Here is a 63053-nt window from a genome sequence, read left to right as displayed (position 1 = left end):
ATCCATGCTGTGGATTACCTTGGCAAGGAAGCAGCTCACATGAGGCCAATGCTTTAGGTAGTATGGATACATTTGCATTCATGCCACACATCCACAAGAAGTGACCTAGTTAAATCTGAGGATGCTAATTGTTCAGTTTGAATGTATCTTGGTTCAGATGTGAAAAATCAGGCAAATGTGCCATTTAAGGAACAAAAATCCGACAGCCCTGATACATTAGACACCCTTTGTGAATTATCTGCATCACTGAAGTGGTCAGCAGTGTAGGAAGGATTATAATGAATTCTTACAGAGCTGGATTGCTCTTTGGTTTTGCACTTTTATTGTCTTTTCCTGCAGAATGCCAAACTCACAATAGCTGAGCAAGCATTGAAGAGCACTAGGAGACCCAGGCAGGAAATGTTTAGCCACATGCACTGGAAAGATTCAACAATCGTAATCATCTGACAACAGTGAGAGATTTTCTTCACCCTGTCTGGCCATAGGACAAAACAATGTGTGTGAATAAACGGGTTTGTGATTGAGGAGAAGGGAGACATCTCTTGAAATAAAACAAGAGCACCATCTGCTGGTGGGGCTGAAACACAAACATATTGTACAAGGCCCCTCAGGGAACTTTCTGCATGATCAAGAATCATCTATTAGAGCCATACATCATCCTGAGAGCCGTTGAAGAAGTACTGAGCCCTAAACCACCAACCCATCCACTCACTAACATACACATTCATACACAAATGTCTTCTAGTAAGAAAAGTTTATTTATATAGCACTTTTCACAGACAGCAGTCACAAAGTGCTTTACACAGATAAAAAATACAGGGAATAAAAGTGATGATTTTGAGATCACTACATGACCAAAAAGTCATGGCAACAATAGAACAACATAGTAAGAACAGTTCACATTGCATTAATGAAAAATCAAATAACCAAAAGCCTGTCTAAACAGACGAGTCTTTAACTGACTTTTAAAGTCATTAACAGAGCTTGCCGTGTGCAAAGACAGGGGCAGCTCATTCCGTATTTTAGGGCCAATGGCTTCAAAAGCTCTATCACCCCGAGTCTTTAGATGGGTGCGTGGGACAGAGAGAATTTCTTGTGTGTTTGATCTAAGGGGGCGGGATGTCTGGTAGGGGTGGATGACTTCTGATAGATAATCTGGGGCTTGACCATGCTGGGATCTGTGAGTGAGTGTGAGGATCTTGAACTTGATTCTGAATGTAATGGGGAGCCAGTGAAGGGATTTAAGTACAGGAGTGATGTGGGAGAATTTGTGTGACCTTGTTAGTACTCTGGCTGCAGCGTTTTGGACTGACTGGAGGCAATTTAGTGTGGTTGTATTGAGGGGAGTGAAGAGTGAATTACAATAATCAATCTGTGATGAAATGAAAGCGTGATTGAGCATTTCTAGTTGAGCAGGGGAGACAAGTGTTATGTGTTGTTAATGTTTGTGGTTTTCATTGGTTTGTGCTTCTCTTTCTGACAGGAATGAGTACTGTGTTTGATTTCAATTTCTTATCTATTGATGTTTCAGTGGAGATGGTTAAATGTGTGCGGCTTGACTCCTAGATAGAAATTCCCCCAAGATGACCAGCAAAGCAAATCCACATCCAGATTCATATTAGTATAAAATCACATCCTGTCATATTATTCTGTATTGTCTTGACTCATATCATATCTGCATCAATATCCAGATCTGTATTATCTGCCTTTTTAGGGCCCTATGAAATCTGTTCAATTTTTTCCAAATTCCGTTTTTTCCGTTTTAATTTCTTGGAATTACTTTTTTAACCTTTACACTGATTCTACCATAAAAAGAGTGTCTTGTTTATGTAAATGAATAAAATGTTCACTAATTAAATAGAAATAACCTTAAATTTATTGAAAAGGGGCCACAGTTGTCCCAGGAGTCATTGTTTGGATAACCCTGATATAAAATAATTATAACCAGTGTAACAGTCAGATATTTCCAACATGTTAAGACACATCCACGTGTATAATCACATCCTAACTGATGGTTATAATGTAAATGAAGAAATCCTTCTACTTCTAGTAACTTAATAAGAAGGTCACATTAAAGTTAAATGGTTAAAAGTAAACCTGTTTGCCTAAATTTTTCTCTACTCTCACAGTCTGTAACAGTGCATGCAGTTTGATTCTGCGTTGTTCTCCTCCTGACTGTAACAGTTCTCTCATTATCTCCCTTCATCCTCGCTGTCTGTCTGTCTGCCTCATATCAGACGGTACGTTAATGCAGACATGTGTTGGCTCCTTAAGCAACCAAAGGGAACCACTATGGGAGGATACTCAATTGTAACACTATTTAGACTACGGAACTTTATAAAATCTCGAGTCTATCCGACTGGAGTTTGAAGCCCTCAAGGGGTGAGCAGGTCTTCAAGTTGTGACTTCATCTGTGTGCCTCACGCACAAACACACTTCTCTCTCTCTGTGACTCTCTGATGTGGTGAGGTAAAATAACTCGTAGCACAGATGGGTTTTCTAGAAAGTGCAACGCTATGTTGCACGGTACAGCCCCATGTTGAGCTATCTGATGCTTGCCGGTGTTTAGTTCAGCTGCTCTGACATGCTTTGTATTGTTTAGGAGGGGGCGGGGAGAGTGTTTGTGAAGTGAGGCACAAGTTGTGCCCCTCTTTAGTGATTCCCCTGGAACATATTCCCCAGATATACGTTTCTCTTTCTAAAGAAAAGCAGCATTTCAGTCAAATTCATTAAATTCCACGATCTCCGCGTTAAGTGGTAAGTTCTGTTTTTATTGGCCAATTCCACAATTTCGTCCACGATTCCATTAACGTGGAAATCATAGGGCCCTACCTTCTGGTCTTTTCTTGTTGTTTTCTTGTTGAATTGATCTGATCTGGTTTGCCTAGTTAATTATGGTCTGATCGAGTTTGGTTTGGTTTAGACTGATCTGGTCTGGTCTAGTCAGTCTAAACTGATCTGATCATATCTGATCCTATCTGATTGGCCTGATAGGTTCTGATCTGATCTAGTCATACTTGTCTAAACTGATCTGGTCTGATCTAGTCTGGTCTGGCCTAGTCTTGTTGATCTGATCTTATTGACCTGGTTTTGTCTGGACTGTCTGGTCTGATCATATCTGATCTGGATGGCCTGTCCTGGTGTGGTTTGGTTGGCCTGGTCTGTTCCGATCTGATTCTATCTGGTTGGACTGGTCTGTTCTGGTCTGATCAAGTCTGATCTGGTTGATCTGGTCTATGTTGATCTGATGTGATCCAGTCCGTGTGATTTGGTCAAAACTGATCTGCTCTGATCTAGTCTGATCTGCTCTGTCTGGTGTGGTTGATCTGGGCTGCCTGATCTGATCTGGAGGATTAGGTTCAGTCTGGTTGACCTGGTCTGTTCTGATCTATCTGATCTGGTTGGTATGATTTAGTCTTGACTGATTTCATCTGATCTAATAATAACAACTTTTATTTATATAGCACTTTAAAAAAAAAAGGGTTTACAAAGTGCTTTGACATGCAGAAAAACAAAGCAGCAAATGTAGTCTGGCCTGGTCTGGTTGGTCTGCACTGTCTGATCCGATGTGGTTTGCCTGATTTTGTCTGGCCTAGTCTGGTCTGCTCTTATCTGACCTGGTTGGCCTGGTCTGGTTCTCTCTGGTCAGTCAACAGTAGTCTAATCTGGTCTGACCTGGTCACTTTGTTTTGGTTTTGTGTTGTTCATTTTGGTGTATGTCTGGTCTGATCTAGTCTTATTCAATCTGGTCTGGGCTGATCTAATAAGGTTAGCGTAGCCTGGTCATGTCTGATTTGATTTGGTCAGTTTGGTTTGGTTTGGTCTAGTCTGATAAGTCTGCTCTGGTTGGTTCTGACCTGGTTGGTCTAGTATTGTCTGGTCTTCTTGGTCTTATCTAGTAATATTTTTTATCATATTTATACCATGTCCTATCTGTATCCGTATCTAAACCTATATCTGTATTGTATTCTATCATATCATTTGGTATTGTCCTGCCTCATGTTGTATCTGCATCCATATCCCAATCTGTATCGTGTCATACTGTATAGGCTGGTATTGTATCAATTTATATCTTATCTGATTACATATCCATATCCATTTTTTATCATATTGTATCTTGTCATCTGGTTTTGTCTTGCATCCTGTATCTATATCTGCCTCACCTTGTCTTATCTTGTCTTGTATCATATACATAATACATTGTATCTGTATCCATTAATGTTGTATCTTATCCATACATATATTTATTCATATTCATATCCCTATACATCTCTGCATTGAATCAAACTGAATTGAATTGTATCTATGAATATATGTATATGTGTCAGTATCAGTATCTGTACCTGTATCAGAAAATATTTAATTATTTAAATTACTGGTATATGAGTGCAGCTCAGGTCTCAACTAAAACCCTTGTTTTAAGTGGGCTTTGTGATATTCATCAAACTGCTTTGAGCTGTGTCCATATCTCATCTTTGAAACTTGTAGCATATTTTTTTAGTTTTCCTTAAATCATGCATTATTGTATGTTAGAAACAGACTTGACAGTAGCCTGATGTCTGCAAAAATTGTTGAGAAGTGCCACAATTATTGAGCTCTCTACATTTACCTTGCTATTTGAAAAAGAAATTGCATACATTTCCTTGAGTTTTCCAATTTTTTTTTGTCTAATTCTGATCCAAATTACGGAGGATTTACCCTGCTATTTACATCTTGAACCCATACACTCTCTACCACAATTTAACAGAGCAAAAAGTTGGCTGTGTTTAAGCATACATTTATCCCAAACATTACTAAAAATGATGCAGTTCTGCTCCATAGTGCAGTTTCAGAAAGACAAATGGCTGCATGTCAACCAAAATTACAAAGCAGATGTAATGTTATGACAGAAGAAGGAGAGCACAAGCAATTTAAAGGATGAGAATGTTTCATGGACTGCCCAGTGTTCAAACCTGATGCTGGGCCAAGAGGGTGAGGCTTGTGCAGAGTGAACTGACTAACACTGGATTGTTTCTTTATCATTTCTTTCAGATTAGAAAGCTCTAAGCCTGCTTGCATTTATTGCACTGCAAATTTAGGGTCATCAAACCTTTGTAAAGCAAAGAGTTTTGTGATGTCCCAAAGAATGAAGACGTCTGTGTTTGTAGGAGGGTTGTGGATTTCGGGGCGGCTTTCCTTGTGTATTTTTACACATATTGACTGCTTTAATGAAAACACTAGAGGGAGCTGAAGGGTTGCTGAATCAGACTGAAATCATTGCTTTCTGTACCTTATGAACAGTGACAGAGTAGTGGTTCCTAACCTTTATTCCTCTGAGCCCCCCATACTCATATCTAATAGGACATATGGACCCCCAAACCCAAACAAATAAAGAGTAATATATTTGCTTTCAAAAATACACATCAATTTGATTTTTTAAGCCAAACAAAATCGCCCCTAACACAATTTTCCATAGCAAAACATACACACCCTTAAACCCCTTTTGAAATCTCTGGCGCACCCGGACCCAAGGTTGGGAACCAGTGACATAGAGCATCCAAAGCCACTGAAAATGGCTAAGTCTGCTCTTTAAGTCTCTGAGGAGGGTAAACACTGTCAGCCAGCAGAACCTGACTAACATAAACACAGCCCAGTTGGAACAGTGACAGGAGAGAACTGGCTTTGACAATGTATCTGTTATGACTGTAGTAGAGAAAATTCCACAGGGTTACTATAATCAGTCAAGAACATGCACTATAATGTTGTTACCTGATGCAGTGCGTGACTGCGACCTTTGGAAGATGGCTTATATAATTTAGTAAATGTGTCTTCAGATCCTAGCTCTACCACATAAATACAGAGGATCTATACTGTTTTGGTTGCATAATTATGTAGTGGTGTTAAACAGGAGTTGGGCATGTTTTCTTTGGACATGCTCTGGTTAGTTAATTTTCAATGATTTTTACTGATATTGCTCTGGTCCTCAGAACACCCCATTGGCTCCCTGAGCAATACAAAATCACCCTCAAAAGTCCATAAAGCTCTCAGTGGTTCAGCCCCTGAATATACACTGTGTCTGACCTGCTCACCCAACTTGACCCCCTCAGGTTGTCAGGTGAAGGTCTTTTAGCCATACCTAGAAGCAGATTGAAGCCTGCTGATTGGGCCTTCAGTTACCGTGGTCCTTCTCCCTAAAACCGAAAGCATTTTTCTGTGTCATTTAGTTCAGATAGATACTGCTGATGCTCATTCATTCATTCACACAATCCCCTTCATTTTTGTTCTGAAAAAGCCTGAGAGATAGAATAAAACATTGTATTACACACGCCCTCAACGCTTTGTGTTGCTGCAGTGCTTTCCAGAGCACTCCTCTTTTATTTTTGTTTCAAAGAAACGCTGTCAGTGCATGTGAAAAAAATAAAATTGCAATAAAAGACATTAAAAGGCTCATTAGTCTTCCTGAGAGCTGACGTCAGTGAGCTGACTTCATAATCTCCAGCTATTCAGCATCCAAAAGACAGTCAAAACTGAGGAAGTGGAGAGGAAAGAAACATTCAGAAACCCAGCAGGAAGCAGACATGGATCAACTAACAGTCTGCAGATGGGCATCATGGGTAATGATAGAAAACTTTCAAAACATTTACTACCAGGTTATAATTGTGAGTATTTCTATTAACAACAATATTTTTAGAATAAGATGTAGTTTTATTGATAGTTGAGAACAGCCGTTGCTCCTCTTCTTATTATTTTTAATAATTACTACTGATGTAGTTGTTGTGTTAACACTGTTATAATTAGTATGCATCCTGACAGCAGCAATCAGCAAGGGTGTAGGAGGGGTAAAAGAGGGAGGTAGCCCTCCACCCACCCCGTTCCCCCTCTCTTACCTTCCCTCCCCCTCCCATAGAGACTCACTCCCTCTCTTTCCCTCACTTGCTAACAAGCTCACTCGCCACTCTCGCCCCGTTTCAGGTCTGCTGCAGGTCCAGGTCGGCAGGAATCACGGCGGAAACTTGAAGCGAAGATGTGGGCGCTCGGGGCCGTGGGAGTCGGGCTGCTGTGGGCGCTGCTGGCCGCTCTGGTGCCCGGCAGCGCGTCGGAGCTCGTAACGCTAGTGCAGGAGCAGGCTAAGCCCGAGTCCGTCCTGCTGAAGCCAAAGGTTATGATCGCCATTGTGGCTCGGAACGCTGCGCACAGCTTGCCTCACTACCTGGGCTGCATAGAGAGGCTGGAGTACCCGAAGGAGCGCATAGCGATCTGGTAAGTGATGGGAAAAGGTGATGTTTGCGTGCTCTCACAATTAGCAAAATCGCGCAAAGATATCCAAAGATACAGAAAGGACATTCTCTGTGCGTAAAGTGGACACTATTGTGCACTGGCGCGCGTTGTAGGCTAAAGAAAAGCGGCATGAGTTTGAGTCAATTATAATAACATTGTCGGTGTCAGCATGCAGACCTGTTGCTGCCTTTTTACGAGGCACTTACCTCGCGTGTCTCCCGGCGTCTAAATTGCACGCTTTGCAAGAAGATGAAAGGGCTTCTGTGTATGTTGGGTTAGGCTTAACCCTTAATCACGGCTCCCTCCGTCTGATTCAGCACAAACCTGCGGAAACGGAGCTTTAAAACAGCAGGACAGGCAGGCATGAAAGGGTCTCAAAGTCAGGTAGGGTCCTGCAGTGTGTTTGGGTCCCATACTGAGATAATATGAAGCCATCAAAAGAGAGAGAGAGAGCCTGCAGGTGGAGGGATGAAAGGAGACATTGAGTTGGTCTGACAGCAGGGCTGGGGGGTGTGTGAGTTCTGGGAAGTCATGCGTAACGTGTGTGTGCGTTTTTGTGTGCAGTTTTGATAGAATCACACAGAAGCTGAGAGATTTCTGACTATGCAGGTTGGTTATCACAGTTCAGATATGATGAATGTGAAATGGAGGGAACAGCAGTCACAGATCTTTTACTTTTCTCTTAAAGACACCCTTTGTTGTCCATCCATGCTGGCATTCTTCTAATGTTTGTTTCTCACCCCTCCCTTTGCTGAGTGTCTTGTTTTTGTTTGCAAAGCAGCAGCCTCCAATTCAGAGACCCTCACCAGAACACTAACAAATGCATAGTGGAGAAACTCAATCTGAGGAGAGGGAAAAACCTATGAAGCAAACCCCCTTGGTGGCTGAGCTAACAAGGCTTTGTGAGTGGTCTAACTTACAAAAGATGGGCCCAGTCAGTTATGAGTAGCATCCCCCTGCCCCTGCTGGCAGGTCAGACAGGGAAAAACAGTCTGTATTAGAAGCAGGTACAGTAAAATGTCACACCAAATGACCTTAAAATGTAAAGACACTCATAGCTTTGGGCTTTAACGCAGGATTGCTTTATTCGGGAAATTCATTTTCTGTTATTTGCCACTGATATGCTTCTAGTTTTGCAGCTACCATAGTTGTTTTTTGTTGTCCTTGAAGCCACTGGCTTAAATACATTAAAAATAGGTATAGTTAATATATACTGTATGTTAGCCCATCTTAAATGCTCATACATTAACCGCAGGGGTATAACACTTGTCTCTCTTCCGCTCCATCTGATCACCTGTAGAGATGCACAGGTGACAGACTGGACTTCCATACAAACTGTCCATGATCAATAAACAAGTGATCAGTTTCTACAGGTGATCAGACAGAGCGGAAGAGAGATGAGCGTTTTACCCTTCCTGTTAATGTATGAGCATTTAAGACAATAACACAGTCTTGACAGTCTCTACAAAATGCCTTATATCATGAACATGTGAAACTATAATTTAGAGCTGAACGATTTGGGAAAATAATCTAATTGTGATTTTTTTTTTTTTTTTTTTTTTACCCAACATTGCAATTGCAATTTGAAATGCAATCATTCCTGAAGTTCCTCATCTTATGTATTTTCCAACAAACACAAGCAATAAATCATTCTGTATTATAACCAACACAATATTAGATTAAACTAGGGCTGAACTATATATATATATATATATATATATATATATATATATATATATATATATATATATATATATATATATATATTCTTAAATACTTAAATTGTAAATGCCCTTTTCTGGCTCAAGTGTTTAGCTAAATGGCACACTTTGCACATCATAACTCATGCAGCTCTGTGTGTCTTTGTTTCCCCTCTGTCGTCAGCATTACTACCCATTATGTAAACCACAACGACCAAATAAAAGCCAAATTACAATGCAGCTTTCATCAAAAGCATTTATCCACATTAAAGCATTTACGATGTGTTATAGACCACTCAATCATTGTAAAATGCCAGAAAATAATGTAACAAAAACAAATCAAAACAAAAAAAAATCTCTACAGAGAAGGAGCAAGGCGGATACTAAGATACTACATACATGTTATCCTAGTCCTACCGCAGCAAATTACTTTAGCTTTTGTTATAGCGCTATGTGTTCATTTTAGAAAACAGAGAAGGTTGGAGGAAGCCTAGAGAGGGCAATGACGTAAGATGAGGGTCTCCATCTGGACTCAAGCCAAGGACTCTGTGGTTATCTGATACACATCTTAACCCTTAAAGCAGCTGGCTTGTTTCGTCTGCAGCCCGTCTGGATAGATCATGGAGACACTGATGAAAAGAACTTGAGGAAGCAATCAGGAAGACACATTATATCAACGTCATCTGGCCATGATGCCTCAGTGTTTGTGTGGGGACAAAATGTTCTTCACAGAAGTTTCTCTCTTTACAGCCATAGGTTGGGTGGAGAGAAGAATCATTTTCTTCTCTTTCCCTCTTCTCATGTCAGTCATGCAGTGCAAGGGAGATAGAGTAAAGAAAGGTAAATAAGACATGATCAAATACAATAGCAAGGGTGTTTCTTTATAGTGTTTGGCAGCAGGGATGGATGCCTCAGCTCCCCTTTCGTCTCAACCCACAGGATCATGGAAAATTGCCTATGTTATTGTATAGTATCTTTGTGGATGTGAATATATATGTCACAGTGGACCAAAAATTGTTCAGTAATTAACAATGCTTCTTTGCAAATATCTTTTTTCCAGTTGGAGAAGTTAAGCTTCTGATAAAGCTGCATTTCCACTGCAATAACTTTTCCAAAGAAAAAAGGGACTTTTGATAGTACTCATTCTATATCCATTCTGACAAATCAGGGTCTAAACAGGGTCACTGGGACTTTACTGGGGTAGTATTCCTGAAAGTAAAGGTATGTTGGAGATTGTTCTTCTATGGCTGTCTGTTTCTGAGTGGTTGAGTAGGTGTAACCTGTGTAAGCCTCTAGTAAAAAAAGGTGTTGCTTTCACAGGTACACTAATTTGGATGGTCTTCTGTTGAGTATAGATGAATTGATGCTTATACTGTAGATCAATGACTAAAATAACACTGAGGTACCTTTTAGAATCATCGGGAAAAAAGTTACTGGGACAAAAAGTGCATTGGTAGAAGTGCAGCTTTTGGTTCCTCTTTGGTCTTGTGCATGAGCAGTACACAATATCTTGCCTACAAAAGCTAAGGACATCAAATGTAAGCAGATATGGTATGACATATTTAAACAGTGATCCAGAACAATAATTACACCTAATTTGTTAGCACACAGCCACCTGTGATGATCCAACAGTCTTTTATCACTTCATTACATTTTATAGCATTCTTGGAAACTGACAAAATGGAAAATCAGTGATGAAGCAGGCGTGATTGAACTGAAATAAAGAGAAATGTATTTAGTTGTCTTAAACAGCTTAACAACCCACTCAGATGACAAAGAATTCCCTCAATCTTGACAGGCTTTGGCCTGGGATGCTGGGAGTACCAAAGATTCCTGTTTGAGCCTGTTCCCAGGGTGATGTGCTTCTAATGTCCGGGTCATGTCCCCCTCCACCCTGCTACTTTATCCCTGACTCATGCTGACAGTTGGGATGGTCAGTGAAATCTTCCTTTAGAAGTTTCTCTCTCTGCAAGTGGGCGCAAGTCTGACAGAGAAGTGGCAGAGAGGTGGAAAGGGCTCTCACACTGCTGTTAAAGAATGAAAGAATGCAGAGTATTATCAAAAGAGGGGGCTGGTTGGTTGGAGAGCGGTGGGCAGCAATGTTGGGACATTGCCCAGAGGGCATTTAGCTGGTTGGTTAATCCACATTCCCACAGTAGCTTGACCACATGTAATCCTCCAGCCTAACAGGAAAACAGTGAATTTTAAGGCTTTGCCAGATAATTCATTGTGTTAGTAAAGAGGGTACACTTCTTGCCACTATAAGCTATAAAAACCAGTTTCCAAACCCATACCAGCCATACTCACTGTAACTGGTCACATTAGATGCGTTAAATTAGGAAAATGTGTGTTAGCCGAAGCAACAGCAGAGATCAGACTAAAGGTGTGTCAGCTCCCTTTTAAAGTCTTTAGATGACAAGGGATATTTACACCTTAGCCCGTGTGTGAAAGCCTCTGAGGGTGCTGTCAAACTGGGGTCAACATGAAGGCTAAGTGCTTAGTAATGCCTACCCTGAAGCAACACTGTCCTGAGGTTGAACCTGACCTGGTCAGCTCGGGTTGATTTGTTGTTCCTGTGTCCAGGTGTTCTGCTCTGACCAAAAATGTGCAATGAGGTGGCCTGGAAAGTTGGAGTCACCTCTTACTACACTTGTGCAATGTGATTGTTTCGCCAGTCTGGTGCTTAAAGCTAAGCTAAGCTAGCTGCTATGGCTCTACCCTTAAAACAGTTCAACTCATTGTGGAGCAACAACATCCCAGAAACTGATGTATAAATACAGCACATATGTTGGAAAAAATTGCTTTACACTTTAGAAAATACTGAGAACTATGTTGATCTGAATTAATATATATATTCTCCTAAAATCCTGCATGTACGTTTAGGTACAATACATTTTGGATTTCTATAACATTGGAATCATTTCTGCTCTTAGAATTTCTGAGATAATTGTCAAAAATGTCCATTTGAGGTTTAAGTAATTTGTTTTAAATATTGGGAGAATTTGATTTGAAACTGTCTGGAGTTTTATTTAAATTTTGGTAAATTTGTTTGTTTAAGGGTAGGAGTCAACCAATATTGTTTTTTTCAGGGCTGATACTGAAACTGATAATTAGTAGTCCATGAGACTGATAACTGATTTATGGAACCGATATGCATTTATTTAGATGTACAAAATGTATTTAATGTGTCAAGAGTTAAAGAAAAAAAAACTGAAGTAAAATAACTATCCACAATTCAGCCCTAGCTCTATCAGCAAGATAAATGTCACAGAGAAATTCAGTAGCAAGAGGAAAAAGGGATAATGTCATACGCTGACTGTCAGTGGCTCCCAGGTTAAGTATTGATTGGCTAGTACTCATGTGACATCTAGTCTATCAGATCGTGTTGTATAAAGGACATGTGCAGAGATTGTGGGGAGTAAGCATAAAGCCAAAGTGAAAGACACTTTGCAGTGGAACCAAAGTAGTGCACCTTTGGATTTATAAACTTTGTTGATTATCTTAAAAATAAAATGGCAGCACTGAAAATCCCCCTGTTAATGAGATGGTCAGGTCATTTGTCCACCCCTAATTTAGGGAATTTGCCATGAAATTTTCTGGTCCTCTCATGGAAATTTTGGGGGATATTTTTGTATATTTTGGAGCTTTTCATTGGAAGTTTGGGGGAAAATCTGTTCTGATTTTGGCATTTTCATGGGGAGGTTTTACATTTTTATGAATTTGATAGGGAATTTGAGGGGGTGCCCCTTGAAATTTTCAAGAATTTTTATAGAAATTTTGAAAGTATTGGGAATTTACTAGAAGATTTTCATGAATTTACATGGAATTTTAAGGATTTTTTATTGGAGTACTTAGGCTTTATGATGAAGTTTCACTGAAACATTTGTGGAATATTTGAAAAATAACCTTTTATGTGAAACTTAAAAAGTATGTCTAAGAATTTTCACATAAATTTTAGGTACTGTTTTTTTAATTTAGAGAATTTGTGTGGATTTTGTAAAGGAGAATTCCTAATAAATCCTGAACTTTTATTGACCTTAACAAGTCCTTCTGGTCCATCATCAAAATAGCATGAAATCCCATCCATCCCTCTCTCAATGACTGACGTAATTTCTTACTGACACCCAACAGCTGACCAGCTGGCAAAAACTCCAGATCCAGTGCTGTAATTTCTACAGGAACAGGACCTTCAGGCGATTTGGGGACATCATTTTTGGTAATTAGATAAAAAAAAAATCAGGTTGAGGATTTGTTGGATTGAGCCAAATGCGGAGGCTCTATTATGCACTGTGATTCCTTGGTGTAATCCCAATCCCTAGTGTTGCAAAGTTATAAAAGGATTGGGCGTTCTCCTGCTTGATCCCAATTTACAAATATAAATACTACAGTCTTTATTTCTGCAAGCTAAGTAGCTAGAAGTGCATCTTCCCTGAGTGCCAGAATTAGATGGATTTGAAACTTAGTATTTGTGAGCTGAGAGGAGCTCGTCTTTCTCCTGAGCTGGCATGGATTTGACACATTCAGGAAACACGCCCAAAGCTTGCTCAGGCAGAGATAACTGCTTAATTTTTCAATATTTTGGAACTTAAAATACATTTTTGTTTTATGCTTTATACAGACTATGAAGAAAAGACACAAGCGTGGTATTGAGCTTAGCACCCTTCAAGAAAAAAGTTGTTTAGAAACTTGACAAGCAAAGCTGAAAAATCGGACATCTAAGGAACAAGATAACTGATGAGTTATTTTTCTCCAATTAGCAGCTTCAAAGAAAATCAAAGTAAGTAAATCATAAGTAAGTGAAACACCTCAGGCACCACTGCAGACAATGTGTATTATTCTGTTCCTGACGCAGCTTGTTGCTAACTGCCTGCTGCCTCGCGGCTATATTCAGGTGCTAAAGCACTTCCACAGGTGCTGAGATGGGGGTCAACATGATGATTTGTGGACTAGTCAGAGAAAAAACATTGAACCTTGAGGATGTTAGAGCACTGACATCATCCAACTTTCTCTCAGGAGTTCCTTTCATATTTATATAATATTGAGTTTCTTATTTACTTAATCACACTTACTACATAACAGTTATTGGACTTATACCTGGACATCCCATAGAGTTATGGATGGATTTTTTGGTCCAATCTTTTACATGCTACTTTAATAAACCATTTAAATCTTATATTTTACAACCACTGTAAATCCTTTTGCACCCTGAGGTTCGATGTGACTATATAAGTAAAGAATTTTCCACAGCTGTTGGAATAAGCACGGTATAGGCTGAGTATCTCAGTGACAGATGTAGTATGTAAACTACAACTCCTGTCAGACATGCAGAGAAGTGTTATGCAATTGTTTCCTTTATCTGCTTCACCATGCCATTCAGAGGTTGATGAGTGATTAATAAGTACACCATACTATATGCAGCTCTAGGCATGTGACAGAAGGCATTATACCATGTGACATACTACAGATTTTATCTTCTCAGTTCTGGCAATTTAGACAGGTTCACTGAGTAACTAAGCAGTAAATGCACCATGACAAATTAAACTTGAAGTTTGAGTAAAAGTTTTTATGAATGACTGAGTCCCGTTTGTTGCTTTGCAGCGGCCTGCCCTCGCCGTTAGCACCAGGTTATAGTCGTTAAAACATAGCTTCACCATGATATGTCTGAGCTGTATCAGCATACTTTAACATTTGTTTTGTGGCTTAACTAATTGGACGTTCTCATGGTGAACTGAAGTGTCTCTTTCTTGAGATTAAGGTAACAATTAACCCTAAAAAGGGGAAATGTTTAACCTCTCATCCTAGTCTCAAACCCACTTTGACTTTACAAATGTCAATCATTATAGTAAGAGATGTTAATCACTAATTATTCAACAGCAAAAAATGTGTTTTTTTCATCCTCAAGTCATCATAAGGTTCTTCAAACAACTCCAAATCCTTCAATAATGCCAGATCTTCTCTGTTCAGCAGACACTGATTTAACTAGAAGCCTGTAACTACAATTTCAATTTATCACAGACCTCTTATTTTCAGCAAAGGCAGCTGATTTCTTTTTGTAGTTTCATTGTTCCCACAAGTCTTTCGGGATTTATAAAGCAGCCCTGTTGGCAGAAATTGGCTCATTGACAAATAATGTGGCATAAACTGATATAAGTAGCTGATGTGTATCTGTTGTGTCATTTAATGTTGGCAATCTTGTATACCCAACTGCTGCTATAACAGCTTCCACTCTTATTGAAAGCCTTTCTACAAGATATTACATCTACAAGTACTTCTGTGGGACTTTGTGCCCATTCATTCTCTAGAGCGTTTATTTGGTCAGAAACTGATGTTAGACCAGAAGCCCTGGCTCGCAGTCTCCATTCCAGTTCCAGTTGTATTTGACCGAAAATACAGTATGTTCCTGCGTGCATATCTCTGCATGCCACAGGTGCCTCTGCAAGTCTCTTAAACACCCCTGATGCTTTGTTCTAGTTCCACTTAATGAGCATATCTGCTGTTTCTCTACATTTACTCTAAATGACAGATGTTGGAAAAACTGATCATGGAAAATATAAAACATGCTTTAAGGTTTATCTGTATTGTGATGTTGCACCAGGGGTTTTTACATGCCAGGTGTGTAACCTCAGGCTTCATTCCTCTGCATGAGCACATGTTGTTCTTTGTTTTGTATCATGAGAAGTGCATTTTCTTCAAAGTATGGAATGAATTATCACAAGGCTATTGTGTGTTATCTGGTGCTGACAATGTGGGCTATTGTGAGTGATTAGCAGCATATGTGTAAGCTGTATGTCATCATCATTATTAGATAACGGTTAAAGCACTGTGATAAAGTGAGCATATTTGATTATCACTTTCTGGTGCAAGTGTGATGACTATGAAAATGCAAAAAAGAGTGGCTTTGTCACATATGTGTTTATTAGTTGATAAGTGTGTTTGTGCTGTTCTTATCCTGCTCAGCCCCCGTTTTCCCTTCCCTTGGCTCATAAGGCAGGACTTTATGTGCAGATTAGGAGGCCACTATCATCCCTGACTTCCAGATCACTATCACATGAAGATTTGAATTTTGCTGTCACAACTAAAACAGGCTTTCATCATCTGCTCAGGTAATAACATGATGTTAAAAAACACTGCCTAATACTTTGCAGATATGCTCTTTGTAATCATGAGAACCAGAGAAGATCTATTATATTTCCTCTTGACAAGAACACAGTGTGTTGAAAAAACATCACACATTTTACACAACATTTAAGATCAGAACCACAAACTTGTTCAAAAACATTGCTTGTTTAAGTTAAGACTCAGGGGGTTTTAGATAAAAGAGGCAGACTACATCTGGCAGTGCTTCATGGCTTCCCTGCTGGGGCAGAGAGAGCCATAAGTGAAGAAGCTGCATCTGAAGTATGTTCCCTCCATAGGAGGATATCTGATGTCTGACACACTTTGCTTGCGTTTCTCTGGAGCATAATATTTTAAAATGAAAAGTGTGAGAGTGCCCAAATATGATTTGTACTTTAAAAAGATTTAATTAAACAACTAAAAAGGATGATGGCTCTTTCAATGTTCCTTACAAAACCCCATGAAAGATCAAGAGCAGCAATGTGTTAAGCCTGGTTTACATGCCTGTGTGGCCTTTTCATCATGAGATAATAAGATGTTATAAATGTTTATCAATCCCACATTGGGGGGAAATTTGGTTATTTAAGCAGCTCACACAGGAGGGTAGGAGTAATTAGCAATATATAAAAAGTAAAGTAAAGAAAAAGTGTGACTACAATACTTATACAGAAGACAAAAATCGCAATAATAGTATTTACATATTAACAAATGTACACCTTTTCTTATAGAAGGACCAAGACCAGAATCTAAGAAAGCAATGACTACTACATACTTTAATTGGAGTGCCTGTGTAGCAATATCATTCTTCACCAATTCACAAGTCAGCGTTGCGGTTTTATGCTAGTTAGAGCATCAGTTTCTGTGTCCACCACATTTTCTGATGTTTTGTGGACGGACTGAACCAAGCATATCATGATGAAGTTGAAGCTGATAAATACTAAGAAGCAGTTGATTATACTTTGAGAATGAATGTTTGGCTGCTGGAGCAGTTTACACAGAGGATGGGGGAGTTTTTGGTAAATGCAGGAGCTATGAGGCTACCCAGGGGACAGATGGTGCTGCTTACAATCTGCATTGTTTTCACACAGATACATTTCTGAGTAGGTGCACATCAGGCTTCATATGTGAACTTCTGCATAGACTACAGGAACCGATGGCACGTAGATTTGAAACAGAAGTATGAGTAAGGTAGTATTTAGTAAGTACTCATGAAGTGTTGAATTAGCAAATACATCACAATCACGTGTAGGGTTAGTTTCAAAAAGTCTCAGCATTTTCTTTTTCTAATCTCTCTCCTTGATAAGAAGATATGGTACATATGAACACAGAGAATAACAAAAAAGATGGACCCACCATTTGTCCAATTTACCCATCCGGAATGATTGGGATATAACAAACTTGGGATATAACAAACTTCCTTTGTCCCCAGTAGAGAAATGTAAAGACATTACAAGTATACTGCTATCATTTTTAAGTTCAAATCATATCAGGCCACTCAACATTGCCCAGGCTTGTAAAACTAGTGAAAGTGTGCTTGTATGATCATCATATCTCTCAGTTCAGTGGCAGATAGATCCATAAGGGACAGAAGGAGACCCAGCTGGTGCTGCACCTGCTTACTGCTGTGGGATGTGGTGATCTGGGAAAGAAAGCACGATACTGACCTCACATAAAATGGCCTGGAAATTTTTCATCAAACAGGAATTTGTAGTTTTGGTTACTTAAAGATAAGTAAATAGTTTTTCTATTGTGGACTATTTGTGGATGAATACATTTTTAATATAGGAGGTTTTTTTGCAGCAGGAAAGAGGACTTTGTAATTTTAACAAGCAAATCACTCAATAAATAACAATAGCAATTAGGAAGCATGCCACTTGTTGACTGACTTATGCCTTTTTTTACTGTTCTGGCATCAAGCTGAAGACTTTGACACATTGTTTTAAAATGTTCAGTGTAACTGTAGATGTGATGAGTCACCTTTTTATTATACTGCTTGAATACCTGCAGGGTATATGTTGAAATACTGACATTTCACACTTAATGATGATGTGTTATTTGCTGAAAACACTTCATTGTCTACTGTCAACTTTCCAAACACAGTGACTTCAGAGGCCGATCTCTGCCAGCCTGACTATATTTACCTGCCAGTAAATCTCTAGTCAGTGTCTTCAGCAGGAAAGCAATCATGGGAAAAATTTCACAGTAGGCCCAACATATCGGTCCAATCAAAGGACTGTAAACAAAAGGAATTGATTTTCCAATCCCTGAGCCTCATTGAGCTCTCCCTCTCTGCTGTATAAAGGGCTGTAGCTTGACTTGGCTCTGGACTGTGAATTCCTGCTAAGATACCCCATGTGTTCAAGTCCATTTTCAGCAGTGCTGTCACGGCGCAGCAGTGGTGGAGTTTGTGAACAGAAAGACAAAAGTGCTTTGGTAAGAACACTCATCAGGAGAGGGGAAGGCTTGTGTATGGAGGAGTTTAGGTGAGGCTAAAGAGCATAGAGCAGTGTTTTCATGAAGAGTTGACTAGTCATGTTGTCATAATGAAAATATTATTTCGGCAACATCTACCTGTTTGCACATCTGTCTCGTTGTGTTGTGTATTTTCCTGTTTTCCCTCCACTTCCCCTCTACTTCCTTAGTTTTCTTCTTCCTCCCTCTTTCTGACATATTTCTCTTTTTCCATCACTTCCTCCATGTGTTTCTTTCTTTTATTGCAAGCCAGTGTGTTTCAAATGAGTTGTTTTGTAACCAGAACTGATATTATTTGAATATTTACAAAATTGAAATGATTTCTTCTGTCCCTGCAAGAGCTTAAAATGTACTAGTAAAACAGCCATTATTGACAAAAGGTTTGAACGAACAATAACCTCATAATATTCCAAGAAAATGGTAAAGGCCACTGATGCCTATAAAGAATGCTTTGTTTACTAAATCTTGTTGGACAGGATTACAGTGTTATATTAGATACTTACAGTAGAATATCATCAGCATATCAACATACCTTTTTAAATGTCTTTGTGCCTATACAGCTTTTTCCACATTTACATGAGACAGAACAAATTGAATGTATACTGTTTTCTTATTTACTTTATCAGTGCCATAAGAAATGTAATTTCACACTCTGTTATTATGAGAAATGTTACACAAACACACATTGTCCTAGAATCACAAACAGAACCAAAAGGCACGCATCATGGGAAGAAGTCACTCAAGGGGCTGCACATGGACAAGAAGCATGAATGGTGAGGGGCAGCTGCCTTATTCAAGGGAGCTTCAGCAGTGCTCAGGTTTTAAACCGAGTCTAAAAGGTTGGCTGTAATATTCTGGGGATAAAAAGGGTTGTCACTGAGAATAAAGAGCTTGATAAAATGCTGGAGGAAGCAATGACACAGCATATACTGTAGCTAATGTCAACTGGATAATGTGGCAGCAAATTATAGGTATGCTAATGCTGCAAAGCTAATGTACAGAGACAATTATCCAGCTTTCAAGAGCTGGCTCAACAATACTCAACAATACTGCTACTACTGCTAACATAACAGAAGAATGGTTGCAAAAACTTGCCAATTTTCAAGAGGGGTTTGCCTGCAGACCATATGTTTCTTCACAGCCACTCTCACAGACCATTCATCTAAAACATTCAATATCTCAGAAATAAAATGCAGTAATTTGCCAGTGCATCTTATTTCCAGTTTTAGACCCTTTTCAATTTCAACTTCATTTATAAACAAAGTCTGACAGTTACATTCATGAAATAATCAGACTAAGAATGATTTCATAAAGAAAATACAGAAAAGGGTCAGAGCTCTAATCCGGGATTAAATGCTGTGAAGGCCTGTTTTACAAGTAGTTACCAGAGCAGTGTCTTGCTTTAGCTATGTTAGCTTTAACTAAAGCTAACATAGCTACACTAGCAACGTAATTACATTTACTACATGAGCCAATGTTGCTAAGTTAGCTTTAGCAAAATGAACTTCAGCAAACATACCTTTCCTAAAGCTAACATAGATACGTAGATAACGTACTTTTATGGCTTACATAGCTGCTATGTGAGCATTGCTTTTTTGCTTAGCTACATTAGATATATAGCTATGTAGGTCCATTATTGATTGCTAAGTTAGCTCAAGCAACATAAGCTTTAACAAGCTTAGCTAAATGTAATTTGGCTACACAGATAACGTAGATTATTACCTTGCTTAGCTGCTTTGTGAGCTTACCTTTAGCTCTGTTAGCTATGTCGTTCTGTTAGCTACGTAGCTCTGTTATCAATGCAGCTAACGTAACTATAAAAGCTACGTTGACTCTGTTAGAATGTTTTCATGGAGGACAGGCATTTCTCCTGCAAGCAGACTGTTTTCTTGTCTTAAATAAACATGTTGTAATTAGGTTGTGCAGTTCAGGTTTTTTTACTTTTAACTTTTGGTATCCTAACTCCTACCTTAACCCTTACCCTAACCCTAAATGGAAGTTTAATCCGATAAATCCGTCAGACTGTCTTGCAATTATCCACAGTCTTTCCGACAATCCAATTATGGTTATGCAACAAAAAATCCTTTAAAGCATTCACTTAATAGGCCCTCATTTTAATTGGGGTTGATTTTAAGCACCATCTTTACTAAGTCCTTCAAGCATTTTGCAAGCTTTTTCCTACAATTGTTGTAGCCTAAAATGCATTACCTCATATACAGATGGGTCCCAAAGGTAGGCTAAAAAACGAAGTGCCTAGCAATCAGTAACCAGTACCAGAATTACCAATAGTTTAAACTACATTTTAATATTTTTAATCCATTCAGTCAATCCTGTTTAAAGTAAAGTTGAAGTTGAACGTTGGAGAGAGTGAATGTTTGCACATCTATAACATAACTGGCTTCTCATCCTGTCTCTTTCCGACAGTCAGCACTTACTTTCTTTAATATCTGAGCATGATTTATATCTTTTCCAAGGTTTGGATATGAATACTAAATATTACACTGCATTGCAATTTCACTGGCCTTAGCTACTTTTGTTGATCCTGAGAGTCGTGAGGAATTTCAGTCAAATGGTCCAACCCCTCCCTCCACCCTTTCTCCACTCTCCTCATCCCTTTCCCTCCATCCCTCTACCCATCTCTCCCCTCCCTACGCTCTGCTTTGCCCCGCTAGGCAATCAAGAGGCTCTCAGCCACGTCAGCCTATACTGCAAAGTCAACACACATACACACACTTAAGCATGGTTATTATGTTTTAAAGGTTACTATGCTAGAGTCTGAAAGAGACATTCTTTCTTCTTAATTATATGCAGCAGTGGGTCATTATTGGCAGGGATATTAGATAGTTTATTTGACCAACAGTCAGCTGACACTGGCCGGCTGGAGCCGTTCAGAGGTGTGTTTACCTTAAAGGACCAGACTTAAGACAAGCCTCTGTGTTTAAGGGCCAGATGTCAGCCATCGACACCTTTCCTGTTATCTGACACGCTCCTGCAGGTGATAACATGAAAGAGAGGGAGAGAGCTGGAGAGAGTGGTGAAGTGTGCTGATTATCTCAAAGGTGATGGAGATGCAGGTGTGGCCAAAGTAACAGGATAGTTTACTGTATGGTTGCTGCACTTCTAGTTGAACAAAGCAAACATTGTTCACTGTAATATCTTAAGTGATAACTTTAGTCACATCCAAGTGTCACCCATTTTTGTGGGTTTTTGCTCAGTTTTGCCACTTCTCACCTATTACAGCCACTTTCTAGTCACTTTTATCCCATTTGTGCTGCATTTCACCCACTTTTCCACTCTTTACCAATTTTTGCAGCTTTTTGCTTATTTTTGCCTCTTCTTTATAACACTTTTACCAACTTTGTTGCCTTTTTGCCCATTTCCACCATATCTTGCCCAGTTTGCCAATTCTTTTTTCACTTTTTACCAATTTTTCTTGCTTTTTGCTAAATTTTGCTACTTATCACCCAATTCAGCCACTTTTTTTGCCAATTTCTGTGGCAGTAATGTGTCAATTCTCTGGTAATTGGGTGGAATTTATCCAGTAATTCTTTTTATAAATCAGATGAAAATTTCTGTATAAGTTGCTTGTTATTTTCCAGGTAATTTATTTTGGTTTAGGTGAGTTCTTCCTGAATAATTTTCAAGTAATTTGCAGGGTTACAATTTGGGGGTTAGGGTTGGGATAAAATACCACCTAATTACCAGAGAATTGTCAGAATATTACAAGGAATAACCTGACAACACATTTTTACTTGGGAAATACGTCATTAATATTACCATATTTCTCATTTATTATTTGTTAAAATGGAAATACATCATACAAGTGGAAATACATCCATATATTCAATTCTACCCCAATTTACTTTGAGAATGCTTTAATTATGTTGTTTTCAGCAGTTCTTGACTTATTTATCTCAATATCTTGGGATAAAAAAAGCTGTTTTTCTAATGATGATGCATTAATTTTTAAAAATCACTTAAAATCAACAACAGCTGACATAGTATCATGGGAAACTGAGTAAGATAAAATGTTTTCATGAATTTCCTCTTGGGCTTTTGTAGATATATGCTTTTTTAATCATGTTTGTAGTGACCTGTCACTTATTTTGCTCCACATGAGATCCAAACTGCAACGTTTCTTCGCTAAATTTGTTGAGACTAAAAATGTGTGAAAATCTGGTACATGACTTCTCCTTTGGGAGTTTTTGGTGTGAGAATAGGGGACAGACCAGCTACAAACCACTGGAATGTAAAATAACAATAGCCTATTAACACAAAGCTTATATATATTTCTGTCATGTTAGCCAAATAAATAAATCAAACAAACTGAATCAAAAAGGACAATACATAATGTATGCTTGATTTTATGGAATTTCACGCAAGCCAGTACAACAGATGACAAATGAAGGAATCATTAAGAATTTGATCTATGCATTTTCACTTTTTCAGAGTGTGTAGTATCTGGACTGTTTGAGATTTGAAGCTTAGAGACTGAAAAAAATGTGAGGTTGATTTATGCCTGAAGAGAAGGACAGAAGGGTCCAGTGTGCTGACATAAGGCAGGAAATAAAAGGACGTCTAAGAAGCGATAGAGAGAGGGAGTGGTGGGGTGTAGGTAAAGCCTGGTGGGAGCATGTGTTGTCCAGATGCTGACCATAAAGATAGAAAGGGGAAGAAGCTCCACCCTGACCCTGCAGACAGCAGAATAATGAGGCGGCATCTTACAGTAAACTTCAAAACAGGAGAGAGGAGAAAAGAAAGAGGCCCTGAAGGAGCGGATATGAGCCTTGGAGCCCAGATTAATGCATCAACCTCTCATGTGCATTGGATTGTATTGACATCTAGGAAATGTCTCAGTCTTTGTGTAAATGTTGACTGTTCTGTAGTCAGGTGGACTGAATGTTCATAATCCTACAGTTTCAGAGACATATAAGGAAGGCTCAGTGGGAGTATTTGGCAGGGCTGTGAAGGCTTTTTGACTCGATGCTGTGGTCACAGTACAGTACGATTCAGCTGTGATTGCTGATCTTGCCTGGAGGCTCAGGAAATTGAGAAATGAAAGACTTTTGCATGTAAAGTCAGACAAATGGTCTAACATGCACCGAGAAAAGAGGAGACTCTGTAGCTATGCAGCTTTTTGATGTACCAATGCATTTTATTACTTCATAAATCAAACAGAGCACTGAGATGTAATGTTTGTTAGAAAAATCACACGGCTGCTCAGAATCCCGAGAGTTTAGCAGATGGAGGTGTGGATATACAATGTGCTCATGACAAAAGTGACTCTTAAACTAAAGAAGAAGGAAAATAAAGTGGGACAACGGCAACTTGTTGGTTCCCAAATTCAAGTCCCTACAAACCAAGGATGTTTTATATCATCCTTGATAAATGTGTACATCTATCATCATGATATTTGATACTTCCTGGAAAATTGTGATTTGTTTTACTGTGTACATTTATAATATATTCATCCTGAAATCTTCATAGCAGAGATAAGGTGTGGCTTTACCTTATCAGCTAAATCTTCTTCACAAGTGTCTTTTTATCCATGCCCAAGGCCCCTTTCCTCTACTGCTAAATCCTCATCTTTCAATGATTCACAGCCTGGACTCAGTTCCCTTATATTCTGCCAAGAACCTCTCGTAAAACAGAGAAAAAATGACTTTAGTGAGATTTATATCCATTCTGATTTTATGAGCAAAGTAAGAGCCTAATTAGCAATTTAATGTGATGTTTGTAAAACAAAGTTAATCCAGCCGTATACAAGTTTGAAGGCATTTTAATGAGCCTTGTGAGGAATTCATGGAAATTATTATCAATGTGTATTTTTGTTTAAATGTGCATATTTTAAATGTTAAGTAGTAAAACAAAGGAGAGTCAAATCCTTTACCCCCTCATCCTCTATCCGGCACCCCTCCTTGTGTTATGATCAGTAGATCAAGAGTTTTATGTTGAACCCAAAATGCAGAACCAGAAACAGATAAAGCAGTTAAATGCATTTATTGTGACGATAACAGGAGGTAAGGGGGGGAATCCAGGGTCCAGGGTGTGAGAGGGAATCCATGAGGACATGAGGGCTGAAGGAGAGAGGCTCTGCTGGGGGAGGCTGGTAAGTGAATCCGGGAAGAGAGTGAGGCAGCATGGCAGAGATCAGGCTAAGCACTGGCGGCTCGTGGAGGCACTGGAAGAGACGGAGGGAGAGCAGGATTAGTCACAGGTAACACACATGTAGGAGAAATCTCAAAAATGACTCAAAGTTTGCAACAAAGCACTAGGAGTTGGCCGATATCACATGAGATGCGGGAATAATCTGGGGCTGATGAGAACTCTGAGCAGAGCTTAAGAGCTGGTGGTGGTTGCTGTGATGAGGATCAGTTGTGCAGGTGCCAGGAGAGCAAGTGCAGAGGGAGACGCCCAATCTCTGTGAAGAGGAGAACAGAACTCCACACAGGAAATAGTCAAACGGGAAATTATCAAAGTGAAAGCAAAATGCTGAAATCACCACACCCTGTTCTCTTAAATAGGATTAGCATGGGTAAAGGGGGACACTCTTTGAAAATGTTCCTTTTGCGTCAGTATTAAAGGGATATTTCAGTAGTTTTGAAGGTGCTTTGTATTTGGTGATAGTGCCATTGGCCTCCAGTATTTTCAGTGAGCATTGCCCCTTCAAACAGAACATGCTTGGAGAAGCTAGGCGCCTCCCCAAGCGCCTCCTGTTTGAAGGGGCAAAGCTCACTTAAATCCTGGAGGGTTAGGGTTAGGCTATCATCAAGAACCTTATACAACCCAGCTCCAAAAATACAGAAATATAGCTTTAAGTATAATTCAAAATTCATAGCCCCTCATATGACACTATTCTAAATAGCTCAGTAACTCCAGCACTTTATACAGATGAAAGAACAAGGGAAATTTAACACAGAATTGATGAGTCTTCCTTAAACATATTGACTTAACCCAGACTTTCCAGGCCACTATTGGTAAAGCTTTAGCTAAATGCTAGCAAACAACAAAATCAAAATTTAACTAAATCCTTATTTAGACATTTAGCTAGCTGGCAAATTAGGCTATGTAAAAAGGAACTCTATTCCCCACTTACAATGACTTATATGACTGTCTCAGTCTGCCAAAAAAACACTGTCCAATTTTACCAATAGTAAACTGGGGCAGTGTCAAAATTGCTTTAAAAAGCACAATAATTACCATAATTTTTCTTAAAATGTGTATAATAATTACAAGTTAATCAGGGGTGTGTCACACCTGGAATTGATCTTAACCCCACTGATCCTTTATTCTCTTATTCTCTCATTATTATTATCTTAATGTCAAGTTTCAGTTTTTGAGATGTAAAGATAAATATGCCTAGGTTCAAATGTTCCATTTCACCCATATTCACCCAACCCCAAACATGCACACACTCAAATACAAAAAACTTACATCTAAGGAAGTGTATTTGTCTAATCTCAAGTCAAGATTTTCTTTTTGAACCAAATGTAAGCCAGAATCACCTGACATGTCCATATCAGCATCTTATTTTGAAAAAGTCAACCCAAAATAAAGCCTGAGCTATTTGTAATAAGTAAAAGTGGATTGTCAACAGTGAGAGAAAATGCACTTTTCAAAGCTTTTGACATAAGACATTTCATCTTATTGAAAAAAAAATTGAGGGCTATTTGCTTTCTTGTTTAAGCCTTATTTTGTTGCTTGTTATATACTGAAAGACATTACTTACAATAACTGAAATAAGATATTCTTGACTTAAAGTCAGACAAATATACCTACCAAGATTTATGTATTTTGCAATGTTCTAACAGTGCAGTTGCCAAAATGTTCCTATACTGTACCGTGCATTGTTCCTTACTTTCTGTACAGATGTCCCACTATTTAAAATCCTAGCTTGGAGCTCAGTCTGTCATCGGGAGATGGCATGTAGAAGCACATTTATTTCCCCTGGCGATGTGCTCTTTAGCGGTTTAAAAGCATGTAAACGTGCGCACATCTGCTCATTACCAACCACTCAGGGCTGCCACTGTGTTTCAAGCTCACAATAAAAACAACAGGTAGTTTTCAGGACCTTTATCACTCTCATAGGCATTTATACACATGCATGTGCTTGCATCCAAGTGTGTTTTTTTTCCTTTTACACATATACTCATAACATTTTACACACACTCCAGCAGATACAGTCAAACTTGTAAACCTCCACTTGTGCAACAAATAAATCACCAGACGTTCTGCTGTTAAACCAACATTCCCAAGACACAAAAATAAACTGCCTTATGTTTTGAAACACACCTGCAAGTGTAGGCATGCACAGTCTTGTGCACTATTAAAATGATTGACCACATGGCCTCTTTTAGACTCAGCTCCTCTCCAGCTGCAGGTTCTGTCCGATGAGCTGTTTATCTGTCTAAATGGAGGCGATTCATAACTAAATATAAGGAAACTGCCCCTTGTGACTCATTTCTGTGCTGACCTGTGTGAAATTTAAAATGTTTATAGTTTTTGTCCCTCTTTTGCATGATAACATAAGCATCTGTGTGCATGTCAGTGTGAGAACAGGTGTTTCTGTTTGTGTTGAACGTGGTTAATAATGAGTGCCAACACTGTTATCTTCTACAATGAGAGTGTATTTACTGAAGAGACAGTGCTCAAATATGTATGTTTCTATCTCTGTCCAGCCAGTCTAAAACTGGCTGTTATTTTGGAGAGTGAGGAATATTAAAGCAAGCAGTGGAAAACTCCATCTTACTAAATTTATGTGCGTGTTTGTGCATGCTAATTTGTGTTCAGCATCACATTTTGTTGACCTCCCTTCTACAAAGAGAAAGTGTAAGGCTGCTGATATTTAATTTTCTGAAGGTCAAATGTGTAGAGATGATAGTGAACTGCTCATTTCTACAAGACTTTTATATTACAGTTTTAATTTGACATGTATACACACCCACCCTCATAGTAGTCACAGTGTGTTCTCTGAGTCAGCGGTGGGAGCTGAGGTGGAAATCTCTCACTGAGTGAAAAACCACAGGGATGACAAATAAGCAGCTGCAGCTTTCCTTACTCTTACACTGACATCATTTGCTTACAGGTATGAGTGTGAGTATTTTGGTGCTCTGTCTGTATTTTTTGTGTTAAGTTGTTGACAAAGTGTAGTAATATTCAGATTCAAAGCTAGACATCCTTTTATGGAACTCTGAAAGATTGTTAAAGATATCCTAGGGTACATTTTAATGCCTCTGTCAACTAAAGTTCACATATTGACAAGTACAGTACAGCACTGGTGGACTCAGAGAGGGTGGGGGACTATTAGCCCCCCTTGTGCACTGGTATTCAAAGAAACACCAGAAAAAAGTGTCCTCTTAGATTCCCCTATGTTACATAAAACATGATAAAGTGCCTTTCCAGGGGACAAAACTTACAGTGTGCCCTCAAAGCATGCCCTTCCACAGAGAGGGGTCTGGCTGGAGACTGCAGCTTTCAGATGTACCCTCTGGCAGACATTTGCTGTGAGATACAGCATCTGTCAGAACAGAAATACTCGCTAAAACTTAAAAAATAACATCAATTTTAAACTTTGAATTAGGTGAGGGTGAGGTTTAAGGTAAGGATTAGGATACCAAACATTAAAGTAAAAAACCTGACCTACTAAACTTATAACAAAACATTCAATAAGGCAGAGAAAACAGTCTGCTTGGTGGAAGAAAGTTTGTTCTCCATGAAAACATTCCAACACAGCAAACGTAGACTACAAAAGTTCTGTTAGCTGTCTAAGCTACCTATATAGATGATGGAGCAACATAGCTAAAGTAACTAAAGCATAAGCTCACCAAGTTCATGGATATCTATACTTATAAAGCTACTAATGGTAGCTACTTTAGCTATGTAATCTATGTAGCTTACATAGTTAACATTTAGCTACATTTGCTAGAGCTAACTTAGCTGCATTGGCTTATGTAGTTATGTCAACTATGAAGTTGATGTTGCTCTGTTAGATGCCTAGGCTTGGTTGTTAACAGAGTAAGGTAGCTAATGTAGCTACAGCATAAGCTCACCAAGCTCGTTGATATCTATATGAACAAAGCTGCAAAGCTAATGGTTGCTATGTAAGCTGTGTAACTCATGTAGCAAAAATTTGAGCTATGCTTAAGCTAAAGCTAACTTAGCTACATTGGCTTCTGTAGTAATGTTAATTACGTAGCTAGCATAGCTATGTTGGCTGTAGCTAAAGCTAAGCTAGCTATATTTCATGAATGTAACTGCCAGACTTTATGAATCAAGCTGAATTTAAAAGAATCTAAATCTGGAAACACGTTGTACTGGTAAATTAATTAATAAACTGTAAAATGAATTAAGGCACTTCTGTTCTGACAGAAACGTCTCACAGTAACAGTCTGTGAGAGGGGCTGTCTGAGATCTACGGTCTGCAGCCAGACTGTCTTGCATTCACAAGGCATTGGGTGATAAAGTGTCCTCCATGGTGCCCACCTAATCCACAGAAAGTTAAAAGGTCTCTCTAGGGTGCCCTTCCAGTGGACAAAATGTGGACAAATGGGTGCCCTTCCCTACCCATGCTAAACTCCTCAGCATACCGTGTATTCCGCATTGCCAGTGGCAGCTGTTTTTGTAGTTATTTTCCATCTTGAGGCTGTAGCTCACATCTTCACTTGTGTGTTTTTGTTAAATAAGTGGCCATGTAGTCTCTAATTCCTTGTCTGTTTTATTACAGAGGTGTAATCACATGTTAAAAACATTTAATTTTATTCATGACAACTTTTTGTGCACTAGCACCTCATCGCAGAGAGAAGTCGCCCTCTTTATTATTTTTGCCTCAGCCCCTCAAACATGTGGAGTCCACCACTGCATCACTGATGTCTGTCTGTTCTCTGGCTCCTCAGACTTTGTCCAGTAAGTGAATTAGGAGACTTTGCTGAGGTTTCCCGTAGTAACATCCAGGGATGTGTCATTCATGAGCTGGTTCTAACTTCAGCTCTTTTATGTCAACGATTAGACCTATTCTGAATTTTTTTCTCCTTTTTTTATTTGATAGCGAAAATAAAGGTTGACTCTTTTACCACACCACGCCACGCGGCCACAGGTACACCTATTGTTTAGTGGTGCAAGCTTAATGTTTTACCTATCACATCATGTTCAGTTCTGGGAATTATATGATCAGGTAAAATTATAAGAACACTTCACTTCATATGATAAATCACTGCTAACTCTGCCTGATTTTGTTCAGCCAAAATGCCATAAATGAAGAGCAGTTTGGAGCCAAAAGAGCCAGCTCTTATTACTAAACTGAACTAAATGATAAAGATCTCAAAAAAGAGCTGGAATTATCATTACCTGTAACATCAGACAGAAACGGGACGAATCTGGAGAGCTGATTGTCTTCTCCCACAATATGCTTTTAGAATTTTAAGAGTGTCTCACCCTTTCCGCTGCAAGTTAATGACAGTTTGCAGCTTTGTACGTCATGTTTGGCTCAGCTTTACATCCTTATGCCTGAAAACAGTCCTGACATGCCAACAGGCAGCTGTTTACAAGTGTTTAGCAGATGCTCTACAACAGGAAGTGTACCTCATTTAGAGACTACTACTTTGATGTCATACAAGGATGCTGGATTTGCTTCATCTGAATGGCATCCTTTGTTGCCTGTTTGTTTTTGTTTCAGGGCTGCAACAGACCATAATGTAGACAACACTACTGCCATGCTGAGAGAGTGGCTGAAGAGAGCTCAGCGTGTGTACCACTATGTAGAGTGGAGACCCATGGAGGAGCCGAGGTGAGTCACAGTTTCCACAGGAGTATTTATTAGCATCTATTCTAAGTACTTCAGACTTAATTCTAAACCTAAGTAGCCCTGGCTCACGAATATATTGCATTCATGAATTTACCTATGTTGAAGACACGTAAACTACCTTAATCTTTGTCTGTATCAGGTCCTACACGGATGAGTGGGGTCCGAAGCACTGGTCGCCTTCAAGATTCAACCATCTGATGAAGCTACGACAGGCAGCACTGAAGGCCGCCAGGGAAAGATGGGCCGACTACATACTAGTAAGACATAGTAAACAGGGGTGGAAAGTAACTAATTACATGCACTGAAATTACTGTAATTGAGTAGCTTTTTTGAGTATTTTTTTAAATCAGTAATTTAACCTTACTTAGGTATATATCAGGGGAAGTATGATACTTCTCTACATTTGCAAAGTATCAAATACTAAGTAAAAATTTAGCACTATTAGCCAAAATGAGAAGCTCCAAGCTTTCTGCCAACAAAAGGGAACTGGCTAGTAGTTTGGTTTAGACACATGATGGTCGGTAGGAAGCCTACCCACAGAACTGGCTGAACACCTGAAAAACCCAGAGAATGGGCCCTCCCCAGTTGTGATTTATTGGTTATGTCATTGCACGTGTGTTGGATCAGTAGCATTGGTGCTAGCTTCCTCATCAACAGTTGCTTCATTTTGGAGCTAAAAAGTCGGTCAAAGTGTGATGGAGTTTTGATGTTGGAATTATGTATTCATGCTACATTTAAACCCCTCCTTCATGCATTTTCTGCCCATTTTTGCAGTTTGTTGCCCTTTTTGTCTTTTTTGGCTCTTTTGACCCTTTTTGGCAATTTCTGCCCATCTTTGCCACTGCTTTGTCAATTCAAATTCATTTTCACTGTTTGCCACTCCTTTTTTTCCCACTTTTTGTCATTTTTGCCACTTTTTGTCCATTTTAGCCAATTTTCTCACATTTTCTCATTTTTGGCAATTTTTTGTGGATTTTTTTTTTTCAATTTTATACCCTTTTATACTGTTGCCCAGTTTGGCCACTGTTTGACACTTGAGGCCCTATTTGGGCACTTCTTTTTACCACTTTTCACCCATTTTGGCAACTTTTTGGTCATTTTGCTACTGTAAACCCATTTTTGCAACCTTTTTAACCCATGGGGGAAATAATGGAGAAATGGAGTTAAAAAGGACAAATATTGGTTTGAATAGGCAAGGATGAGTGGAAAGTGGTCAAATTGGTTAAATGTGGTTTGAAAGTGGCAAAAGTCAACAGAAATAGCAGTGAAAAGGGGTTTTAAATGTGGCAAAATTAATTAAAAGTGTAAAAAAATTGGCAGAAAAAGTCATGAAAATGGATTAACAAGTAGCAAAAATGGATTCAAAGAGGCAAGAAGGACTGAAAAGTGGCAAAATTAGCTATATGTGGGTTGAAACTGGCAAAGGTTGATGGAAATATTGGTGAAAAGGGCTTAAAAGTGGCAAAAACAGGTGAAAACAAGTAATTTCAACATCAAAACCCTATAATAGCTTGACACTCTTTCAGCTCCAAAATGAGGTCACTGAGGTCACTCTAATGCTACTGATCCAATACACAATTGATATCGTCAATAAATCACAACTGGAGAGGGCCCATTCTCTTGGTTTTACAGGGGCTAAGACAATTCTGTGGACAGGCCTGGTAAAAGGTATTGACGAAACTCTACACAGTTTTCAGCTGAGATGAAGCATGCAAAAATAGCTACTAAAAAAACTACATGGGAGGTGGGATGTTTATCTGATTATGGTGTCTTTAATTTGTGTTGATATGGTTTGCCATTTCTGAGACTGTTTTGATAATCAGTGTTTAAAGATGGATGATTGTCTTTCCTCTGTAGTTTGTTGACAGTGACAATCTGTTGACCAACCCACAACTCCTCACCTTGATGATGGCTGAAAACCTGACTCTGGTGGCTCCCATGTTAGAGTCTCGCTCGCTTTACTCCAACTTTTGGTGCGGCATGACCCCACAGGTACTGTTTAGGCTTTGATTTGTATATCTGCCTGCTCATTAAGCTGTTTTTTTACTTGAACCTGGTGTTCTTGTTATGCAGGGTTACTATAAGAGAACCCCAGACTACCAGCCCATCAGGGAGTGGAAGCGGCTAGGCTGTTTCCCTGTTCCCATGGTCCACAGCACCTTTTTATTAGACCTGCGTCGTGAATCCAGCAGAGACCTGGCCTTCTACCCTCCTCACCCAGACTACAGCTGGGCGTTTGATGACATCATGGTGTTTGCTTTCTCGGCCCGTCAGGCAGGTCAGTCTGAAAGCTCAGCTAACAACAAACTACCACATTTTTAACAGAGCTGCAAATGACATGGTAACTGAGGAATGTCAGTGATGTGAGGATTCATTTGGAGTCATCCTGGTTTTGATCTGCACGTTAGCACTGCTCCATAACACTGAGGGCATTCTATTGGTTTATGCACATGGTACGGATTAAAACTGATGAATGAAAGCAGAAGAAATAGATCCATGTGTTTGTCCTGACTTTACATCTGTTCGTTTTAAATGCAGAATGCAGAAATATCAGTGTTTGAAGATTTCTTAGTTTGATGTAAATAATCAACCAGAAGGACAAAATAGACCCATTAACTTTCCTTTCATTAACAACAGTAGTGTTTGCCAGCTAAGAAGTAAACACAAGAAACACCCATACATCAACTTACATGCTGTACATTCACAAAGAAACTTGAGGAGATTCAGAGGGATGTTCTTCTCTCATCATTATATATATAGTTTTTTCCTAGAGTATGTTAACAGGGTCTGACATTAACGGTTGCTGGAATGCCTGGGGCAACTTCCAAAAAGCTGACGGGGAAGCAAAACTTGTAAGGACTTGCCCGATCGGCAAGCATGACTCTGAGCTTTTCTATTCATTAATTTTATTATTTTCCTCTCTCGTTTCTGTTACTATGGAGCCCCCGAGTAGCCAGATGCAGTGTGTCGCTGCCTCCATTGGCTGAGCGTGTCTGCTGACATGCAGACAGCTGCACAAACTTTAAGTAGAACCCCTCTATGAAGGTAAACACTGTCATCAGTAAAGATTCATGGTAAGTCTAAATCCATATTTTGTTACTGTCGGATGCACTCGACGGAGGGGTGTGTGTAAGAGAAGAGAGCAGAGGAAGTCCGCCGGTGGTGCGTCTCTTCTGTAAGCTCATTCATTGAGGTGTGCTGTCGTGTTTAATCTGAAGCTTCCCATTTCCTCATTTTAACTTTTTCTCCAGCCACATCCTACCGATGCTCTCTCACACCCAGATCTTTTGACAATTATGCCGATACGCATCGTCAACAAGCATAACACACACAGATCACACGTGGAGATAATGTCATATCTAGTGAAATTTGTCCAAACGTGGGTGTTTTGTTTGATCTTTAATGCACTAATGATCATAAATATTGTCAAAAGAGCAGAAATATAAAACCAAAGCTCCAAAATAAGGAAGGGTGAAACGATGTGTCTGGAGAGCTGCAGGTGTGAGGCAGGGCTGGTTTTAGTCATTTGGAGGCCCAAGGCAAAGACCAATATGAGGCCCCTCCCCCCAACTAAAGAATTAATAATAAGTGGGAAAAAAATTTAGAAAGTTTATCTTTTATTTTAATAAATCCACAGAACTCTAGTAATTGCCCCAATGTGAGCTATTAATACCCAAATAGCCAACCACAATTAATCAGCTCTTTGAAAAGCATCTCAGAGCTCAAACTCAGCACATTCTAAGATCTTGAAAAATCTTTAGGCCAGGTGGAACTTTCATAACGCTGGTGTTGGGCCAAAGATTGGTATCTCCAAAATGATCACTTTTCAGGGAATGAAAAATTTGTAATTTATAACAGTGATATAAATATGATTTATAAAAACAAATTAAAATCATGAAAAATTGAGATACAAGGTTTTAGCCTGATGTCAGTGATAAATAAAATGAATATATGCTCATTATCAGTGAAATATTGGTTCTTCTGACTCTACACAGACATTTGTATCCCGTTTAACCTCATAATTATCCACCAATCCACTGTTTTATTTCATTACAACTACAGATTAACTGATCTGTTATCTACCTTACATTCCTGGTTTGTATTGTAGCTCTTACTAAAGTGTTTTTTAGACAATGTGGCTCTTTGGTAGAATAAGGCTGAGTACCACTGGTCTAACTGTTACAGTTACAGGGTGGAGCTGTGAAATGGCACTTTAAAGGTGTATTATGTAGTATTGGGGAAGACATTTTTAATCAAACTAGAAAAATCTTAACTGATTGATTTTCACATCTCGGCAAAATTTCTTCAGTTTCATGATGAATAAACCAAATAAAAACAGAAGCAACATTTTATACTTGGTACATATGTAGACCCTGCCACCTCTCTAGTGTCAGTGTTTTGCTGACCTGATTTTCCTCTGAGAATAGTTGGTTTCATCAGTTACAAAAAAAAATATTTCTGAGTTTGTATTACTACCTTATTAGTATTGTAAATATGAAATTCCTGAGTTTGAATTTCTTCAGAAAACAACCTGGTGCAGCTTTCACATTGCACTGATCTGTACAAAGTTAAATATAATTTTCAGTGGGCTAACACATCGCTAATAAATACAGTTTTCTTAAGAAAGAAGTGTTGTGTATTGCTTTCCACAGTCGACAGGCACTGGATTTTAGTTCTAAGTATGTTGTGAGTAAAATGTATGCACTTGACAGCCAGAAAAAGTACCTCCTGGACAGGGCAAGTAGGAATTTAGATTGGGCAAGTAGATTTGGGAAGCATTTACCCTGAAGGGCAAGTAGGAAAAAACCTCAACGTTGGACCCTGGTTAAGAGCTCTGAAGTAGAGTTTTTTGTTTTTTGTTTTTTTTTAAAGAAGAGATCTGGCATGGTGTGCCAGTAGTCGAGTGGTTAAGGCGCATGCCATATACGCAGGCGACCCAGGTTCAAATCCGGCCCGTGGCACAATTTCCTGCATGTCTCTCCCCACTCTCTTCCCCGTTTCCATCTCTATCCACTGTCCTATCCAATAAAGGCCAAAAATAAATCTTTTAAAAAAAGAAGAGATCTGGCATAAATTTGCCATTTTTTCTTACAAATTAAGTTTGTTGGTAAATCTTCTTGAGTTAATCCCACTGTGGAAATGCTGCTGCAGTCCTGCTGGGTATGATAATGGCTAAATGAAAGTTTATATGAGTAAGTGCTTGCAAAATGTAAATTATTTAACGACACATCTGATACCATACCAAATTAAAGCACAGATTTCGAAGCTTTGATTTGGTACCTTCACCTCTTGTTTTAGCAGAGCATGATTGTCTTTTGAATATTTTATTGTCTGGAGCTATGACTGTGCTTTGCTCGTGTGTCTCTACCAATGACTCAGTCACCTTTTTTATAGGCATCTTTATAAGTTATTTCTCTGGCTCATTTACAATACTAAGATAGATGCATTCAACCGCTGACTTTTTTCTCTTAATAGTACAGATTCAGGCACCACTTAGGCACTGGCACCTTTTAGGCAACGTGTAAATGTATTTATTTAGCACCAGGATCAGAAAAAGCTCAAATAATACCTAACCCCAGTGGTTGTAAAATGAAGCCAATGCCAATGCGTAAAAAAAAATACAGTACCTTAAGAACTGTCTTGCCTGCAAAAGCTCAGGATATCACACAAAAGCTTCATGTTTAAATTTTGATTTTTGCAGCAGAAATTAGCATGTATGGAGCCTGGTTAAAAAAAAACTATTTTGGTAGGAATAGTTAATGCATTTATGTACACAGCTGAAGCCAGCACATTGGAGCTTTTTGTCAGGAGACTTAAGAGCCATCTCAGCACTGTCACTTCATCGTGTCTCAGTTGATCTAAAGTTAATTTGAGATGTTTTTAATATTCTGACTGCTGTAGGTGGCATATAAAGCTCCCTTCAGTAACGTGACGTGGAGCAGCTGTACCAGGCTGTAGCACTGTTAGCTCAGCTTCCTTGAGCACCTTCTCCTTGAAGGAGCAAAGTAGAGTGAAATCACTTGTAGCTAATATAATTACTATTACTAAATACCTTATACCAGTGGTTCTCACTTGGTCTCGTCAGAGGACCCACTTTATTTCTTTAATGTTGTATCCTGAGCCAAATGTCTGATAATGTAAGCAGACTGATATATTCAATGAAAAATAGGTCAGTTTGGACTTTAGACTGAACAAAACATCACTAGTTTGTCAGCATCATTGCTACAACAGTGCACAATCCCTGCAAGTGTTCAATATTTTGTCTATTTAAACAGACATTTTTCTAAAAGCCAAAGGACTTTTTTGTCCGCATTTAGTCAAAAATGTGAGAAAAGCATATTTTATGTCTGTAATATCCTATTTTAGTTTTTTCCATGCCAAACTGGCTGCATAAAAATTTCTTAAACAGCCAATTTGACATGGCAAAGGAAGTAGCAGTGGCACATTTTTCATGCCTTCCTCTTTTCCTGTAGTACAGATGCACGCACATAGCATTCAATGAATCATATGTCCTTCAAATTAAGGACTCAGAAAAGTTTTTTACCACATTTTTTTGCCCAGGCCACTGGAAACAACTCCATGACCCACTTTTGGGTCCTTACCCACCAGTTAAAAATCCCTGCCTTATACAACCCAACTTCAAAAATGTTTAAATATCACTCTAAGAATTATCTCTCAAATGAAAACTGCACTGTCAAAAGTAAACATTTTCTTTGGAAATCAAAATCCCCAAAATAATAACACAAGTTCATTAGATACAGAAAAAATATAAATCCTATTTCATAAAAAAATGCTAGCAAGTCATGCAGTACGGTTTACTAACAAATAATGGGGTGCACTGAAGCACATGACAAATGATTTAAGATGCAAAAATAACATCCGCACTTTCTGTTCTTAATTTCCTGTACAAACTTTATGCATATCAATAACTTAGTCAGGAAAAATTAGGCTGTTTATTTGTTTGGGGAGAGTTCCTTTTGTGTAGCATTGATTCCACTCTGTGAGTGTATACAAGAAAGAGATTGTCAACCCTTGGGTGGTCTAATGTGCATGTTTATTTGAAATGTTGGGGTAAAGAGGCCATATTTACAGATATGTATATGTTTTTTTGTGTTTATTCCAGGTGTGCAGATGTACGTGTGTAACAGAGAGCACTACGGTTTCCTCCCTGTCCCTCTGAAATCTCAGCAGAGTGTAGAAGATGAGAGTGAGAGTTTCATACACACCATCACAGAGGCTTTGAGTGAGTACACACAGTGCTCTACTCCTTCTCTTTCTGCTTAGTTCTCCTGTTATGTTTGTTTCTTCTCGACCCTCCATGATTGCATCCTGTCAACCCTCACCCCTTCTCCTTTAACCCCCCCAACAGTGCTGCACTGTCTGTGTAGGCTTTAAATAAATCAAATAAACTTCCTCAATCCATTGATATTTCCTTTTTTTCCCATTCTTGTTTTTGCTGTTTTAAACTTTCTTTCTTTCTCTCTGTGTCAACAGTTGAACATGACATTGAGCCCTCTGAGCACCTGTACTTCCCCCCATCACCACAGGACATGATTGGCTTTGATAAAGTGAGTAATAAGGATACTTAGGAAGTGACTTCCTCTGTGTATTTGCTGTTTATAAGCCAATCTCTTCTAATGCCCTGATCATCTTCTTCCTGTATTTCATCTGCTCTCTTTTTTTTCTTCTTATTGTGCATCAAGAGCAGGTAGAAAACTAAATAAAATGTCTCTGTTTTCCTGCTTTAAAGATTTTCCTGATCAACTTGAAGCGTCGGCTGGACAGAAGAACCCGGATGTTGAAATCATTAGCTTCACTGGGTTTACACGCCACACTGATAGATGCAGTGGATGGCAAGTAGGTCACAAATACACAGCTCTGTCTGCAGTCTATGAACTAATCTAAGTCTGATTTAATCGTGGGAAAAACACCACCACCCTTAGTGGTCTCTGACTTTGCTCTGAAAAACTTCAGTAAGAGAAGTTGTGTGTGTCCAATCTGTCGCTACTGCTTCTTCGTTGTAATCCAGACATCCTGTCCAAACTGAGGCTGAGTGTTTGTAGAAATGTTCTTGACTTACTCACATTCCCCCCTCCATGCTTACTTTAATCCACTGTTGAGAATGTCCTAATCCTTCCTCCAGCCATTGTTTGTCTGGAAAAATGTGTTACTTGTTGCAACTTGCTGGGATTTTCATGAAGTTGTTTCCACTGGTGACAGACTCAGAGTCCTGATGACAAACTTTTCCTTACCTCAGGGCTCTGAATACGTCCCAGCTGCAGGCACTGGGAATAGAAATGATGCCTGGCTATAAGGACCCATACTCCGGTCGGGTGCTGACGCGAGGGGAGATCGGTTGCTTCCTCAGCCATCACTCCATATGGATGAAGGTAAGATCAGAGAGGAGTGAAGAAGAATGATGACAAAGAGTGGCTACGCATTATTGATACTGATACCCTTTTTGATACTCCTTGTTGATCTGAGTCCTTATCAATACCATCACTGATCCTTTTCTGGTGTACAGACAGTACAGTACATTTTTAACAAAAGTGGATAACGCTTAGTAAAACTTGAGTTTAGAAGGTCAAGATTCCATCCGTCATATTTATTCTAAAATTGCTGAAAAACATTATTTTCAGGGATGCGCTGACACATCAGTTTAACGGCTGATATCAGTCCTGTTTACAAACATCAGCCATCAGCCAAATGATGTGGCATGAACAGATATCCGTTACTTATGTTACATTTGATTCAGTTCAGTAATAAATAAAACCAGATCATATTCTTTGGCTCCCATGGTTCACATAAAAGGGTCACCTCTCAAAACCAACTCATCTGCAAACGGTACATTGTTACAGACAGCTGGACATCCACAAATGTTTATCTTCTTACCTTATTTTAGATGATGATGGCATATAAGACGGCCTTCCTGCCGTGGTTATTTTAGATGCTATACAAAAGTTTGCACAGTAAAAACGCCCTGATGTTTGGGAATCTGCATGTGGGTCTGCTCTCACTATTTGAGCGTATGCAGAGATAAATATCAGATGTAAAAAGTTTGAAAACAATGGTATCAGTATTCACCCTTATTTTCACACATGATCAGTGCATCTCTACTCATTTTACTGAGTTGACCTTGAATGCATCGTAATATAACTGACTTCAGTTACAACTTGTCACTCATGCACAAAACTCCTGAAAATGTCTTGAAATGTTCAGGATGAGCTACATGTGTGAATGCACAAATGGCCAAATATTTAACCTGGACTTGGCATGGATTTTTCTGCCACCCCCTTTAAAAATAATGCAGTCAAAATGAGTCTAAAGCCAGGGTGAGCACTGTGTAAAGCAGCAGGCATTATTCAGGAAAATTAACTTTGAGCGGGTGGCTGGTTGATGGTGTTTACATCATGTAACCAATGCGATTATCATTCACCTGAAGAAGCTGATCCCTATTCTCCTCTGCTTGCATTTTTTACCACTCACTTGATGATGCTGTGTATCATCTGATCATATGAAATCAGTCATAAAAGTGTAAGATGCTACAGCTTCATATGTCATTTCCGTGTCGTACTTTATATGCAATGATCTGCCCCCTGAGACCCCCCCTCCTCCCCCCTCCAACAGGGATAGTCTCCCACTTTGAGGTGCATATGTGAACAAGGGAATAAGGAAGATTTCAGAGGTAGCCTGTCCTGAAATCTTGTCAAAATTTTCAAGAGTGCATGTGTGAAAACGGTTTAAGTTAGCTAGTTGGTCTGACTAAAAGCCACAGCTGTATTCATTGTACTAACTTTGTGCACTTTTGTCCTGTCAGATGTTGGAGCAGGGCCTCCAGAGAGTGCTTGTTTTAGAGGACGACGTCAGGTTTGAGCCCAGGTTTAAGCGACGACTTCAGGCCATAATGAGTGACATAGACCAGGCCCAGCTGGACTGGGACCTCATGTAAGAACATCTATATACATTTTAAAAACAAGTGAGTAAAACTGAATATTTGGTTTGAAACATCTCTTAAACACTCTCTGCTTTTATTCTAGCTATGTTGGGCGTAAGCGTATGCAGGTGCAGCAGCCGGAGCAGTCAGTGGATGGTGTGAACAACCTGGTGAAGGCCGACTACTCCTATTGGACCCTTGGTTATGCACTTTCACAGCAGGGAGCAAGAAAGTTGCTGGCTGCAGATCCCTTCTCAAGGATGCTGCCTGTCGATGAGTTCCTACCCGTCATGTTTAACAAACATCCCAAGTAAGCTTTCGCTTCAGTGTTCTTTCTTTAAAAAAAACAGTGAAGCACATGTGTGATACATGACAGGAGTAATGTTCACATGCACTACAGAAGAATTTATTTAAAGCATGCTGTGTAGAAAATCACAAGGCAGCAGAATGAACTATTTCAGTGCAGAAAGACCCTTTTACACAGCCTGGTCTGCAAATGTTTACTGAAGACCACAAATAGATGATTACAGGTGCACTCTTACATAAGAGGGAATATATCAGCTAATTCACATTAAGACAAACATGAAGCTGTAAAATAGGAAGTTATATTTTAAGTACAGAGGAAGTGTAATTTAAGCATGCTGGATTTTTAGCATGCACAAAAAGGTAAGAGAGCAATCAGCCAGTGCAGAACGCTATAGGGCCTACTGTACCATAATTATCTAAACATAGACCCGCACATGCATGTTGGGGTTCTGTTTCAACTATGGGCCAGTGTATAATGTGCATGTTTGTTCACTAGTGGTATGCCACAACCTCTGTACAGTTGACTCCACATTTTGTTCCCTATATTTCTCCATCCTTTTTAACTTCCCTCTTCTCCTGATTATGTCTCTCTTACTGACTTTCTCTTTCTGCCACCACCCCCCTTCTTTTTCTTTTGCTTCTTTTTCTGTTGCTCACTCACACACAGGGCTTGGATTGTTCTCGGGGGTTCAGTGGGTACGGTGCACACAATGCCTGCTTTGCTGTGTTTTTTTCTCTTAGGGATTCCTGCTGTACCCTGTTCTACCTCACCTTCACCCTCTTGCTGTTTCTCATTTTGCACATCCTTTATCCTCTGCCCCCCACCTTTCCTGCTACATTCATTTTCCTCTTGATTTTTTTCCTTTTTCTGCATCTTTACATTCCCCAATTCTCCTCAACAGGACATTACTTTTCTGCACACCTACTCTCCCCCCTGTGTCACCCTCCTCTCCCCCTTCCTCCTCTCTCTTTGAGGAATGTGGGCCAATGTAGCTCTTCCTGCTGGTTGGAGACGGGGACAGCATTCCCATTGATAGAGGCCTGAGCAGGGGGGTTGGGTAGGGATGGACACAGTATGAGTGTATGTGTTACTATATAAATACATGGAGATGAGGGTCTGGTGTGGTGTATAAAGATTACTAGTGAATACACTGTGAGTGTATTCAACAGTGAGTGTGGGAAAAACAGATGGAAACATGGAAAGCTGACAGGGAAAATAATTTAAATATGTATATTTCATATGCTAACAGTAGGTTATTTTGTGTTCTTTAAAACTATGACAATTGTGTCACATGTTGTGTATGAGAGGAAGAGGGGTTGTATCGTTCCTCTTTGGATTCCCATAAATCAGGAAAAGGCTCCCTCACCTTTAGTTTTAAATTCTTGTTTTGCTCAAATATGCACAAAAGAAATGAGCGTGAGGATGTGTGTTTGTTGCAGAAGGTCAGAACCTCTCAGCTCTAATAAAGGTGTAGAGTTTCACAGTCTGAGTGTCGAGCGCCGACAGGCTTTAAACAGGCGAGCGGCGGCAGGGAGTTGACCTCTGTGGTGACCTCTGTCTGCAGAAGTGTGACTCCTCATGGCTGACGTGTCAAATCCACACAGGCCTCATTCCTAAAGCTGACCCTGCTGCAGGCTGATGGTGGGGTACAAAGAGTAAAGAGGATTTACCTGCTGTAAGGGGAAAAACCATAATAGGTGTAAAAGTTATACGCCATACTACGGGAATACTTGTGATAGTACAGTTCAGGGGTTCCCACAATTTTTCAGCCAATGATCCCTAAACAACCAGAGGCCGATGACCCCTACTGTCCCATGAGGTGGTTAATACATACACTGCTCACTGCCATGTACACTCACTATTAGGCCCCTCCCAACACTGGAATTAGAACAATGCAAAAGAACAGAGAAACCTTAAAACTGAAACATTATTATATAGGCTTAATAATAACTTATTTTAACAAAGGCTAGGAACAGGTAAGAAGTACTATACATGTTTAGACTGCAGCATTGAGTGGTTATAATTTAATAACACAGAGGTTATGACTTAAATTTGACCTTTAGATGGTGTAAAATAAATTGTTACACTCAAGGTGTTAGTGGTCAAAAATGGCAGCATACATAAATAGCAATAACGAAAAAAACTTTTTTTTTTTTCTCCAAGTTTTTTTTGGGTTGATCTTTTTAAAATCAAAATCAGACCTGATCATAAATGTCAAGGAGGGGAGAATTTAACCCTCTGAATGTCAGTTTAGGTTTGAATTCTTGATGTTTGTGATGTAAAAAAAACACAAGATTTCTTTATATACTGCATGCAAACTGGATTTCCTTGAAGGGGATTATCACAGCCTAGATTTTATTAATAATGAGCAACAACTTTAATTTTTATTCATTTCTTATTATTATTTTGGATTTTAAAAAATAGTTACTGTAATGCTTCTTTTGGAAACCAGAGAGAAACAAAAGAAAATATAGTTTCTCCTAATGCCAAATACAATACTATGGCTCCAGAGTAAGAGCCTAATATCATAAAATCCTTTTTGGGGCTTGGCGTCAAAAATTGTGTTTTTAAAAGGTTTCAATGGGGCATTTTTGGTCGCAAACACACTGAGTGTACACAGAAAGTGTACAGAGCTTATTATTGACTCGCTACAGGTTCTGATATTACAATTTGAAAATTCTTTTGTTGTGTAAGTTGTAATGTAAGCATTAACAAAGTCAAAGTAATCAAAAAAGAAAATAAGAAATAATGTAATATGGCTTATACATCCTCTATGGGTTAAGGAGCATCATATAGTCCTGCATTACTGCTTTCATGTGCAAACTCACGTTTTAAAGATTTTTTATGCATTAGTTTCAAGTCAGCATAAATATTTAGCTAAAAACTGGGGTCTTTGAATAAATTAAACTTATTTTATGTGTGAATTTTTACATTGTGGGTAAAATATGCTATTTGAAATCATCTAAGACTTGTCTTTGCTTTTTGGGAGACATCTTGCATCCCTTCTTTGTGAACCTTTGTTTTAGTTCTTATTTATGACTAAACCAACTGTAGCTTTGAGTATACATAAATCTACAGAGGCATCTCATTTAATACATAAAATATTTCTGAATATGTCTGTCACTGTGCACAAAACCAAGAGTCCAAATCCAGAGTTTATTCATTGTTTACTTCCATAAAAAATCCCAGTTTAGAGTTGAACAAATATACAAACCAGTTTAATTACAGATCAACAACAATTTTCAGAAAAGTGATTTATATTTTATTTTCTACACTGATCCGACCACCATAGCCTCAACTAACAACTAAATATTTTAGTTAACACTGTACCAATCTGCATGATTTAATATTTAATTACAAGTATCTCCTTGTTTTTACAACATGCACTTTAGAAATAGGTCATAAAAACATTACTGTTATGGCTAAATTGTGCAACAAAAGCTGACATCGCCCTGTTCCCCTATTTTACATCCTGCAAATCTGCTGTATAGTGAAACTGAATTCCGCTTCACAAGGACTTCTGTTTAACAGGATGCATCAGAGCTAAAACACAAAATACTCATGTCAACAGCAATTAATTGCCTCCGTTTCCTTGGGTCCTCCTTCCCCTTTTCTTTGGTGACCTTTGAAACCATCAGAGACACGAAGATTGTGTAATTGTGGCGATGTTGATGTGCAAAGATACAATTTCTAGATATAAATGCTCTTTATTTAACTGACATTTATATAAAGGTGAAATAAACTGCTAACTGCTATATTGCTGGCAGTGTAAAGCCTCATACTGGAGAGTTGATTTCTTGCAGATAATTCCCTCATTAGTATTAGTGTAGAGAAAAAAGCGGATTAACAGTCAGATGTGAAGTGATGTGATAGGTGATTAGAGCTGACTTAGTGGAGGCCAGTATGCTCCAGTAGAGCAAGGTGACATCATTCACTTTGTAACAAGTTTCCTTTGCCTCACCTTACCTGCTGGTACTTTGATGCAAGACTTGTTTATTTATACGAGTGGTACTGTGGTGCTTCCTTCCTGTTGTCTTAGAAATTCCCTGCTAATCAGGTCGTTACTGTCTTCTTTTAAGTCTAACTGTGTAATCATATGAATGTCCTTGATTTCCTTTGTGTGTCCAGGTCTGAAATGTTGTGATTTGCTTTTGCTGATTGTTAGATTTACATGAATCTTTTGCTGATTTTGACAGAAACCCATCACCTTGGGCTCTTAGAATCTGTTATAGCCATGTTTTCAGCAGTTCATTACAGAGAGGATTAACCAGGAAAGAAGCAATGATAAAATAAATTAATAATCCCCATTAAACACTTCTTTTTTCTTTTCTCCCAGCACTCAGTACATGTCTCAGTTTGAGCCGAGGGACTTGCAGGCTTTCTCCGTGGAGCCTCTCCTCATCTACCCCACCCACTATACAGGAGAGCCTGGCTACATCAGTGACACTGAGACCTCCACCATCTGGGATGATGAGGCTGTGGCGACAGACTGGGACCGACAGCACGCCCGCAAGACGGCCCAGCAGGGCAGAATTCGACCTGTGGCGCAGAACAGCGTCACTGGAGACACACCACCTCCGGCAGCTCGGGCCTCACGAGACGAACTCTGATACTCACACCTAAGACTGAGAGAGACTCCTGCTTACTTCGCCAGGTACACACAGTGGATGTTCGGTGTACAAACACTTGAAAAGACTGCTGAACTGCAAGCGGACATGCTGTACATACACTCATGGGTGAATAAAAGACAAAATCTGATGTCAATAAAGGGACTGAGGAAGAGGAGGGGAAGCTGGGAAAGGGGCCAGCAGGCCTTTGACAAACCTTTATTTATTCCCAATGTGCCTCTGCTGGGCGTATGGAAACGAACCAAGGCAACACATGGATGAAAGCTGAGTTTATTTCAGGATGTGAAAGAGAAAAAAAACTTCTCACAGTTATTTTTATGTTGTTTAAAAGATTATTGTTATTTAAAAAGAAAAACATGTTTCCTTAATTGAACAGCTGAGGAATAAAGACTTTTTTTTGCTGTTTGAGAAAACTCTGGAGCGTATGTGTGTGACTGTGGAAAAATGGTTGTTTGACAAAAACGTGTGGGAGGAGAGGCTTACATGCTGTACCCAAGATTGTCACTACTTTAGATGATGTCAGACACTCAAACACAAACAGAATAAGCCTTTGCAACACATGCAAACCTGGAAATGTTAAGAAAAGTTCAGGCAGGCTGCCCCTTAAGTCCTCCGGAGTTGTTGGTTCACATGAGCACCTTAAGGTGGGAGACTTTTCCTGTGGAACAAGGGAGGCAGGGGGCATAAAAAGAAGGACACGGAGTCAGAAGAGGACAAGAGGAAGACCATTTCTGTCTTTATAACAGTGCTACACGTATTTATACGTATTGCTTTATTTTATAGAGTATGCCACAACACAGTACACTCATACATGCACTTCATTAGTGTCTGATTTGTCTGACTTATATAAAGTTAATTATTTCAACTCAAGTTTGTAATGAATGAACTTCATAGTATTCAAATAAATGTGCTGTAATATAGAGTTTTCCCCTTTTTGCAGCTATAACACCTTCCGCTCTTCCTCAAAGGCTTTCCATAAGATTTTGGAGTTTCTTTTGGGAATTTCTGCCCATTCATTCTGTAGAGCAGGGGTGACCAACATTGTCCATTCAGGTTCCCATACAGAATTATAAAAGGATGGCGGGTCCACTGTCATACACTACTCCTTGAGGATATTAAAGTTCTCCAAGGTTTTGCCTTTGGAATGCTATTGGCATTGCTGTTTGCTGCTCTAATCAAAGTGGGCATTTTAAATCAAGATATCAATATTATTTTGGTTGCTAAAATGTTTGCAGTGTTGTCTCAGTTCAGTAATGACTGAAGTACATAAATAAATTTCTCTTGTCAAAATGTCTGTTTACAGAATTAGCATGGTACAGCTGCCTTGTGCTAGAGCAAGTACCATACAGCCAAGCGCAAGCTTCATGTTTCAGTGTGGGTCATATTTTATTTAATTCTAATAATGTTCTGGGGGCTGTAGTGTTGTACTCAAGACCAGATTATCCAGGACCAAGACTTACCCAAGACCAGAGTTCACTGAGACACAGATAAGACCAAGACTTTTGGGGGTCAGGACAGAGTCAAGACCGAGACAAGACCAAGACTATAAAAATTAATTTAACAAAACCATGACAAGGTTGACCAATTAACGAGCACTCTCTTTAATTTTAGTTTTCCTTTTAATAAATTTGACGGATAAAAACAAAGTGTCTGCAACTCTTTCAAAGCACATCATCCAAAAATCTCAAATTTTAACAAAGTTTAACAAACAAATCCTTGTATGTCATTAGAAGCAACGGATAAGTCCAGAATTTTTTGAAATATCTCACAAATGAGATGTTTATCCAGATTTGTCAGGTGAATTGGGCCTAAAGTAAGTGTTCAGATGTATGGTCTCTACCGGTCTTGATGGAAAATCCTGAGTCCAGCCAGTCCAAGACTGATACAAGACCGAGTAAAAATGCTCTTGACTCCGAGACAAGACCAGGACATTCAAAATTAGGTCTTGAGAACAGTCTCAAGACCAAGACCGTTCTTGAGTACTACAACACTAGCGGGACGATCATAAATGGATTGCAGGCTGGATTTGATTTCGCTTTCTAGGCTGTGTTGTTGTTGTTTCTGAACACTTCCACTTTCTACTGGAATATACAACAGGGGTCAAATTTCACAGATCAGAGCTGGCATCCATCACAGCACCACGCTTGAAGTCACAGAGCTCTTCAGAAGGACCCATTTTAGCTGCCTGATGTCTGATCTTAAATACCAGTGGCAACAGGTCTGATAGGAACACTTGAGATTCAATGATTAACAGATGTTGCCAAATCCTTATATAGTGTATCTCATGGCTCTGCTCGGAATAATCTTAGTGCATCACTCATTCATAAATTACTTGTGTAGCCAGTAGGATCTATGGTTAATGATAATGTGTTGCATCAGACCTCTGCTCTTTGAGTTTATTTGTGTTTTATACTTTGGATTATTGTAATAATTCTGACCTTAGCACAGGCTGTTGTGTTTAGCTGTGATGCTGCAGGGCTGAATAAAAACAATTTCTCTTTAAACATGTTTTCTGCAGTGAAAGGATGTCTTTATCTGTTTTAACTTTAATTGCAATTAATTCTGATTGAACTTTAACTGAAGATAAATGAAGAAGAAAAGAAGACTTGAGCATTTACAAATGCACAGCAGTCTTCATCTCTGTGGTAGGTAGAGTCCAGCCTTCATTAACTCATGTATATTGTTGTTTCATTCAAGCACAAACTTGCTGCAGCTTCTCACATAACCCTCTGATATCCTCCAGAATGAAAACCTTCTGAAAATAAGCCATGTGACAAGAAGCAAAATGGTTGTGAAACATGAAAGCCGCAGCAGCCTCCCAATAAACTTTGAGCTTTGAGCGTTTATCACACAGAGGACACTCAGCAGGAGTGTTGGCTCCCACTGTTCACAGGCTGAGTGAAACTCTGCTCAGTTTTACAGTTCCTGTCTGCTGTGGGATCTGACAGAGAGAGGGATAGAAAGGAAAGAAGGGAATAGGAACTGTAGAGGTTATACTGTAAGATAGTGTAGAAGAAAATTTAACAAAAGGGCAATCTGTTTTCATATCCTTAGATAAAATTAAGATGTAAGATAAAAAAAACTCTTCTTATTCCTTTCCTATGAGGAAAGTTTTTATTAGAGAAGAAAAAAAAAGAAAACACCTTTTCTAACCCTACTTCACCAAACACAGACCAGATCATCATACTGAGAACTGAACGGCTTCTTGAATGATTCAGCTGAGGGCCTTTAGATGCTGCAGTGAGATGGTTTAATGCTGCCATCTGCTGGCCACAGTTAGAATATCAGTTTGATTATATTCCTTTACAAAGTAAGGGGTTAAGAACATATTGCCAAAAGTATTCGCTCACCTGCCACTTGCATATGAACTTAAGTAACATCTCATTCTTAATCCATAGGGTTTAATATGAGGTCGGTCCACCCTTTGCAGCTATAACAGCTTCGACTCTTCTGGGAAGACTTTCCACAAGGTTTAGGAGTGTGTTTATGGGAATTTTTGACCATTCTTCCAGAAGCGCATTTGTGAGGTCACACACTGATGTTGGACGAGAAGGCCTGGCTCTCAGTCTCCGCACTAATTCATCCCAAAGGTGTTCCATCAGGTTGAGGTCAGGACTCTGTGCAGGCCAGTCAAGTTTATCGACACCAGACTCTCTCATCCATGTCTTTATGGACCTTGCCTTGTGCACTGGTGCACAGTCATGTTGGAACAGGAAGGGGCCATCTCCAAACATCCCACAAAGTTGGGAGCGTGGAATTTTCCAAAATCTCTTGGTATGCTAAAGCATTTACAGTTCCTTTCACTGGAACTAAGGGGCCAAGCCCAGCTCCTGAAAAACAACCCCACACCATAATCCCCCCTCCACCAAACTTTACACTTGGCACAATGCAGTCAGACAAGTACCGTTCTCCTGGCAACTGCCAAACCCAGACTCGTCCATCAGATTGCCAGATGGAGAAGCGCCATTCGTCACTCCAGAGAACACGTCTTCACTGCTCTAGAGTCTAGTGGCAGCGTGCTTTACACCACTGCATCTAACGCCTTGCATTGCACTTGGTGATGTAAGGCTTAGATGCAGCTGCTTGGCCATGGAAATCCATTCCATGAAGCTCTCTATGCACTAATCTTGAGCTATTCTGAAGGCCACATGAAGTTTGGAGGTTTGTAGCGATTGACTCTGTAGAAAGTTGGCGACCTCTGTGCAATTATTTGGATGGGTGAGTGAATAATTTTGGCAATATAGTGTATGTCCCATAAACCATGTCTGATGGAGAATCATATCATCGATAAGAGAATATGTACATTTCTGAAAACTGAAATTAAATGGAAATTTGTCTTTGTCTTTTGAATGCTGTGGTTCTTCTGTTTCTACGTCTCTCACACAGGCATGCAAGAAAGAATGAAGGAAAGAAAGAAAGGTATTACTATAGGGGTAACTATGTCTGTTCTTTCATGGAACTGAGTCTTTTTAAAATGCTCCTCTATCACGAGCTCTGATGCTTTCCCTCTTTTTCTAAAATGGACAACCCGTGAACAAACTTCATTAACCGTCTACTAACTTCTCTCAAGTAATAGCTGAAAGTATCTAATTTAAAGTTTACTTCGAGTACTGAGTAGCTACTAAGGAGTTATACCATAAAATACAATCTTTGCTTATTAGCAAGAAAAACAAGACAATAGATCTCCAATCAGACTGTTCAGGTAAAGTCAAATCTCTATGATAGAGTAATATATACAGCAAAATCATCAGTGTTAATTAAACTCATTGTTAAATTTATCATTTTAAAAGTGTCTATATTGGTTGCAGTTAAACTAAACTTCTGGAAGTTTAGCAACTTGACAGAGCTGCAGTATTTCTTGAAAATCTGTGGTGAGGTGGGTCTTCTCTCGCAAGAACAATTAGAAAGTTATTTTCACAGCAAGGCAATGCATACTGATGAAGAATACGCAATGTGTCCTTTAAAAACACACAAAGTCACAGGCAGCAACTCTAACTCAGTGGATAACTTCATACATGGTGTAAATGTGTCTCACGTCAAAAACAGCAACAATCAACCAGAAATATAAACAAAGGAATCCCAGCAGGGATCACTGTACTACAAGAAACATCCGAACACAACTAAACACTTCCTAACACTTCACTCAAGGGCATGATGGGAAACTCCAAGTAAAAACCAACTCTGAGATGTTGAAACCTGAGAATTTTGGGGTGTGATGTGATCATTCATGTTCCCCATTTCTTTCCCTCCTATTCCCCCCTCATTCACCCTAATTCCCCTCTTATTCCTTATTTATCCTTAAATGTTATAAAGGTTTCAAAAAGGGCAGCACATCTCAAAACCAAGTTATGGTGGACAAAAACATTTACATTTAGCTAGTTTATTTGGCCTTACACTATAATAAACAAACACTTACAGATTTTCAGCAAAAGACCTTCAGTCTTGTCTAATGTCCTGCCCACAACATTTTCTGACTGGCTTGATATCACACAACAACCAGCCAATCAACACTGAGGCCTGGGTGGCACTGACACAGGGAGTATATGCAATCTCTACTATGCTACTGTGTGCTATGCTGATCCATTTTTTAAATTTTCCTTTTTTTTTTAACATGGGGTTTTATTTTCTTCTCATTAAGTACATTTTGTTTGTCATGGCGAATGCATATTGATTGCAGGTATCAATTATTGGTCTACAGATAACTGGTATTGATATCAGCCCAGAAAAATCCATATTAGTTGACCCTAAGTCAAGAACCAGATACCTCTTTGTCATAGTTTAATCTGCAGGAGCTGATAACAAATCACAGCCAGCTTAACTTCTACAACACAACAACAGTACAAATTAAATCAGTACTGTCTATTCATTACATTGAAGTGAATTTATGTACAGTTAGAGCTTTTATTTAACATTTCATTAATGAGCTTTCATGAATTTTTCATATCTGAATCTTCTCTCTAATATAACTCCCATTTATCTGATCTAACAGATGATTTGATTTTTTTCTGTATGGTTTGTATCCATTCAAAAAAAAAAAAAAAAAAAAACAGTGCAAAGGGAGATGTTTTACAAAGTCATTCAGTTCCCCCTGTAACCCCTCCCCAAATCAAGGATGTCATCGCTATACCTTTATGTAGTTTAATCTTTGAGTGATACAGATTCTGACTGGGGTCTTGTACAGCTGTTTGTTCAATTTCTCAACAACCAAACCAGCCACAGATGGCGCTGTTACTGTCCCCACAGCAGCATCAACTTGTTGAAGGTACCTGTTGGACTCATGTTGTGTATAATTGTGACTCAGTACAGGATGTAACCACTCTGACAGGAATGGAGGATTTTGATGATGTAAAATATCATCATGCACAGAAACATCTCTAAATAGAAAACCACATGGCGGACAACAGCTGTATAGATGTAAGTTTGCCTGTTGGAACAACACAACAGTGGGAAGAAAAGTCAAATCCAAGGCCTTATAAACTGCAGATCACAAATGTTATCTACATGTCACTTTGTCCTTGTGACTTTGCATACATTGGACAAACTAAATGGCCCCTCAAATGACAGATAACAGCAATCAGTTCAGGTAACATGGACAATGCAATAACCAAACATGTCAAAGAGAATCATGGTTCACCCTCCTCATTAAAGTTCTACCTCATAATGCCTATTAGAGGAAGTCATATCCTTCAGAGAGAAATCTTTTGGACCTATTCCCTCAAATCAGTGATGACAAATGGACTCAGTGATACTTCAGTTCAACCCTCTGAGCCCTAAGCTACTGTTTGACTATTTTTCCTCACCTGCATTTACTGTCTTAAAAAGCTTGTAAAACATCAACCCTGTGATGCACAATCAAGCTCTAAACATCGTTTTTTCAGGACAACCTGGGCTTAAGAATATGTGTGCAGCAGTAATGTCACTAGAATTTAAAAGAGTTATGGGACTGAAAAACCTAACGGGAATTATTAATCAAAGATTTTTTATGTAAGACTCAAGAAACATTCATGACTAAGACTTATATGCACAAACTTGTTCTCCCATCTCTTGGCACCAAAAAGTGAAAAATAATCATTCTGTACCAAAAAAATCTTAAAAATATTACCATTTTTACAAAAAAAAGTCCTTGTACTTCTTTGTACTGGTCCTATGTGCCACAAAAAGCAGTTCCTGTCTGAAGTGACAGAGGGTCACACCACAGGCTCACTGTCACTGTCTCTCTTCATTATGAGCTATTCAGGCCGTCTCCTACATGATCCAAGTGTAAAGACAAGCACAGACTGATACAGCATGATAGCACTAGTCTTTGACTGCAGAAACAATCAAAAACTTGATTAAGACATGGATTAAAGGTCTTTTAATAACAGACTAACAGGTGTGGATTTAATCTTTAAAGACAGGAAAGTCACCCAAGTTCCAGGCTTGATAGAAAAGCTCCTGTAAAAGCTACAAAGGCATGGATCGCATCACTAGAACAGCAGGCTGTCAGAGGAAAGAAAAGTAAATAGCTGCGATGTATGATTCAAACATCATTACGTTTTTGTAACCTGTGTCTTTTCTTGTGGTATACGACATCAGTCTCAGAAGGTTAAAAAATGTCTTAGAGTAGGACAGCTTGCAATGTATATTTTTCTCTTTAATAGTGAATAATTCCAGTATTTATTAAAATTGCACTATTGTGCTATAGATGTTAACCTGGTTGTGATTTACAATCAGCTCCTGCAGATTTTTGCCCTTTTTAAAAAAAAAAAAATTTGGCAAACAACTTCACTGATTATCTTCATTAATATGAAGTTCAAACTCTCCCCCCAGCTGAGTTATTGAGAAAAAGATCACATGTTCCACTGAAAACTTTGAAGTGTGCACATGTTTATGTAAGTCCCTCTTCTGAATCTGAATAAAATGATTAAAGAATTAAGTTGTCTGTCATTTATTGATTAACTTTAAAGGAAGTTAACTTTAAGAAAAAATATCTGCTTTTACAGTGGTAAAGTCTGACTCTTTACAAAGCCACAGTCAGGCCTGCCCCCAGATTTGGCTGGGCCCTGAAAAACCCAGAGAATGGGCCCTCCCCAGTTGAGATTAATTGACGAAGTTAATGCATGTGTGCTGGATCAGTAGCGTTGGTGATAACATCATGGCTAGTACTGTGGTTACTTCATTCTGGAGCTGAAAGAGTGTCAAGTTATCATAAGGTTCTGATGTTCGGATTGTTTTTGTTTTATTAATGACACTTTTTAACTCCTTCTTCCTCACTGTTTTTGCCCATTGTTGCCACATCTTTTCCCTTTCAAACCTGTTTTTGCCACCTTTTAACTTCTTTTCACAATTCCCCACCAATTTTTGCACCTTTTTTCTTTTTCTAACCAATATTTACAACTTGCATCCAATGTTTTGCCTCTTTTAACTCATTTGTGACCCACTTTTTAACCACTTTTCACCACTTTTTCTGTCAGCTTTTGCATCTTTAAACCCATTTAGCCAATTTTTGCTTTTATTTTATTTTCCCCTTAAAGTTTTCTCATTTCCTTCTTTATTTAATTATTTTGCTGACCTCACTTGTTTAATGGGACCCCAGAAAGTTCTCCCCTTATCGGCCTTTGACCACAGTGACTATGTAAGGTAAATTATTATATTATTGTTAATAAAATATAATGAAAATAAGGATTGAATCTTCATTGGAACATTTCTGTATTGATGTGAGACTCCTCCGAGCCTTTATATGAGGTATGTTTATCTACCTTTCATATCTGTATTAGTTTGCATTAAAGGGAACAGCAGGCAGTTATTTCTCGTTATTGGGAAAGAGAGAACTCATCTTCATTTATGTAATAAAACTAATAATGTTGTGTAAGTGTATAAAGTGAGTCAGTAAAGCTGCTGAGTGAGCAGGGAAGCGGTTAGTGACTAACTCTGCTGTTGTAAGGCCGTGTCCTTTTGACAGCCAAACATACTCACACATACGCACATTTATGTCCGAACATGATCCGGACACAAACATGCACACGAGTTTCCACAGACCTAGGAAAAGGAGAAGGAAATGTAAAATAAAAACATTGGTTTTGAAACACTCAGAGTGCCTCTCCCTCCTCCTCCTCCTTTTGTTTTTCTTTTTCTGAGTGTCAGTGATCCAGAGAAAGTGTCCATTGTCTCCGCCTGGCCTCTTCCTCTCACTGATAATCAGTAACTGTTCAGTGTCAACAAGAGCGCCCTGAGACCTCTACTCACTCAATGAGAGATACAAAACCACTGACATTCAGGGATGAACTGTTAGTACAGGATCAGAAAGACTCAAAATATAGTTGACCTGTAAATAAACAATGCAATCATCTGATTTGTGTTTGCATCATGCTAATTCTCTGAAAATAATCCCCAGAAAGAATTAAGCAGTCTAATTACCTTTTTAGAGCATTTGTACATGAAGTGTGTCTGTGTCTGCCTGCAGAGGGCAGTGTGTAGTTGTCAAAGTGAGTCATGGAAGTTGTACAGGATGTCTAATGTGCTGATAGGTAAAAAGAAAGCCTCAAGTAGAAGAAGAAGTTTGGATTTTTAATATTCTGCAAAATTATGGTGTTATTTATCTGTAACAGACCCCAGGGCGAAACTTTTCCAATCCAATACTGAAATATAAAATGTATCAACAGGCAAATGCTTTACTTTTTGTTTCTCTATATATTTTCTCATGGGCATGGTTGCTTTTCTCTGACTGACTGCAAAAATGCACTATTGACAAAAAGTATTCAAGCACCTTATCATGACAATGATTTCAAATACATGTACTTTAATATGGAGTTAGTCCTGCTGTTGCAGCAATAACAGCCTCCACTCTTCTTGGAAGGCTTTCCATGACATTTAGGAGTGTTTTGGTGTAAATTTGTGCCCATTCATCCTGTGAAACGTTTATGAGGACGGATACCAATGCTGGACGAGAAGGCCTGGCTTGCAGTCTCTGTTCCAGTTCATCCCAAAGGTGCTCAATAGCTGAGATCAGGGCTCAAGTTCTTTCACACCCAACTAACAAAACCATGTCAAACTGGGGCACAGTCATGATGGAATAGAAAATGTTCTTCCCCAAACTGTTACAAATGTTGGAAGCATAGCATTGTCCAAAATGTCTGCTGAAGCATTAAGATTGCCCTTCACTGTAGATAAGAAGTCTAGCCCAAACCCTGACAAACAGACCCATACCCAGCTGACTGCCCAATAGAAAAGCATAATTAATCACTCCACAGGACACATTTCCACTGCGCTCCTCAGAACTCTTCACCACTGGAAGCAGCAGAGCACCGGCAACTTTTACTCAGCATGGGCCTGTTGAAGTCAATGAGTTCTTTAAAGTGACCTATTTTGTGTCACAAATATTTCCAAATGGAGTCTGAATGGCTAGGTGATTGATTTTATACACCTGTAGCTACGGTCCGATTTAATTATTATCAGGTGAAGCCAAACTGTCCATAAGGTGTGTGGTTGGTTTCTTCAGTATGGAGCTTTTTAATTCAATAATACTGACATTAATAAAAATTAAATACAACCCGGGCACCTTTCACAAACCAAAATGATGAATGCATAATAATGCAACCTTAACAGAATCAACAGTACAGCATAAAATTTGAAAATGGCAAAAATGTATTAAATTCTTGTTATTAAAGATTTAGGTGGAGAACTTGTTCAGTTTGAAGAGTTGTAACTTTCACTTTTGGAAAAAAGGTACTTTCTTAAAATTAGAAAACATTCAGACCCCCATCACTTTTTTCAATTTTGTTATATTGCTGGTTAATGATAACCTGACATGCCAGATGGATTTGATTTCACACATCTGTCTGGGAAGGCTTCAATAGGAAACGTTTGAGAAAAGGCAGAGGCTTTGAACAATCCTCGGAGTATGATTGGGTGAACGTTCTGTCTGTCACATCTCTACGGACCAATCAGAGCAACAAAGCATGTGACGTAGCCGCTAGCTACTGAGAAACATGGCGACTATAGACATGTAAGTACTCGACTTTTGTCATTTTTGAAAAGAAAACAGCTCACTGCTGTTCTTCTTTTAACAAAGAAATGTCATCCAGTTCTGATAAAACTGGCGCTTTAGCAGCATCCACACTAAGCTCTTTCTCCATAACTGCACCAGCTCTTGCTGCTGCTTGTTTACGTCACAACTCTGCTGCGCCTGAAAGTACTGCTCCTCATAGCTGACTGGTCCTGTCACTTTCTAACCGGGCCCAAAGGGTTCAGATGGGAGCTTTGCAAGATGGATTTGCCAGTGAAAAACATGGAAACGGACGTATCCATCTGCTTTGCAAGGTTAAACTAATGATACAATTGTTTGAATAATTTTTTTCTCATAGTCTACACTCAGTACCTCGTAATGACAGAGTGAAAACTGATTTTTTTTCTTTTTTCTTTTGCAAATCAATTCAAAAGAAAAAAAAATGAAATATCACTTTGACATATAATATATGCAAGGCACATAACTGGGGAAGGTTACAAAATGAGTTCCCAAAGCACAGTGGTCTCCATAATTCTCAAAGGGAAATGGTTTGGTACAACCAAGACTCTTCCAAGAGCCGGTCACCCCACAAAACTGGGCAATGGGATAGAAGGGCCTAAGGAAAAGAGGTGACCAAGAACCTGATGGTCACTCTGACTGAGCTCCAGAGAAGTGGTGTGGAGATGGGACAAAGTTCATGATGGACAACCATCACCACAGCCCTCCAACGATCTTGGCTTTATGTCAGAGTGGCTACACAGAAGTCCTTCTCAGTGCAAAACACATGAAGGACTCTCAGACTATGAGAAACAAGATTCTCTGGTCTGTTGAAACCAAGATAGGTCAGGTTGGTCTTGATTCTAAATGTTATCTCAGCAGGAAACCAGGCAACGCTTATCACTTGCCCAATACATTCCCCACAGTGGAGCATGGTGGTGGCAGCATATTGCTGTGGGGGTGATTTGAACAGTAGAGACTAAGACTGGCCATGGCCCTGACTTGAACCCTATTGAACATCTCTGGAGAGACCTGGAAACTGCCGCCCCTGACGGTCCCCATCAAACCTGACTGAGCTTGAGAGGATTTGCCGAGAAGAATGTCAGAAAATCCCCCAACCAGGTGTGCAAAGCCAAAGAGTGGAGTTCTGATCAGGAGGATGTTTGTGTTAATATTTCAGTCCATTGTTGTCTGAACTCTAAAGCATGTTTTTTTTTTCTCCTAAAATGTTATTGCTGTTATCCATTAGGTTTTTTAAAGTCAACCACTAATACTAATCTCACTACTACTTTGAAAGGATTTGAGTATTTTCCCACCACTCAGTGTTTTACTTATTAATGTGAGGGATAAATGAGAGTAAGAGGAAGCGGTTTCATTTCTGTTGAGCGGATCTTAAGTGTATAGTGTATACAAAAGTGTGTCACATCAGAGTTAAGAGAGCTTTGGCCTGCCAGCTGTGTAAACTTATGGGCTCTCCGTGACTGTGTCAGCACACTCAGAGAGAGGCAGAGGGGAAAAGTGAAGGACTTTAATGTACAATAAAAGCAAGTTTCACTGTGGGGGAAATGTATGTGTAAGAATGAGGCAGGAGAAAATGTTCTGGCTGTTCCTGTGCTGATTTCTCACTTCACATATATCGGGCAAAAGTCAAGTGAAGATTGCTGAACTGCTGAAGTGGAGGGAAGTGGAAAGCTGTAAAAAAACAGAGAGAGGAAACAGAGGAGAGAGGAAGAGGGAGAGCGGAGGCTGGTTCACTGGAAGTCCATCCATACAACAAAAAGACATGCAGTGAGTTAGCTCACCCTTCCTGCCTATCACGCTCCCATTCATTCTCAGCTGTCACAGACACATACTCATACAGCCGCCGTCAGTCATGGTCATGTAAATTCTTCCATCTCTTCAGACACTTCAGCTCTGCTTGTTTTATCAGGTCTGATTACAGAGGCATTTTAATCTTAGATGTTTTTTTAATACATGGCCTCTAACCATGAGTCAGAGCTAAATATAAACATAGTTTAGGTGGAGGCTCATCACATTTTTCTGTGCTGAAGGTTGCCGAGGAATTCTGTCACGCTGAGTCAGACTGAAGGTCTGAATCACAGCAGCAACACCGCTCAGACTCTGGTAGAGTTTATTCCTCTGTACTGAGCTGTCAGTAAATGACAAAAGATCCTGAAGAGTGAACTTTCTCAAAGTAGTCCATCACAAGAAGTTATGTTTTTAAAATCCTTATGAATTTTAAGCTCGATGGTAAGTTTTATAAAAGGTTTCCTCTGAAAACAGATCCCATGAGTGATACTATGATATAATCTCAATAGAATAGGCATGTTTCCACGTGTCAATAAGATTTTATCATTACTGCCTGAAAGAGAACTGATTCACACAACTTTATATGGAGTTAGGAAGTTTGTCTGTAGCTCTTGATACTGGGGTGAAACTTAGATTCAAAGATAAATCTGATTTTTAACTAGTCTTGGTTTCCTGCAATTTATTGGACTGAAATACTTTAGCAGGCAACAGTTTAATGAAACCAAATGGAAATTTAAAGGGTACATAGTCTTTTTAAAGACATATTGAATTTTCAACATGAAAATAGACTAAACACAATGAAAACAAACAAACAAACAACAACAAAAATAAGCATGTGCATTTATCTTCATCATACTTATCATAAGCCTATCACCTGACAAGTTCAGATAATAATCTTAAAGCTAAATGTAAGACCTGAATTGCTTGCAATAAGTTTAAACTACACAGCAAAAACTGGAGTGTTGAAATCTCGGTGTTAAAATTTTCAGAGTTGATTTTAACTCCCAAAGTCTAATTTTAACTCCATTCAGTGTTACTCCAACTCTGTAGAATCAATTGATCTAAGTTGTGCTCACTGCCATTTCAAATCTAGGGGCAGTTTTCCCATCATGTTCTTGGACAGAACATTTTTTCATGTTTGTAGATGTATTTTTATGTATTTATGTGTGTTTAGATGTGGTGTTTTGTACAGTGATTACTGCTGAGGTTCCCTTTTCTCAAGTTTCTGGTGGATTATTGTTGATTTCAATGTAAAACACTTCTGCACCATGAGTGAAGTATATACTGAGTTAGTGACTTCCTGCCCATGGTAAAGGATGTGTTTCAGGAAAGGATGAAGAGTTGAGTTCAGTAAAAGGGGGTTTCCTAGCTCTGCATTGTTTCTTAGCATCATCGTTGCCCAGGAGTGACGGGAATTGCGGCTCTTTTTAGTGATCCTTGTCATTTGGCTCAGCTTTAGGCATCACTTGGCCAGCAAAATTTAGCAATGTCATGACATATGATTGATAATTGTGTTGGTAATTTACTTCAATTATGCTTATTTTTTTTTAGATGATTAAAGTTTCATGTTATTATCTTTTTGAAATATACTTTCTTCCCAAAATACATTGTGGATCAGATGAAATCTGCTCACTAGCTGGGCTGTATGACACCGCTGGTATAAGACAATGTTACATCGTCCAGCATGAATCCTTAATGGCTGGTTTGCTTGTGCTAGAGTCGTGCTGAGTAAAGATCATCCCTAGGAAACAAAACACACAGATATGCACAAAATATCTAAATAAAAACAGTAATATTAATAATGATATAAAATGGCTCTAAAAAACTGGATCTAGATCTTATAAAAGAGCCTGCTCTTTGAACCGGCTTGTTCATGAATGACCCATCATTTTTGCCCAGGCTTGATTTTGCCACAAGTGTTCAACACAAGTTGGCAATCTCAATAAAGCACGAGATGCATGATGACATGTGCCACTAATTATAATTGTAAATACTTCAAATTTTATGCCTGTAATGCAAGGAAATAGCACAATGTGGTGTTAAAAATTAACACTACAACAGAGTTAAAATATCAACACTTTCCAAAGTGCAAATTTCAGAACCAGTGAGAATTATTACAACTTGAAAATAGTTGAATTAACACTATGAGAGTTCGATTAACACTGATAATTTTGATGTGTAGATCTACGGCATGGCAGTTATTTGCCATTTTGAGGTATACGATTGCAAAGCACAGAAAGTACAGTACAGTGATGGGTCAAGAAGATCTGGAGTAACACTGTAAAGTAAGGCATGAACATGTGCTTTAATGACCCCGACCCTTGACCTCAAAAACCTAAAAGTTCATCCTCGAGTCAAAGAGGACATTCATGTAAAGTTCAAAGAAGATTCCTTTAAAGCATTCTTGAGAAATTGCTTCACCAAGACAGATACAGTTGCAAGAAAAAGTATGTGAACCCTTTGGGATTTCTTGGATTTCTGCATAAACTGGTCATAAACTGTGTTCTGATCTTTATCTAAGTCATGACAATAGACAAACACAGTCTGCTTAAACTAATACCGCACAAAAAATGATATGTTTTCATGTTTTTATTGAACAAACCATGTAAACATTCACAGTGCAGGGTGGAAAAAGTACGTGAACCTTTGGATTTAATAACTGGTTGACCCTCCTTTGGCAGTAATAACCTAAACCAAACGTTTCCTGTAGTTGCAGATCAGACCTGCACAACGTTCAGGAGGATTTTTGAACATTCCTCTTTACAAAACCTTTTCAGTTCAGCAATATTCTTGGGATGTCTGGTGTGAATCGCTCTCTTGAGGTCATGCCACAGCATCTCCATCGGGTTGAGGTCAGGACTCTGACTGGTCCATTCCAGAATGCGTATTTTCTTCTGTTGAAGCCATTTTGTTGTTGATTTACTTCTGTGCTTTGGGTTGTTGTCCTGTTGCATCATTCATCCTCTGTTGAGCTTCAGTTGGCGGACAGATGGTCTTAAGTCTTCCTGCAAAATGTCTTGATAAACTTGGGAATTCATTTTTCTGTCAGTGATGGCAATCTGTCCAGGCCCTGAGGCAACAAAGCAGCCCCAAACCATGATGGCCCCTCCACTATATTTCACAGCTGGGATGAGGTTTTGATGTTGGTGTGCTGTGCCTTTTTTTTCTCCACACATAGCGTTGTGTGTTCCTTCCAAACAACTCAATTTTGGTTTCACTTGTCCACAGAATATTTTGCCTGTAGTGCTGTGGAACATTCAGGTATTCTTTTGCAAACTTCAAACGTGCAGCAATGTGTTTTTGGACAGCGGTGGCTTCTTCCATGGTGTCCTCCCATGAACTCCATTCTTGTTTAATATTTTACTTATTGTAGATTTGTCAGCACAAATGTTAGCATGTGCCAGAGATTTCTGTAAGTCTTTAGCTGACACTCTAGGATTCTTCTTCACCTCATTGAGCATTCTGCGCTGTGCTCTTGCAGTCATCATTACAGAACGACCACGCCTAGGGAGAGTGGCAACAGTGCTGAACTTTCTCCATTTGTAGACAGTCTGTCTTACCATGGACACATGAACATCAAGGCTTTTAGAGATACTTTTGTGACCCTTTCCAGCTTCAGGCAAGTCAACAATTCTTGATTGCAGGTCTTCTGAGAGCTCTTCTGTGCCAGGCATGGTTCACATCAGGCAATGCTTCTTGAGAGCAGCAAACTCAAAAAACTGGTGTGTGTGTTTTATAGGGCAGGGCAGCTTTAACCAACACATCCAATCTCATCACATTGTTTGGACTCCAGGTTGGCTGACTCCTGGCTCCAATTAACTCTTGGAGAAGTCATTAGCCTAGTGGTTCACATACTTTTTCCACCCTGCACTGTGAATGTTTGCATGGTTTGTTCAATAAAAACATGAAAACATATCATTTTGTTGTGCGGTATTAGTTTAAGCAGACTGTGTTTGTCTATTGTTGTGACTTAGATGAAGATCAGAACACATTTTATGACCAGTTTATGCAGAAATCCAAGAAATTCCAAAGGGTTCACATACTTTTTCTTGCAACTGTAGATATGAAGCCTGGCAACCATGACTTTTGACCTCCAAAACCTAATCAGTAAATCTCAAATTAGAGTGGAAATTGTGAAAAGTTTGGAACTTACTTGTCCTTTTTACAGATTGTATTTTATTTTATTTTCTAATTCAGGCTTCATCTTTTTTTTTTTCCTATTCTGAAACAAGTTGGACTCGTCAGATGATGTGTGGACTGTTCTGACAAGAATTGATACAAACACATTTGCATATTTTTATGCATCGCTATTAAGGCTTTATAGCAGAGTGGTAAGACAAAAACCTCTCCTTAGTGTGAAACACATGAAAGAAGAACCTGGAGAACACTCAGACTGTGAGACACAAAATTCTCTGGTCAGATGAAACCTGTTCAATTTTAGACAGTACATCTGGGAAACTAGGCACCACTCATCACCTTCCCAGTACTATTTCAACAGTGTGGCATAATTACAAAATATGACAAAATGTTGAGGCCCCTTGGAGCAAGAGGCACATGGCATTGCTATCTTGCCTATTGGTAAAACCACCCATTATAAAAACCAACATTATGTCAAATGAAATTGAAAAACCTAGGGCTCATAACATCAAAATTGTACCTTACTACAGTTTTTCTTTTTTAAATCAGAATGGATACCCAACATGATCCAGATTCACTGGTAGAAATCTGTCTGCTAAGTGGGATAGAGGGAGAAACAGAGGGAGTGAGTTGGCATTCATATACATTGGAACATTTGTTAATATAGACTACAGTTATAGCTGGGAGCATGTGTGTCCCCTGCTGTGGAGAAACACCAGATGCTTCTCCAACTTATTGTTTTTCTACTGGCTGTTTATTTACCAAAGAAAACAGGATGCAATGTCTGACTTCACACTGTAGCTTCTAACTGAAGCCTGTTCTTCACACTTTGTCCAATATTAACCACCGGATCCACATCTACACTGAGTATTGAAGTGTGTGAGTGCGCGTGTCTGCACTGCCTGGTCCCTG

General features: G+C 39.1%; 1 protein-coding gene across 1 annotated transcript; it reads left to right on the top strand.

Annotated features, from left to right (window-relative positions):
- Nucleotides 1-6917: 6917 nt before the first annotated feature.
- On the top strand, nucleotides 6918-47580 carry colgalt2b (collagen beta(1-O)galactosyltransferase 2b). The gene is made up of 12 exons (XM_041791577.1): nucleotides 6918-7239; nucleotides 30217-30327; nucleotides 30485-30602; nucleotides 32203-32337; nucleotides 32419-32623; nucleotides 37469-37588; nucleotides 37840-37913; nucleotides 38096-38202; nucleotides 38603-38735; nucleotides 40163-40290; nucleotides 40383-40589; nucleotides 44923-47580. The coding sequence occupies exons 1-12, from the start codon at nucleotides 7004-7006 to the stop codon at nucleotides 45194-45196; spliced, it is 1848 nt and encodes a 615-aa protein (XP_041647511.1). The 5' UTR covers nucleotides 6918-7003; the 3' UTR covers nucleotides 45197-47580.
- The last annotated feature ends 15473 nt before the right edge of the window (nucleotides 47581-63053 follow it).

This window comes from Cheilinus undulatus, linkage group 7 (assembly GCF_018320785.1).
Source record: "Cheilinus undulatus linkage group 7, ASM1832078v1, whole genome shotgun sequence".
NCBI lineage: Eukaryota > Metazoa > Chordata > Actinopteri > Labriformes > Labridae > Cheilinus > Cheilinus undulatus.
Note: the sequence above shows the minus strand (reverse complement) of the source record. Positions and strands in the feature narration are given on the sequence as shown.

Coding starts and splice junctions, on each gene's coding strand:
- colgalt2b (XM_041791577.1), top strand. CDS start 7,004: ATGTGGGCGCTCGGGGCCGTGGGAGTCGGGCTGCTGTGGGCGCTGCTG. Junction 30,603..32,202: donor GATGGGCCGACTACATACTA/GTAAGACATAGT, acceptor TTTCCTCTGTAG/TTTGTTGACAGTGACAATCT. Junction 37,589..37,839: donor CACCATCACAGAGGCTTTGA/GTGAGTACACAC, acceptor CTGTGTCAACAG/TTGAACATGACATTGAGCCC.